A 70800-nucleotide genomic window follows, 5' to 3' on the forward strand; every position below is an offset into this window, starting at 1 on the left:
TTAGATTCTCACATGGCAGTCCTACCGATGGCGACACCACTGTAGACACCCGCCTCGCGGTCCTACCAATGGCTGCCCCACCGTAGAGCCCCTGCCTCACACATCAAGAAACCACTATGCATAGATACTGCCTCCGCTCAGCTATCTACTCCACTAGGTCTATACCCATACGAGAAGTGCGGTTGTACGGGGGTCGTTTCATGCTTAACTTCATGGTTCGGTCCTTAATTGACCGGGGACGGTACTAGCCTTTTCCGGATACCACCCAAATCCTCCGTCCGCCCCGGTCGAAAACAGTTGTTTCATTTTATTTTCCTTTCACAAATCATGTCATCAATATCATGGCAATGTGGCGCTCATGTCTCCACATGCCGCATCTCAATTACCTTCCCAAAGGTAATTGCCCAAGCATATAGCATTTGATAAATATGAGTATGCATGATTCTAGAATAGCATTTCTAAGCAATTGTCATAATTGACTAGGGACTCATACGTAAATATGGTTACGAAGGCATAAGGGTAAACAATAATCAAGGCATGGCATGGCATATTCAATCTTATTTGTAAATAAAATAATTTCGCAATTGGGATCAACATGTTCAAGGAATAGTGATGACTTGCCTTGCTCGAAGTCCTGCGGGTCTTGACCCTCGCTCGGATCCGCAACTCCCTCGGGCTCTAGAATTACGTGCGAACAAATGGTTTGAATTCAATTAGAATTCAATAAAATCCAAATAAACTCCAATAGAAGTCGAACGCGAATCGATCTTCCTATATCAACTACAAGGTTTGCGAAACCACGTTATTCAATTTTTAGGGTCACTCGACCCAAGTCACTTTGTGATTTAGAAGTACATTCCTAAGAACTCAACATAATTATTTAGCTCTTAATAAATCTAAACTCCCACCGCGAATTGATTACTTATAGAGATTACGAAAAATAATCTATAATCATATTAAACTTTGCAATTCTATGACTACAATTAATCTATAATTAATTTCTAATTATTCTAAATTTTCTAAACCTCATTAATCTCCCTCTAATTTCTATTTTTTTCCTTTTTCTATTTCTCTCCTCTTTTCTTTCTTTTCTTTTTTCTCTCTTTTCTTTCTTTTCTTTTTCTCTCTTTTCTCTCTTTTCTTTTTCTCTCTTTTCAATCTTTTCTTTTTCTCTCCCCCCGGCTTCTTCCTTCCTCTCTCTCTCTTGGCTCATGCTACCCGGGGCGGCGACGGTGGCGGAACGGGGAAGGGCGGCGGCTTACCGACGGCGGCAGCAGCGACGGCGGCGCAAGGCGAGGCGACGCTCGGCGCGGCACGGCGGCACCGAGGGCGGTGGCGCGGCGGCACGAAGGCGGCGGCGTGGTGGCACGAGAGCGGCAGCGCGGTGGAGAGGAAAGAGGGGAGGAAGAGGTAAATGGAGTGGGGGAGAATGGAGAGGGGTGGGGTTAGAATGGAGAGGGGTGGGGTTTTTATAGAGGAGAGGGGGAAAGAAAGAGAGGGGAGAGGTGACCGGCTTAATGGTGACGCGACGGCGATGGTGGAGCGGGGCTTGAGGCGACGGCGACGCGCGCGGCGTGGCAACGGCGATGGCGACGCGGCGCGGCAGCGGCGCGGGGCGCGAGGCTGCGAGGGGACGGGCGCGCGGTGACGGAACGGGCGACGCGACGGCGTCGGGACGGGCGACGCGACGGCGACGGGCGACGAGACGGTGACGGCAGAGCGGGGCTCGAGGCGATGACGACGCGCGCGGCGCGGCAGCGGCGATGGTGACGCGGCGCAGCAGCGGCGCGGGGTGCGAGGCGGCGACGGTGACAGCGACGACGGCTACAGCTACGGCGACGGCGCGCGGCGGCACGGGGCTCGAGACGGCGATGGCGACGGTGCGGCAGCGGTGGCACGGGTCTCGAAGCGGCGACGGGACGCGATCGAACACCTAGCGGGCAATGAATAGTTACCCAATATTTATCCCTATTTTAGCTTGTTCTTTATATAAATTTTATTCTATAAATCCTAATTTTTGCACAAATGAAGTTTACCCAATATTTGTGTTATTTCAACCAATGGATTCACTCTAGATTAATTTTACCCATATTTTATTTTTATATATAATTTTTCTTGAATTTAATTAGAGTTAATTCTTATTCCATAGCACTTAAATTTAATTGATACAAACTTGGCCGCGATAATATTTTATTCATTTCTATCCTCACCAAATCTGTATTTTAAATTATATTTTAATTGTTTATTTTTCCCATTTAATTTTAGGGTTTATTCCTAATGAATTATTCCTGTTTGCGACCTATGAACTCCGAAATCAAAATCCAATGAAATAGGCGAATAAAATCGGTATGATGCAATTTATTTTAAAAGTTTTTGAAGACCCATAATTTTAGAGTTTTGATTTTGTTGGTCGGATTTTCAGGGTGTTACACTTCGGGACCCTTGCTTGAGGATGATTCGACCTCCATAGCTTCGATTCGCCATCAAAGAAGCACAAAGCCACCAGCTCCCATCACCGCTGCCGACGAGGACCAGAACACCGGACACCAACATGGGAGGCAACACCAGCCAAACCCTAGGACACCAGACTAACTAGAGAAACAGGACAAACCTGACTAAGAACTACTAGGGGAAGGTGGCCGGACCCCTCGTCCAACCCTCGCCGACGGCGAACCACCAGAATCGAAGGGGAAGAGGGGCCGGAGGGGAGAAAATTTGGGGAGGTTACTGTAGAGGAGGAGGGGAACGAAGGGGGTCAGCTCAACAGAGAGTTATAACCCGAGAGAAATAGTTCGTCCGCCTCCTCGTCTCCGTGTATGTGCTCATCGGGTTCATATGGGGAGGTGGCCTATAAGAGCAAGTTTAAAAGTATAGCCAATTACTTGCTCCAAATCGTCTATAGTCAATTTAATAGCCAATTTTCCCCACAAAAATAAATTTAATAGCCAATTCATTCATTATCTAAAAAAGCTAATTTATACAATAGTTACATATAAACATAAACTACAGAATTAATACCTGGTCCCACCTGTCATGCACACATATTTTGTAGTCTGTGCTACAGCTGGCTATAAATCTATAGTCCGCTTCTTTTCTCTCTTCTCTTTTATCTCCTCGAAATAAATGTGTTTATAGCTGGCTTATAGTCTGCTATTGTACCTGCTTTAACTTGTCGATGAGCTAGTATTGTACCTGCTTTAACTTGTCGATGAGCTAGTAGAGACGAGGGGATGGAAGAAAGCCCTCAGTAACATGGGTCCCATGGTTATTTTTAATTTTTTTTAAGTAAAACAACCATGTAATGTAAGCTCCACGTCATTATGGGTAGACAAAGTTAACACGCCACATCAGACAAAACCGTTGTACAAACCAGCAAAGGAGATGATTTGATATGGGTTTTGAAGTAAGGTGGCTTCCTACGTGGTTTTGCGGCAGAAGGATGAAAATTAAACTCGGTCTATAGTTGAGGGAGGAGGTGACATTGACTTTTTCAAAAAATCTTAAAACGGTTCAGCTATCCATCGGCATGCGGCCGTAGGCCGTGTCACGAGATGGCCTGGCCCAGGTGCTTTTGCCGATCGAGCTGCTAGCTAGTAGCTATCCCGCTAAGGCGCCTCATATAGGTAAGGAATAAGTCTAAACCGAATATTTTGTCCGCTAAGGAATATTTTGTCTTGGTAAACTATTGTCTTTGATCGAATCACATCTCTTAACCACAAAACCGGGTATGTTTCATCCTCCAACTTCAAAATCCGATACCAATCAACTTCTTTGATGGTTTGTTAAGGGGTTTTTGGTAACGTAGCAGGTTTACTCATTAAGTAAGCGTAGACTACTACAAATCCACATGTTAGAGTAAGTTCAATAGTATAGCCAACTACTAGATCTAATTTATCTATAGCCAATCTAATAGCCCATTCATACAATAGTTACATACTACACTATTAATATCTGGTCCCACCTGTCATACACACTGTGTCTTAGAGTCCGTGCTACAGCTGGCTACAAATCTGTAGCCCGCTACACTTCTCTCTCCTTATTTATTTTCTTAAAATATATTTGTAGCTGGCTTATAGCCTGCTATTGTACCTGCTCTTAGTACCCATTCTTCTCTACCCTTTTCTATATTTTTTCTCTCTATTTTTTTTCAACCAAACCGGCAGTGCAGGGGTGGCTGGCTGGCTGGCGAGCCCCTCCGAGCATGTTTGCCCGTCCATCGTCCCCGTAGCTCCGAGAGGCCGCCGCGCGCACGGTAGGTCGACTGATTAGGGACGGAGAGGCACTTGCACTTGTTCATTGTCAAAAGAGGCCATAGGCACGGATGGCGTGCCCATCGATGTTCATGTGAGGTTGTGGCTCAGACACCGTACGTCCGCCCTGACCCCTGACACCATCATGGGAGGGAGCAAGGATCTTGAAGAGACCTCAGTTGCAGATCATGGCGCGGCCACCAATCACGAGGTTGTGGGCTTGGGTGCCGCCCTCCGCGACGCCATCTTGGGAGAGGGCAAGGAGCTTGACGAGGTCACGAGTGCGGGACGACACAGCCAACGACGTTCATGAGGGCTCTGAGTCAAGGTCACCGCTGCCTGCTGCTCACTAGACCTCGGCCATCTCATCGCCTGCCAAGAGAAACAAGGAAATAAGAGGGAGAGCTGAGGTGGAGCTGTTTTTTTTTTCCCTTTTGCATGTGACTTATGTGAGCCCCATGGTTTTTCTATTTTTGTTTTCTGGGTAGAATTACCACGCAAGCACCACATCAACATGTATGAATTAAGTCACACAAAACCACTTAGGAAGTCAATTTATTGCACCGGTTTTGATAGTTTGGGATGTTCTATACCCGGTTTTTATAGTTAAAGGGTGTGAAGCAATCTCGGCCTATAGTTGACAGAGACAAAATAGATTTATTCCCATCGACAACACAGCCCACCGTATCCCATCGACCGAGCCCAGCCACACCAGCCAGCGCACGCAGCACATGCATCATCGACCCATAGGGATGGCAACGGGGCGGGGCGGGGCCGGGTTGGGCTGGAACGCCCCGCACCCGACCCCCGACTTCACCCCCGCCCCCAGCCCCGACCACTCATGCGAGTCAAAAACAGAACCTGCCCCCGACCCCTTGGGGCCCCGCAACCCGACCGAGGCCCCGTATTGGGTAACATCTCCATCCAATCAGCGCAAAAATACAACACAATCATTCACAAATCACAAATCACAATATAGAGGCAGCAGTAACGGGCACCGTTTCATTCACAAATCACAAATACATCTCAGTCTCTGTGAATTGCCGCCTGTGCGTAGGTGAAGCTCGTCGTGAATCGCTGGCCACCGTCACGCCTGTCCCCTCGCCGACCGCTGCAACCTTGCTGCACCCTTGCCTGTCTCGCCGGCCGCCGCACTCTGTGCGCCGCCGCCGCCCCTTGCTGACTCCAGAGGGAGAGGTGGAGCCGTGGAGGGGACGAGACTCGTGATGCCGGCGCCGGACGCCGGAGGGGAGATTAGAGAGGATGGGAGGGGAGAGGGTGGCCGACGAGGCGGCGACGCCCTGCACCGCCACCTGTTTGTCTCACTCATGGGAGGCGGCGACGCCCTGCACCGCCACCTGTTTGTCTCACTCATGGGAGGGAGGGGATATGGGGAGAGACTGAGAGATAAGGCCGAGCTAAGGTTTAGTTTTTATTATATATCTCAATTTTTTTTGGTGGGTTAGGCTTTTTGGCCTTCTATAGGCTATATTTTGAGGGTTTATATACACCCCCACGCCCCGCGGGTCACCCACGGGTGAAATATGTCCCCCGTCCTCTCCCCGCCTAAATGCGGGGCCCCATCCCCGACGCCCCCGTGGGTCGAAAATCACACCCGTCCCCGCTCCTGTAGGGGCGGGTCCCCGCGGGGGAAATTGCTATCCCTATCGATCCGGCGCCCCGCAGCCAGCAGGCGGAACGACACTAACTGAGTGGGGAATCTCAATGGCGTAATTGACCCCGTGATTTCCGCGGATGGTGCAGCTGCTGCCACGGAAGAGCAGGAGGGTAAACAAACCTCCATAATGATAACTTTTGCTTGCGTTTTACTACACCATTTTTTATGACCTGTTAACTCTTTCATAAAAGGTTTGATAACATTTTTTATTTAAAAATTTAGTATAAATATGTAAAAGTATAAACCAAAAGTTTTCAAAGAAATATTAAATTTTTATTTAATGACAAAACAAGTCAAAAACAAAAGAAATGGCATATTTCAAATCGGTGGTTTCGCCATATGATCGCGGGACACACAGCCACACACTTCTATCTCTACCCGTTGGATGAATTGATCCATGGCTGAGAAAAGAGAGGGAAATTTCAAATTTCAGTGTACGTTTTTCTAGGTGCACTTAAGAAAGAAGTGAACTGTTGCTTTTTATATTAGTATAGATAATCTCTTCTGGAATAAATCACACATACGGTTGCTAAACTTATGTAAATGTATCATCTACTAGGTTTCTAAACTTTCACAATATATTTTTTTATCTTCGAATTTATCTTGTATGTCATAAAGGTCCAAACAGGCTCCAACCTATTCAGTACGCTAACATGGCATGACATGGTGGCACATACATGTTGGTGTCGCATCAACGCGTATGGAGTGGGTTGGAGCCCGTTTAGTCCTATATGATACCCAAGATAAATTCAAAAACCCGAAATGTATTTTAAGAGTTTAGAAACTTATATATGACACACCCACAAGTTCACACAAGTTTAGAAAATTGTCAGTGCACTTCACTCATTATTTTGGGTGCCGACACGTATGGCGCCCATACATAAATACATATATATATATATATACACACACACACACCAGCTATATTAGTTTTTTTTTTCCAATTACATGGCAACACACTGCTATGCACACAATAACACACTCACATTCCCACGAATGTGCCCCCACTCTCTAACGCATGTTTAAAAAGATAAAACCCAACATACATTTTTGATCTTACTAAAATACAGTCGAAAACTCACGTGCATGCGCCTAATATAATTTTAACACAAGATTTGAGATCGACAACTTAACCATGTACGGCTATACCAGCTATATATTAGTTTTGATACTTAATGGAATGGGTAAAGTCCAATTTTGGCTCGTAACCTTTTGTTAGAGTTCGCTTCTTAACACTGGATCAAAAGCTGATTATTGTTTATTCTCTACTTTCAAACCCGAACAAAGAGCTTAAAGTCAAGTTCATATGGTCTTTACCACTACCAGAAAAATCATTTTTCCAGGCAGCCAAAAATCATTTTCTTCAGGTGGGAGGCGTATAAGCCTACGAAAATAGTTGATTTTCGCAAGCGGCCCAACAGCTTGCTTGCGAAAATCTTTTCGTAGGCGGCACCTCCATCTTTGCAGGCATCGTATCCACCGCTGTGAAAATATTTTTGGCGAATAAAAAAAATGCCACCCCACCCCCCCCCCCCCCCCCGCCCTACCCACGTCCGGCCGCGCTGCCACCGTCGCCCCTCCCTCCTCCGGCCATATCTGGGAGGGAGGGAAGGGATCCACCGCCGGGAATCGCCAGCGCCTGGAACCGCGCAGCCACTGCCGGGAGGGAGGGAGCGGAGGGAAACCAACGCCGCCTCCTCCACCAGATCTGGGAGGAAGCCGATGCCTCCTCCACCCCTCTACGTCATCACAGCCGGTAGCCGCCACCGCCCTCCCCCCTCACGGCGGAGCCGCCGACGCCTCCTCCACCCTCCGCGCCACCACCGCCTAGAGCCGCCGCCGCCACCACCCTCTGGCTAGCTGGATCCCACGGCGGGAGAGGAGAGGTGAGGTGAGGTGAGAGGGGAGGGAGAGGTGAGGGAGAGGTGTGAGGGCGGAGTGCTCTGACTTAGCATTTTGGTGGGTAGGTGGTGTTTTTAACATGTTTAACCTTTTCGCAGACAGACCTCTTAAGGTATCGTCTGTGAAAATCGGACCACTTACAAGGGCCATCTGCAAAAATAAAGGTATTTTGCTGGGGTCCGCCTGCAAAAGTAGATTTTCGTACGCGGACAACGATCTCGCCACACGATTGTCATTTTCACAGGCGGCCATTTAGCTCCGAGAGGCATACTCGCATGGGAAAAATGTCATCGTCTCGAAAAATGGTTTTTTAGTAGAGTATGTCGTGGGGTAGTTTTGACAAGGGATAACCTGATGGCCAAGCGCAATTGGCAAGTAAACATTGTTGGTTTTTTCATAAAGATGGGACAATATTATATTTGTTTTATGAGTGCAGATTTGCCCGTTTTGTGTGGTGCATTATACAAGTAGCTACAGGGCTTTTCCCGCCTCGTAGTGTATCCAATATGTTTGGTAATTGGCTACAGGGAATTAGGAAAGACTTGAAGTCGCTTATCCTGTTAGGGGTAGCCACTATTTGTTGGACAATATGGCTTTGCAGGAATAATATGGTGTTTGACAAAAGAAAAATCTCTTCTCATTTACATATTATTTTTTTGAACTTTCTACTTCCTTCGTACCTAGGCAATCCTTCAAAGACTGGTTCGCGGATTTGGTTGCAGCATAGTGTTAGCACTTGAAGAATGTGATCAGGGAGTGTTTTACCCAGGGACATGGATGGCGGTATAGCCTTAAGATTGATGCTCCCTAATTTTTACTGCTTTCCTTCTCTTGTTACAAACTTTTTTTGTGGGCATGTGTATGCTTTGGTTGTGTGCATTTTAATTATGCAGAGGCTAGGAGTTTTCTTAGTATCGTTCGATCAACTTGATATAATCATCTGAGATTAATAAAAGCTTTCTTTATTAAAAACATGATCGTAGTTTTTTTTCCGCTAGTAACTAGAGAGTTTCATTTATATGTAAGTAAGTGATGTCAATGGTAATAATCATGCGTAATACTCCTTCCGTTTCATATTATATAAGTCGTTTGACTTTTTTTAAAAGATTTTCTAGGTTTGATCAAGTTTAATTTATAAAAAAATAGCAACATATACTACACTAAATTGGTTCATTAAATTTAATATTGAATATATTTTGATACAATATTTGATTTGTATTGAAATTGTTACTATCTTTTGCTACAAACTTGATCAAACTAAAAAAAAAACTTGACCAAGTCAAATTAATTATAATATAAAAAGGAGGGAGTACGAACTACGAAGCTTTAGCGAAAATCAAGGTCATTTCAGACATAACCACGGTAAGATAGGGTCGAAGGTGTTATGAAACATAACCATAGTCAGCGATTTAAACAGAACCATAGTTAGTTTTGAAAGTTGGGTTGAGAAAAAGGCATCGGGAATTTGGGATAAGTTTAAAGGCAAATATAGAGTTGATAACCTTAACACACACCATTTCCCCTTCATGTTCGTATAGTAATTTGCCAACAATTCGTCCCTGAATATACCTGGTTCACGGATTACCTGCGGGCTGCGGCCTAATCATCGTCCACACCAGTTGGCTCACCAAAGGCAGCGTCCACGCACAACACCCAACCTCCTCTGCTGCAGAATTGCAGGGTTGATACGGAAGATTCCGGGGTCCCCACCTGTCAGCCTCAGCACCAGGGCTGACGCAGCGAGCAAGGCAAAGCAACCTCGCATTCCTTGCCGCGGAGGTGGGGCCCACCTTGCCACTTGCCCGCCGTTCAGGCCGGCCGGCTATAAATACCCGCCGCCTCCGCCTGCGCCTTCGTCTTCCTCTCCCCAAGCCATTCGGCAAAAGCTCTCTCGAGGGAAGCGCGCATCCATGGCGCTCCTCTTCCGCATCTCGCTCCTCCTCCTCCTCGTCCCACTCATCCCCACCGCCGCCGCGTCCCACCACCACTCGCCGGCGGGAGGAGGAGGAGCGGCGGTGCCGCTTCACCCGCGCCGCCACCACCGCTCCGTCGCGAACACGGCCACGGCGCTGTTCTACCCCGCCCCTTCCATGCACCAGAACCACATCGAGGCGGAGGAGGGCCAGTTGCTGCACGTGCTCGCCGACCCCTTCGCCGCCGCGCCCGCCGCTGCCGAGGCTCCGTCCGGGGAGACCGCCATCGCCGCGGTGGGAGCGGCGGCGGAGGAGGCGACCCCTACGCTGATCGACGACTCCCCGCAGCAAGCAGCGGCCGCATCACCACCACCACCACCACCACCTCCTCCTCCTCCTCCTCCTCTCTTCGCCAAGCCGGATCTGGACTCCACGGCGCCACCGCAGCCGAAGGAGGAGGGCGTGGACGGGTACGGGTCGACGACGGCGACGGCGACGGTGACAGCGGCTCCGCCACTCGACGAACCTGCTGCAGCCACGGCCACGACCACGACCACGACCACGACGACGCTTCCGCTCCCGAGGTACAGCCACGTAGCGAGCCCTCCTCCGCCTCCAGTCCACGCCGGGGTCGCGGGCTTGGGCGACGAGCAGCGCCTGGAGCAGCTGGCGAGGGTGCTCTCCTCGCTGGGGTACAACGAGATGGCCTCGGCGGCGCTGCTCCTCGCCAACTCGGCGTTGCTCGCGGCGTGGCCAGGGTCGATCACCGTCTTCGCGGCTCCCGACGTCTTCCTCCGCGCCTCTTGCCCCATGTGCTCGCGCCGCCATGTCCTACTGGAGCACATCGCCCTGGGCTACTTCCCCTACACCGAGCTCGCCGCCGCCTCCACCGCCAAGCTCCCCTCGGCTTCCCCGGGCTTGTGCCTCAACCTCGCCTCCGACCACGGGCCGTTCGCCATCCACCACGTCAGGCTCTACGTCGACGGCGTCGAGGTCTCGCACCCGGAGCTCTACAACGACGGGCGCTACGTCGTGCACGGCCTCCACGGCTTCCTGCCGCCGCTCTCCCACGGCTCGTGCTCCCACGGCTCGAATCATCGCCACCACTACCACTACCAGTACCACCACCACCACCACCACATCATCGCCAGTTCGGCCGCGTCGTCCGCCGCGACCGCCGCCTCCGTGGTGCGCATCATGATCCGGGAGGCCATCGCCCGCCTCCGCGACAGCGGCTACGGCTTCGTGGCGCTGGCCATGCGCGTCAAGTTCGCCGAGCTCGAGAGGTTGGCGAACATGACGGTGTTCGCGCTCGACGACCAGGCAATCTTCGTCGGCGGAGGCCACGACTACGTCTCGGCGGTCCGCTTCCACGTCGTCCCCGGGCACCGCCTCACCCACGCCGACCTCCAGCGCCTCCACCCGGGCACGATGCTCCCCACGCTGGCCGGCGAGGGCCAGAACCTCGTCGTCACCCAGGGCGCGTCCGGCTCCGGCTCCGGCCCCAGAGACGTGCGCATCAACTACATCCCCATCAAGGACCCCGACGTGGTGATCAACTCGCGCATCGCCTTGCACGGCGTCTACGTGACGTTCCCGCGCCTCCACCTCGCCAACCTCGCCGCCGCGGTCGCCCTCGCCTCCTCCAACCAGATCAACGCAACCTGCGGCGTCTTCGGCGACTGCGCCTCCGCCGCGGCGACCTCTACCACTGTTCCGGCTGCTCACCGCTACGGCGAAGGGCAGTGATCGCGTGAGTGCGTCTCTTTCGTCCTCTGCTTCTAACTAGCTAGGATTTAGCACCTGCCGGTTTTGTCTGTCTCTGATTAGGATGAGTAATGTGCTGTGATGACATATCGTGCTACTGCCTGTACGGTTCTCGGTTCATGCCATGGATCAGCAACTGCTTGAAATGAATGAGATCTTGAAAGAATTTTCAGCGGCCATGCTGATTTCGTTTGAGCATTTACAGAATCTCATTTCTCTCTGCTGATCTGGTTGCTCTGTTTTTATCTGCTACTCTGCTACTTCTGCTTGCGCTGTTTCGTTTTGAAGCTGCTAGCTAAAATTTGTCTCCTGATGTGCTATGCTAACTTAGTTTCATGCATCATCACTGCATTCCCCTTAGCACATGTGGTTTACGAAGTGGTTCTAGTTGTTTGTCTATAGCTTTTCTGACATCCTCTGCCCTGTTGGAACCGTGATGCTTAATCTAGGAAGTCTGAATGTTCTGTTAAAGATGCGAATAGAATTCTTGATCGACTGGTCAGGCTATATCAAATTCTGCAATTGTAAACTAGACCAACTGTTCAATTGTCTATCACTTGCTCTGTTTCGGTGATGAAATTGGTAAGTGGTTGCATGCATTTTTGCGCTAGGCAAATGTGCAACCTGCACATAGCGTGTTTAGTTCATATGAAATTTTGGCAATCCGTGTGAGTTGTTGGTTTCTTATCTTATCTGTGCAAGAAATGTGCAAATTCTTTAGGTAGTATTTTCTGAAGCTGTGTTGAATGGTGTAGCTTCATTTCCCCTTTGTTTAATATCAGCTGATCTGGTTGACGTGTCATGAGTTCGTGAATTGCGATCATGATTAGTGCATAGCACACATGGATTAATGTGTATAAATGTTTAGTGAACGTACTGATACTGATACATGAATCGTTTTACGTGCTGTGTTGAATTTGTGTTCTCCTGATGAGTTATTCTAGCTTCCTTTCTGCACCACTTTATCATCACTTGTGAAGTGTTGCAAATAGCTTGCAGTTTGTCCGTTTGTGTGTAGTTGAATTTGCAGGATCTTGGCGAGTTTTGACATTTTAATGTTCAGTACAGTTTCTGATTGGCCAGGTTCTATTAACTTCTGAAATAATTACCCTTTTGAGGCCTTTAGTATGTTCTGGTTTCGATCATTTTATCATAGCTTAGTTGAACAGGTGGGTGCATGTGCAGCAGGCAATGTGCAACCTGTACATGCTTGTAGGCAACTATGGCTGTGTATAGTTCAGCGCAAAGTTTGGATTTTGGTTGAAATTAGAGATTATGTGACTCAAAAGTTGTGTGTGTATGACAGGTTGATGTGATGGAAAAGGACTGAAGTTTGGATCCAAACTTTGGATCTAAACACAGCCTTTGGATCGTGCTGATTAAATTGGATGCAGTAGTAAATGTCATTTTGTCTTTCATCTGTTTAAGAAGTTGTAATATGCTTCAGGCTTGAGCTATACCATGCTCCGTAACTTTGCAAACTTCATTTATGTTCCGTAATATGATTTGCTTTTCAACTTTTTAGTCATGTACTAACAATTTAGTCCAACATTTTAGATCATGGACGTGCTTAGCTGAATAGATGGTCGTTTTGAGGCAGAGTTTCAATCAGTAACCAGTGCCTAGCTAGTAGCTACTCTTCTTAGGTCCTCTTTACAATAGTATACATCAAGCGTCCTCTCTTAATCCTCTACGAATTTGAGCATGCTCTATTGCCTTTCTATGCCATGCGTCGTTGATCGGTTGTACTGTCACTATATCGGAGGGAAACTGTTTTAAACACTCGGATGAACGTCTACCCGTTTCTTACATGTCATCTAAATGGTTATGAAAAATTTTCAAAAAAAAATAAAAAATTGGCATGATACGTTAAGGGAGAATAGCCACTATGGTCCCTGAAGTTTCGCTCTGAGATCGTTTTAGCCCCTGACCTTTCAAATTGTCTAAGCAAGCCCTTAAACTTTATCATGTGGGCATATATAGTCCTTGGCCCATCGAAAATTGCCACGTGGGCATGTCATGTCATCTTCCAATGCAAATATATGATGAAATACCCAATTTACCCTTACACATATCATCATAGGGAAAAGGGAGATAAAGAAAAGGAGAAAAATAATAATAAAAAAGAAGTAGGTGATCATGCATATTAAATATCCGTTAGAGTTTTAACATTGAAATGCAACTACTTACATGAAAATTATTTGGCATGATAATTATATAATTATTTAGTGGTTGTAGCTAATTTAACTTTGTATTAGCATAATCCAGTGAAAAAAGTTTGGCATATATCCAGTCACATTGAATAAAGTTTGTAAATTCATTTCATTATTTTTGTATGGTACATGGAAGGGTAAATTGGATATTTCACCGTATATTTTGCATGAGAGCATAACATGGCATGCTCATGTGGCAATTTAAGTGGGTCCAAGAACTATATTAGTCCACATGACAAATTATAAGAACTCGTTTGGACAATACAAAAGGTTAGGCACCAAACTGATCCTGGAGCAAAACTTCAAGGATCATGTTGGCTATTCTTCCATAGGTTAATGTGTAATATATGATCTCACAAACATGCAAGTTCAAATTCAACTTCTACAAGTTGTAACAAAAATAACAAATTTAACTGTGAACATACTATACTAGTTAGAGTTTAATTTGTTATTTTTGTTATAATTTGTACAAGTCGAATTTGAACTTGTATGTTTGTGAAGTGATGTATTACATATTAACCTATCTTATAATTTTTTTAAAAAAGTTTCATAATCATTTAGGTGGCATGCAAGAAACGGGTGGACGTCCACTCGAGATATTAGAATCCATCTTTGATATATTGGAAGGGTAAATAAATACTCTCTCAACTGTATGTGTTCTACCCAGTTTCTGATCAAGCATCTGCTTGAATGGATGTTCTGATCAGTGATTTGGGGGCGTATACTTTCTACGGTGATTAAATTTATTTTTTAGTCTGTTATAGGATAGAAAATAGAGTCCGGGCGCACGGTCAGAGACTTCGATCGTGACAGGATTTACCTTTCCGAAGAAAACCGTGAAATTTAACAAACCGACGCGGGACGAAAGATTTTGGTAGATTTTATTCAAATTCAATTTTGAAATGAAAAACCATGAAAAAAAACTCAGGAAAATTCCTATATATACTATGATATTACTAGTACATATGGCATAATTGTTTTTTTTCAAAGTATATTGAATTTATGTGAACTTTTTTTTATGGATTTACGTAGGGGTGGCAGTTTCCCGTCGGGCCGAGGATCTAGCGGGGACCCGCCCCTAGGGGGGTGGGAGCGAAGGAGAATTCTCACCCGTGGGTGAGTGAGGATGGGGCCCCGCAAAATTCCGGGGATGGGAGCGGGGATTGGAATTAACCCGCGGGTGATCTAGAGGGCCTCGGTTTAGACCCGGATGTGAGTTACTTCTCTGAAAGTAGCTCATTGCAATAATATAGACTCACCGAGCTCATTCAAAATTGACATATAAAAACTCAACACCCTAGTTCCCCTCAACTGTAATCCCTTTCCTTTCTTCAACCAACCCACATCACCGGGGTATTGAAATTTCATCATAATATTATTCAGTATATTGCAATATCTTTATGAAGTATTAGCTTTATCCGGGTGATGCGTGGCCCCGGTCACCCACCGGGTCCTCTGTGGGGGCGGAGACGGGTGATGTTTTTCACCTGACTTCCTTTGCGGGGCCGGGCCAGGGCTAGGGATACCCGCATGAGGACGGGAGCGGGGGCATTCCAATCCAACCCAGCCCCGCCCCGTTGCCACCTCTAGATTTACGTGAACTTGTAGAACGGGGCAGAATGGGGAAATTTGAAAAAGAAAATAAAGGCCTCAACTTGCGAACGAATTCAGTTCTCTATTCTTTTTTATATCACTCATAAATGAATTCAGTTTTGCTAGAAATTCGAAAGTCTCAGTCACCTAACCAAGAAGAGAGAAACGCTTGCCCATCAAAAGAGAAACGCTTGAGAAATGAGATGACCAGTAGCTGGAGGATGTGAATCGCTAGATGCTGATCGGAGGGCTGACTGGCTGAGGACACAAATCGACTGAGCTATAGCCGTCCCCAAAAGAATTTTAGTATTTTGTTAAGTACATAATGGTTGAAGCGAACTTTCAGTAACTTCTAGTATCATACACGAGAATAGTTGAACTTTCAGTATCATTTTTTCCTTTGTATGTTTCAATCACTCGAACGTGTCTAGCTCACAGGTGCAGCTGATGCAATGCTTGCCTGTCCTCTATACATATTGAACACAACAGCAGCCACGGAAATAACTTACCGTGAACAGTAGTAGTCGACTCCGATTGTGAAGCACAGCTGGCAGACGGACCTCTACAGCCGGATGTAAAGTAGACGACAATATACAAGAATTTAACAGTTGATGCAGTCTACTTCAGGAGGTCCGCTGCGCATGTAGAAAGCCACACAGACCGCCACCAGCAGCACCACCGGAATGAGCAGCCTCAGCACCAGCCACAGCATCGACTCCTTGCTACCGTCACTCCTCGTGAACAGCCTTCTCAGCAGCGCGGTGAGTGGCCATAGGCCATGCTTCTTGCTTGGCGCCTGAGTTGTGCCTCCCTTCAAGCAGCAAACCAGCAACAAACAGGGACCAATGGTCAAATTCGGTGGATGAGGTAGTAGCGCAGGCACAAGATGGCAGGGTGCCAGAGGAGGGAGCTTACTTCGGTTTCCGAGTCTTCAAGCTTGCTTAGCTTCGAAATCATGTTGCCGTACAATTTCGTTTCCTTCCTCTTCTGCTCCTTGACCTTCTCCTTCAGCCTCCTGTACCCCATCTTCACATCCCTGGGAAAATGATCCAGCGCAAACTTTTTTATGCATAAATAACATAATGTTATCGATGTAAGGAACATGTGATTTCTGCATGGAATTGCATCATGTAATAGAATATTGCTTTGGCTTGATGGGAATGAGATATAATAGCCCACTCCATATGAACCATATCCAGGGATTAAATGAGATGTGAGGTCATCATATGACAGATTCACAATCCAGTCATATACGACTCCAACAAACGGGCAAAGGAATAAAAGTAATTAGATCATCCTAAGAAAATGGCCTTTTTAAAGATAACGTCAGTATGGCATATGGTTCTTCAGGCTTCAGAGTAACATTGATCAAAGCCAACTGGACCAGGGTATTACCTGTTGTCTGGATCTATTTCTAGTGCTTTCTTGATATCCAGTTCTGCCAAATCAAAGTCAACAAGATACATGTGTGCCTGTGCCCTTCTGTAAAAAGCCTTCACATTCATGCTGTCAAGCTCCAGGACCTGAGCACCAACGTATGGTCAGTCAGCTTATTCTTGTTAAAATTATGTGAGATGGTCATCATGTTTTTATTCATAGTACCTCAGTACACAGTTCCTTTGCTTCCTTGTAGTCTTTAAGCTTCAGCTTACATGCAGCATTGTTGAGCTTGCAACTCACCTTGAGTGGTTTGGACAGCTGCTTCTCTTCTTCACTGAAGGAGCTGTCATACTGGATGAAGTTTAAAGCCTGATATAGAGCAAATCATACTTGCATCAGTACAGTGTAAAACAGGTTTAAGTCTTTCTTTTAAACAAAAAGCCTGATGTGTGACCTTTCCATATCTCTTAGAAGCCCTGGCATACTTTTCCATCTTAAACCAAGCATTCCCTTCATCTTTCTTCTTTGCAGCCGCTTCAATCTTCTCAGTATTCTCCTTCATGTCCCATGATTCTTTCTCCTGCACAAAAAAAGCATATGAGATTTAGATTTTCATTAGCAATCAGTAGATGTTAAGTCAGAGATACTGAAATTAAAGGTTAGTTACCTTATCGAAGGACACAAGCTCCACCTCATAATAAACAGTTGAATTAGGAGGGACAACAGACAAATCTTGTCTTGTTTCATCAGATCCAAACGCATACTCTGGTGGAATAGTCACCAATGCAACTTCTCCTTTCTTCATGCTAAGTACTGCTTTGTCAAGCCCTTCAACCACTTGGTCTTCATCAGTCTTAAACTCGAATGGCTCGTCACCATCATGACCTCTTGTGACAAATATGGTACCATCCTCTAACTTTCCAATAAGTTTCACTGCAGAGTACGAACATTATCATTTTTTAACAAAATATCATTAACAGTGGTTTCACTCAAAGATTATCATGTAATAGAAAGAGCTCAACACATGAGACCACATACCTCTGACAAGTGTGCAATCACTGGGACGCTCATAGCCTTCACCCTCATGGAGGATCTTCTTGAGGATTTTCTTATCATTACCAATCTCAGTGACTGCCTTCCAGGACACCAATTCAAGATTAATGTGCAATGTAGCATTAGGGGGTATTGCAGCTTCATCTCTAGCGGCTGGCCTGCCTTGCTCACCGAAGCCATCTATTCACCACAAAAAATGAGACACTATTGCTGCATTGGACCAAAGAAGTCTTAGCCATATTAGTTCTGAAAACTCACATTGTGGTTTGACTGTGAGGAGGGCCTTCTCATTCTTCTTCATAGTCTTCACAGCCTTGGATATGGCAGGACAGAAATGCCCTAAAAGGAAAACATTCCTATGTGAGAAACTGACCTTTCAAAACTTTATAATACAAATGTTCAAAAATGGACAGGATTGTACCATCTTTCACGGTGAACTCGACACCATCAGATTCTGCTACAACAGTCCCATCCTCAAGCCTCACCTCATACTTAACTGTACCAAGCAAAGGAATACACATATAGCATATTTTGTCCCTAAAAAACGCACTTTGCCACAACACAGGAGAAACATGAATACTGTACCAAAAACTTCATCGCGGTCTCTTGGGTTCTCCCACTTCGTGCCTTCAGCTAGTACCTTCTTCAAGATGCCACCGTCCTTGCAAATGTCCTTGACACTTTCCCAGGAGATAAGCTCGACATCAAACTGCAGCGTGGCATTTGGAGGGATAACTGGAGGGGAGCCATCCTCACCATATGCAAGCTCTGGTGGAATGGTGAAAATAGCATTCTCACCTTTCTTCATGGTCTTAATGCCCAAATCCCATCCCTTAATAACTTGGCCTGTAATTAGAGAGTAACATCATCATTTACCTTATAATATACTGTTTGCTAAATACTCCCTCCTCTCATAATTATATGATGTTGTTGGTGGTTATATTGCAACATTAAGATGGAAAATACAAAATCATGAGCCAGTGGCCTCCTACATGAAACTAACTTAAAAGGGAAAATTTTCCTTGTACAAGGAAGCTTAAATATACAAGAAGAAATTCAAGCAGCTAGATTTGTAAGGAAAAAGAATAAGCCACATCTAGTGATTTACAAATAAAAGTTGCAATCATCTAATGCTCTCCTGTCACACTAATGAAGAGATCACCTCATATATCTTTTCAGCACCATTGGAATGGTCATCTAATGTCTGATCAGTCATCCATGCAACTTCGTTATGTGAGCTATTTGAAGATAATCTGGTATCCTAGTAACTTGTAAAATTTTTACAACCAGTCCATGATACTACTGTTTCGGAAATCAGCACAGTAACGATCTGATCTACTACAGCTGCTTCTCATTTATGTTACTGTTATATACCCTAGACCATTCATGTAGTGATGAAATACACTACATGTTAAACCTAGTCTTGGTAATTAACAGTCAAGATCAAACTCCTGAAGACGAAACACGCATCAATCACAGGCCGAGCAGAGTATTGTAAGTGAGTATGCCAGTTTTTTCTGCCAGCCTGCATCCTACTTGGTAGGTAGGAGTAGTAGCAACTAGCAAAGAAAATTCCACTTTTGAACAAGAACAATTGCGAAATTCGAGTGCTACTAGTAGTAGAAGAAAGGGTCGCTTTGATCCTAGCTTGCAAGACGAAATGGGATCCGATCGGATCGATTTGTTACCTTGGCCCAGGGTGAACTTGAACGGAGCATCGCGATCCCGGCTGGAATCGAACTTGGTGCCATCCAACAGCGTCCCCGTGTAGTGCACTGCGTCAGCGTGCGCCAACCCCCACACACAACACAATCCATCACAAAAACACCAAGTCAACGACCATCTCAGCCCAAAAAAAAAAATCCAGAAATCACCAAAAAAAATTCCTGAGAAGCGAAACGCACCTTGGACCTCGTCGCCGGCGTCGGGGCGCTCCCACCCCTCGCCCTCCTTCACCAGCTTCTTCCTGAGCCCCTCCTTCCCGATCTCCTTCTCCTCCCCGACCTCCATCTCCGCCGCGTACGGCCCCTCCCCTCCCTCCTCCCCCCCCGCACCTCCCCCGCCGCCGTACAGGTCCTCCATGCCCCCGCCGCCGAAGCCGCCCAGTCCGCCGAGGCCGCCCATCCCGCCGAGCCCACCAAGGCCGCCCATCCCGCCGAGCCCACCGAGGCCGCCCATCCCGCCGAGGCCACCGAGGCCGGCCATCGCGTCCAGGCCGGCCATGCCGGGCGGGTAGCCGAGGTCGTCGTCGTCCATTCCCCCCGCGCCGATGGGAAGCTAGCGGAAGCTTCTAGAAGGGGGACGTGCCTTCTTGCGATTTCCGAGACTGATGAGAGATTTTCCTTTTTCTTTTTATCGCGTGCGAAAGCAATGGGGGTATAGCAATAGCAGTGTGGGTTCTAGAGAGTTCTTGGGAGTTAAGCGGGGATCAGTCAGTGGCGGCGACTGCTACATCGCGCTTGACGATGACAGGTGGGGCCGGGGTGGTGGTGGGGACAGAATGTCAGTGACTGGTGGTGGGATGTGACGCGACTACGCGGGAGTCTGGAAAATGGCAGCTTCAGAATAGTAGTATTGTAACAAGTGTAGAACCTTCTCTAGAGAGTGTAGTTAACGGCAAGCTTATGCCAGTCGGTGGGAGGGGGGTCGTTGGCCGTTGTGGAATGTTCTGGAATGACTAAAATTTGTGTGGAGTTTAAAATATGTAAAACAACATGATACTTCGTGTTTTGCTGCGGAATCCATAAATTAATATATGCGAATTATTGTACAAATGATTGATAAATGTTGAGATGTTATTGACACGATGTAGAGAATATGATGTGCCATGCTTGTATAATTTAAGATGTTTATAATAGTAGTACTTCCTCTGTTTCATAATATAAGGGATTTTTTTTTCTTATTCGTCTTATTTAAAAAATTTTGAAATTATTATTTATTTTATTTGTGACTCACTTTATTATCCAAAGTATTTTAAGCACAACTTTTTGTTTTTTATATTTGCACAAATTTTTTGAATAAGACGAGTGGTCAAATAATGCAAGTAAAAAGTTAAAATCGCTTATATTATGGAACGGGGGGAGTAATTGCTAGTGGGTGATGATTATACTTGCATGTTGAGTTTTAATTTTTAATAATTGCTAGTAGGTATCACCTATATAAAAAAAGATAGATAAATGTGGCTAAATATATGGAGGGTTTGTTTGGATCCAAGCCAAAAATTTGCCGATTCATTTTTTTAGCATCACAACCATTTGTCTGGTTTACTATCAATGTTTCCCCACACTAATGCAAATTCTATTGTATCAAATTTGAGAGGACAATACTTACAAAGGTTTTGGCACTACCAAAATATGACAAAATTTACTACAAGATACTTAAAAGTGTGGTATTTGCTGGTAAATACTGTAAAAACTTAAATTTGCTTGAGGACATTTAGATATGGGGTAATTTACCATATGACTGTAAGGCTATTAAAATATTATTTCCTTTAGAGCTCGAGAGAGAATTTAACTAAAATAACTTTGCTACCATGACTTCTTCCGCCCATCCAACCAGCAAAAGGGATGGCAAAATCTTACCGACAGCAGAGGAAGCTTCCAGTGGCGAGAAGGAATAGAGAGTGGCAGTGATCAGGATGGCCGCCTCGAACTTATAGTTTTTTACTTCCTCCATCCCATTTTTATCACCCCTAAGGTTTTGTGAGATTTTTTTTTTAAATGATCATCTAACAAGCGTTCCTTTGTTTGTTTATTTGTGCAAAGAGTAAATGTACATCATAAAATGTATTGTATGTAACCAATTAAGATTAATTTCTATTGGTGCAATGCATGCAATATTTAAAACATTAGCAATCTATGGGACAAGAAGCGATGAAGCACTTTAACTGATGATAACTAATTTGAGAATGATAAATATTTTCGTATCCTTAATCTTAGTGTCATTTGCTTAGTGGGTGATCGAATTGGGATGGGGGAGTAGTGTCTACCCACAAATATCACACTTTTTAAGTATCATGTAGCACATTGTGTCATCATTTTCTTAAGGCTAATGGCGTCCTCAGCCTACTAGTCATATTTCTTGCTTTTCTTTCTTTATTTTACCTGAGAAGATATGAACAGTTATCAACATTTTAGGTGCGTTCTTTTATGCTAGCGGGATGATCAGAGAAATGCGCATGCAAACGGTGTGATTTTGTTTAAAAAAATGAATTTCTAAGATAACTACTTTAAAAGTCAGTTTTCAATTTAACAATATACAATTCATTTATTAGTCCTCTTAAATAATTATCATAGATCATTCAGTTATTCAATCATCCAGCACAAAACAACAACTTAAAATGTTTGTTTTCGTAACCACAATTTTATCTCACGTTGCCATGGCAAAAATTTGTGAGTTAATTAGGCAAAATTGTCACAAAATTTTGCGAGTCAATTAGACTGTTTGGTCGGTAGCTATACTTATGGAATATTTTTATACTTCACTAGGTACACCTCACATGTCAACGATATAGAAAAGGAGTGGCGAAGTTAATTACCTATTGCTAGCCAGAGGGTGGTTCCAATTTTTATTATCCAAATCTTTGTCAAGTTAGTGAAAAAAAATATGACATGCTTACTTAACCAAACATCGATCCCCTATATATATACCACGCAATGCGCCAGATAGTAGCCACATTCTCCACATAGGGAAAAAGCAGATGGTGATTCCAGTGCTGGCTAGCTTGAGAGAACAAGTTAATAATTTGAAATTCCAATTTTCCTTATTGCCAAGCCGGCCTGTCCACCTCAGTGTATTGCAAGGTAACTCGATTTTAACCATCTCCTCAGAGTCCAGGCTGTTAAATACTTAAACGTACATGTCGCCTAGCCGACTTCCAGCTGACGAGGCCACATGTTAACCTATGGAGGGCGGCTGGTGCTTGTCAACTAGGTGCTCTCTGCGCTCCCATCTTACATGATGGGAGCAATGCTTCTTCCAAAAGGAATCATTGACGCCATTAATAAATGTTGTCGCGCTTTCTTTTGGACAGGCGAAGATAGTTACCACGGTGGGGACTGCAAAGTGGCGTGGGATGTTGTTTGTTCCCCTAAAGACAAAGGCGGGGTTGGCATCAAAAACCTCTATGTTCAAAACAAATGTCTTCTTCAAAAATTCCTCGTCCGGCTACAAGAACCTGGGGACCCTCCATGGCTACTCTGCTTCCGGGAGAACTACGGCTGGTCTGCGACTGTTAACCTTGGCGACCCCGTCCCTCGCCCAACCCAGATCTGGCGTGATATTTCATCTGGGATCCCAGAATTTCGACGACACACTTGTGCGATCCTTGGGTGACGGGACTTCCATATCGTTCTGGGATGATCAGTGGATCGGACAGCCCTTTGCCCCTTTGCCCACCGCTTCCCTGCCATCCATTCTCACTGTACTCGGCCAAACCTTTCAGTCGCCCAAGCACTCTCGTCAACCGACCTTCAGTTGTTTCTTTGCCCCCGCTTATCAAACGCAGCTTTGCGTGAGCTTCAAGAGCTCCGCTCTCTTACCAACTCGCTAAGTGTCATGGACCAACCAGACCGTCGGCTCACCACTTCTTTTCATCCACCCTCCATGCTTGCAGCTTACTCCCAGTGTTTTGGGGTAGCTGCAACAGACCCCTTCTGGAAAAATATTTGGACGAATTTTGGTCAGACGAAGTGCAAACTCTTCCTGTGGACTGTACATAAATGACGTATTTACACTAATGAGCGCCGCTTCCGCAGAGGAATTGCACCCTCTCCTCAATGCTGCTTCTGCGACTGCGCCAAGGATGTGGAACACCTGTTCCTTCGCTGCATGAGGGCTGCTCGGGCCTAGGCTTCCATGGGCTTTGATGAACAACGAAATCTTCAAGGAGTAGATGACTCCGCCTCCCAAGTCAGACGTAGGTGCATCGATGACCTTGCGCTTGCGCTCTGGGTACATCGCTGCCCAGAGCGACTCCGCCCGTCGCTCAGCTCCTGGGTGAATAATCTTAGTGGTGTAAGGAATACTTGAGACCCTTCCTTTTCCCCCACCCCTTGTAAATATCTTTATACTTGTAATTGGACGTCTTATATTTTTAATAAATGTTCAGGCTGGTGTTAATCACCTGCTATAGTTTCCTTAAAAAAAAAACTCTGGAATAATGAACTCAGACACAAATTTGACTATTTAAGGCAGGATTGATCATCGTACTGTGATCTGACTTCCACAAGGAGAATGCTACTGCTAATTACTTGTGTTCATCGGACTATGGTGTGAACATGTCTAATTTACATAGCATATACAATTATTTTTTAAAGGAGAGCAAAAAGCTTTGTCTAGTACTATGTATTAATAGAGAGGGAGCAAAAGTACAAAGACAGCATATACATCAACCTGTGGAATTTCATTAGATAGGTAAATACAAACTTGATCACAGCGCAGTTCCCTATTACATTTTTATTTCACAAAGTTCAATATAAACTTACTGATGTGTTACAACTTGCAAGAATGAGATGTACAATACAATTAAGTATAACGTAAATTAACTTAATTTAATGTAAAAAGAACAAATGAATCATCACCCATGGATAAAGAAACAACTTTGTTTAGAAACTTCAGAACTGAGCTTGAATCCGGTCTACTATCTTCTTCTCCACCTGAAAGGCCTTGGCAAGGATATCATCTGATATGAACGGCTTCGATCCAAACACCGCATTTGCTATGGTGATGACTCCAGGGTTCTGGCTACTTAGAGCCGCAAGGGCTATAACATCTTTTGTACCATAGTTGAACTGAAAGTGGATCAACCCCTGAGGAAACACGAATACGTCCCCCTTGTTAAGAACCTTGGTGAACAGCTTGTTCTCAGGGTTGGAGGTAACGAAGCCGACGTAGAGTGAGCCCTCCAGTATAGTCAGGATCTCGGTCGCACGTGGGTGAATGTGCGGAGGGTTAAGACCATAGGGCGCATAGTCGACGCGGGCCAAAGAGATGCCCAAGGTGTTGAGCCCAGAGATCTGGGCGACGTTGACTCCTGTCACGGCCGATCCCTGCCTGTTGCTGGTGTTTCCAGCCATGTGAAGGCCGGAGAAGAAGAAGTCTTCCACGGTGATGGCCGCTGGGTCCTTGCATGCAAATCCATTGACTAGAACTGCAAGTTTGCCCAAACATGTAGAATAGTTCAATCGGATTAGTTAACAACAAAATTACCCTGTTTAACCCTAAAGACAAGTACACGCTATATTACTGATTTAAATGCACATATAAGTAAAATATATGGAAACTAACTGTAGCATGTTTGCAGTATTACCTTGCGACATCTTGTCAGCGACGCAGAAGTCCTGGAGTTGGCTGGGATCGGAGGCGAAAGCATTCGAAATCGATACAGCCAGGAGGGCAAGGAGGAAGAACCATGTTGAGGCCATTAGGAGTTTAGGACACTAATCACTAAATCAAGTGCGTGTCAATTTTAGCAGGAAACAAAAGGATGCAACGCAAAGTTTCTTGTGATGTGATGAACTGATGATGATGCTTTGCTGTGTGCTTCAAACGGGGTGAGAGATACCCAGTATATATAGAGATGGAGTAGAGTAGGAGGATCAAGCTGGCTTGTGCTTGCTTTGTGTTGAGAAAGTTAATTGGATGTTTAATATGTATTGAGGTTTGAAGAAATGGTCTACGCCAATTCTCTGGTAATTTGGAACAAGTCTGAATAAACGTGTTGTGGCCTGCCTGCAGCAGCGGCTACAGCAAATTCAGTAAGAAGCTAATATAGCTTCTGACTGATTCTTCATCATGTGTAAATTGTGCTCTCTCCAGGTGGACTCGATGGTAACGGCACCTGCTTAAACAAATTACGTCAAGCAACAATTTAATAATGGCTATGCATTACGCGTTCGTCGTTCGGTTAACAAATTCTGTTTGGGAAAACTACGTTTTAATTAGGTATCATTATCATTGAGAAAGGCATGCAGCAGTTAGCACCACAACAAGGTGTGGATTAGTCGATGTACTCGGTTTCAAGGCATGCAGAGTCTTAATAAATTTTGATATGGGAGTCCGTCCTCTTATATCCAACGTTTAATTAGGCATAATTTTGTAGATAGTATAGGCGTGTAGTCAATCCTCTGTCATTTCGGTTGGTCGAAGGAGTTTTAATCCCGTCTTCTTGGAAGGAAGCAAGCAATGAAAAGCAAGCATTATTATTTCCTTACGTGCATTTTTCTCCGGAACAAATATGGTGTTAATTTTAATTGCTATGATGAGATAAGAATATTACAATGGAGATCGGACCATTGTCAATCGATGATCAGGCCGGCCGGCAAACAGCAAACCAGTAAAGAATTAATATGATCCATATATCCACCTTGGACAACATTAATAGCCACGGCTGCTAAGTCTGCAGATACAGTACTCATCCATGGCTTAGACTTCTTCAAGCACAAAGCATGTATGATAACATTAATAAGATTTATTTCAGGATAGATAGGTATATGTATCTGCAGACTGCAGGTTGCCCATCCACGCAATATTATGTATTTTATGTATGACGCCTTCTTCCTATCTAGCTACTAGCTAGCAGTGACTCGTTCTTGGTGCTGTACGACGCATGCATGGCATGCACAGACAGACAATATTCTCTGTCATCACAATCATTACCAGAGATTTCAGAGTTCAATAGGCTATTCTGAAACCTGAACTCCCCCTATAAATACCAGCTTTCCTCTCAATCCATGACATTCTTCATCATCAGTTCATCACAATATATATATCATCAGAGCAATCTGCTATACCATAAGTATTCTTTTCTATAGAGAACTCTCTGCCTCCTCCAGGCTCCAGCTATGGCTGCTGTTGGCGCCTGCTTCCTCCAGCAGCTTGCTGTCGTTGCCCTCTTGGCTCTGTGGTGCTCTCATGGCGCCATCGCCTCCGATCCTGGCCTTCTTCAGGACTTCTGCGTCGTCGACAAGATGTCTCAAGGTACTCGATCTGCAAGAACTCCGCATATATATACTGTAATTTTGTGTGACTGACCATACTGATGATTCTGTTCACGGATCCATATGCAGTGCGTGTAAATGGGTTCCCTTGCAAGGACGCCAAGGACGTTGTCGCCGGCGACTTCTTCTTCTCCGGCCTCCACATGGCCGGCAACACCACCAACAAGCAGGGATCCAACGTTACCACCGTCAACGTTGCACAGATCCCGGGTCTGAACACCATGGGCGTCTCCCTCGTCCGCATCGACTATGCGCCCAACGGCCTCAACCCGCCTCACACTCATCCACGTGCCACCGAGATCCCGACCGTTCTCGAAGGATCTCTCTATGTCGGCTTCGTGATATCGAACCCCGAGAATAAGTTGTTCACCAAGGTTCTTAACAAGGGTGATGTGTTTGTGTTTCCACAAGGATTAGTCCATTTTCAGTTTAACAATGGAACAAACAATGCTGTGGCTCTTGCTGCTCTGAGCAGCCAGAACCCAGGGGTGATAACCGTGGGAAATGCTGTTTTTGGATCAAAGCCATCTATCTCGGATGATATCCTTGCCAAAGCCTTCCAAGTGGACAAGAACATCATAGACCGAATCCAAGCTCAATTCTAGAGAATATGGGGCATATATATGACATCCATTAGTGTGTTCTTTTATTGTTCAATTGTAGAATGTGGTTTTTGGTATTGATGAATTGTGATATTATCTTGTGTTGAAGGAAATGTTCAAATTTGAGTGTGATTCATCTGAAAGAAACTTTGGCTATGTATGTTAAAGAAAATAAACTAATCTTTCAGTAAGATCCTCTCTATAGAGTGGCCTCCTTAGAATATTTTTTTAATACATATACACTATCTATATTTTTTGGAACTGATATATACTATATCTGACTAAAGCCAAAATTGAAAGGTTGCCCCAAGTCCCTTGAGATTATTGACAATCACATTGAGCCTTCCATACATGTCATTCACACTCTCATCGGGTAACATGGCAAATGTCTCATACTGAATCTTGAAAAAGTGAAGCTTGGCATCCTTGTACTCACTTGTGCCCTCATAAATTTTACGCTCCATGTTCCAGTTCTCATAAGCTATCTCAAGATTGCTAATTCTATCAAAATCCTCTTGGTTCAAGGAGTTGAACAAGGCATTTATGGCTTGGGCATTGAATTGGAGATTGCGATGGTCAACATTCTTCAAGTTGTTGCCGGTGATAGCAAAACATACATCAACAATATTTCAAATGTGGAAGCTCATAGCCTTAAAGTGAGTAAACATCTTATTTTTTCAAGTATAATAATTTGTTCCATTATATATGGGAGCCTTCCCCACCTCGTGCGACATCTTCTCTCTAGGCAACGAAGCCCAATCAAGAGAGACCTAGCTCTGATACCACTTGTGGGATTGAGCTGTCGACTAGAGGGGGGAATAGGTGATATTAAAAATAAATTACACCTAATCAAAACTAACCTAACTTGCTAGGCTTGGTGAAGGATAAGACTAACTAAGCAACTAGATTATGTTTTGCAATCCTAGGGTGATAGGGGCTCAAGTATGTTTCTATGAATGTAAATTGCACAATAGTAAATGTAATAAATAAATGAGACAAGAGACAAGAAATTTTTCACCTGAGGTTCGGAAACTCGCAGGCTTCCTAATCCCCATTGAAGCGATCCCAACTTCACCACTCAAACCACGAAGCCACCGAACCCCTTCGTCAAGAGGTGGGCAAGGTGGGAGCCAGCCCCGAAGTGGACTAACCAAGCTTCGATCATTAAGGTAGTTTATTTCCTTCACCTCAAAGGCGGTGAACTCCAAACCACACACAACCAACACCAAGCCTCTTCCACAATCTTCTCGGAGAGGTCATCGGACAACTTCTCCAAGCCGTCTAGGAGGTGGCAACCTACAAGAGTAACAGGCAACACTTGACTCGGACATGATCAAGTGCCGCACTAGCTCTAACAATACAATGCACTTGTCTTGGCTCAAACAACCCTCCAACACCAACAATGAATGAACAAATGCTCAAGAGGCGTGAGAGTGAGTACAAGAGATGTATGCAAATGAATTATGTGCCAAGAAGATCCCCTTGCTGCTGGTAGGGGAGTATTTATGCCCCCACCCACAAAAACTAGCTATTCGGGGTGAAATCCCCATCCTCAGACAGGCCTCCATTTTAACAGCTACAAAACTAGCCGTTACACTGTTACAATGCATTTAATGCATGGGCGATGGCTAGCCGGTCTGACAGCCGGATTGGGATCGCTATAGCTACTGCAACTTAAGCAGTCCTATGGCCACCATTGGATCAGAAATTGACGTCCTAGATCTCACCTAAATACTGTTCACAGAAAACGTATTCCTGTAGCAGGTGCTGTAGCTGTTACTGTATAAAACTGTTGTAGCATCAGTTTGGACCATTGATTGCCTTGATCCAACTATGAAAAATAGTCCCAACTGCCAAACTTGCAGTCTCTAACTATGACTGCACTGGATCCTTATCCCTGACAGCCATTGGTCTACCAGTCAGATCGGTCGCAGCGCGGTCACACTGGTGTCGGCTCTATTAGCTCTGGATCACCAAACGGAGGCCATCACACCGGCTCACTGGCTGCCCGGTCAGACCGAGCCCGACCCAGTCAAACCGTTAGGACATGCCGATTAGACCGGTCTCAAACAGAAAACATGAAGAATAGGTCGAACCAAGCCCTCATGCAAATAACCTAATGTGGCATTTTGATCACTTCTGCGCTGAAGTATTACCGTTCTTGATAGTATGGCAAAGCTAGAAATAAACCTACCAAAAATCCGATCGCCCAACACCGCGCTCGATTAAAATAAAATGCTAGATTTATCACCTTTATCTCATTGCCTTGCGCCATCAATTTTAATCCGTTGTAATCATCCAATGTATGTACATCATGTGGTCTTAACTGAAATATATCACTCGAATAGAATAGTTAGTCTACAATTAGTGCTCGTCACTAATTACCAAAATTAACAACGGGGTCCTAGATGCTTTAGCGCCCTTGGCAAAGCTTCATAGTGGTAATAGCTAGAACCTAGAACAACTGAACACAGCGATCATCACTTTGCTTCTTAAGAAGGATGCACCAACTTTGATCAAACACTTTAGACCTATTAGCTTGATACATAGTTTTCAAAGCTGGCGGCAAAAATAATGGCGACAAGGCTTGCGCTAAGAATGGGGGAATTGGTGGCGACAAATCAGACGGCTTTCAGTAGAAAATTTTGTCTTAGTCAAAGGCTTGGCGATGCAGTTTCAAAGAGGAAAAACCCAATGATTTTAAGTCACGAAGGCTTTTGACACGATCTCTTGGGGTTTCCTGCTAAACATGCTGAGAAGCCGTGGGTTTGCAGCCAGGTGGCGCAGCTGGATTTCTACTCTTATCCTCACAGCTGAAATATCAATTCGCGGTGAATGCAAAAGACAGCGACAGATTCAAGCCTGTGAGGGGATTGAGACAAGGCGATCCTCTGTCGCCTCTGCTCTTCGTCCTGGTAATGGACACACTGTGGAGTCTCCTGGCGAAAGCCACCTCGTGGGGATTGTTGGCAAGTTTGGACGTTAGAAGACCGATCCCCCAACACCTCTATCTACACGGACGACATTGTAATTTTCTTCTGACCGATGGAACAGGAGGCACGAGCTATTTTCCCAATCTTAGAACTGTTCGGGAATGCCATGGGGCTGAGAACCAACCTGGGCAAGAGTGCACTTACACCGAGTCAATGTGATGAGGACAGCACAGAGATTATCAAAAGCTTGTTAATATGAAAGAGTGGAAGTGTTTCCAATTGTTTACCTTGGTCTCCCTCTTTCGGTTAGAAACCAACAAAAGCAGAGGTGCAAATTCTTGATTGGCAATCAAAGAAGGTAGCAGGGTGGAAACCCAAAATGCTATCATCCGATGGAAGACTGCGCCTCATCAAGTCTGTGCTCACGGCGCTTCCTATCCACTTCCTTTCTATGCTTTAGCTTCCAAATTGGGTAATTAAAGAATTTAACAAGAAATATCGAGCCTTTCTGTGGAAAGGACAGGAGGAAGTGAATGGTGGCCACTATCTAGTAGCTTGGGTTGTGCTGTGTAGCCCGATTGAATGTGGTGGGTTGGGCATAATGAACCTGGAGTTTTTCGGCCAAGCACTTCGACTAAAATGGCTAGCACAAAGACTAGAGCAGAAGGGGCGGCCTTGGACTCTGGTGAACTCAAGACCAACAACCGATAAGCAAGATCTTTTCAGGGCTGCGAGCACTTTAGAGGTCAGCGACGAGAAGGGCATTAATTTCTGAAGAGAAGGTTGGCTGCCCAGTGGAAGCATAAACATCCATTTTCCTATCTTAGCAACTTTCTCGGCAGGACAAAGCTGACAATGGCACAAGGGTTAGTGCAGCATTGTTGGGTACATGATCTCAGGGGAAGCTTGTCAAATGACACACTGATGGAGTACTTCATGCTTTGGGACGGAATCAATATAGTACAATTACATGGGGAGATTCAAGTGCAAGAAGAGGATCAAGAGTCCATCAGATGGAAGCTAACAGTGAATGGGATGCACTCGGCGGCATTGGCTTATGACATGTTCTTCATTTCACGCATCCGCTCTCTTAGTGTTGATCTGATTTGGTAGGCAAGAGTGCCATCGCGCATCAAATTCTTCATGTGGCTGCCAACAAAAGGAAGATGTCTCACGACAGATAATCTGCAAAAAGTTGTGGCCGCATGGGGATGTGTGTCCTGTGCAATATCTAGAATGAGAGCTACGAACACCTATTGGTTTCATGCCGCTTCACGAACAGGGTTTGGAGAATGCTGACAGGATAGTTGGAGGTGCAGTTCCTACTGCTAGAAGAAGGGATCGAAGGGCTATCAAAGTGGTGGCGACAAGCCCGGCTAGGTTATGGCTACAGGGAGGCCTTCGACTCGTTGTGCATGCTTGTTTGCTGGGTGGTTTGGAAAGAAAGGAATGTCAGGATTTTCGAGCACAAAAACTGCATGGCGGCGTAGGTCTACAGGGCTATCCAGGAGGAAGTCCTCGTTTGGAGAGAAGCCGACGTGTTCAAAGAATGAGAGTAAAGCTCAGGGAAAGCTTTTTTGTTTTATTTTGGGGTCTTTGGTTTCCCGCTGATCTCCCTACTTCGACTGTTTAAAGTCGAACTGTAACTTGGACTCTTGCTCTTTCTTGTTAATACAATTCGGTCGGTCGATTTTCAGCCGATTTGGCAAAAAGCATATGAAAAGTCAAAATTACTGATAAATGAAAGGGGTAGTTATAAGGCAGCGTATCCTATGCACACAGGCCCTCGCGTGTACACACCGTGTACACCAACTAAAAATTATCACAAAAAATTCTAGGAAAATTCATATATGTACTTTCAATAGTATTACATCTACGTGTAAAGTCGCATCTTCAAATTCATTCTACATAGAGAATAACAAAAAAGATAAAATTCTGACAAAATTGCAACCTTAAAACTGTCAGATTTTTTGTTTTTTTTGTTACGGCTAAAATACAATGAATTTGATGTTAAGATTTTAACCCTAGGTGTAATACAATTGAAAGTATGTGTATGATTTTTTCTAGATTTTTTGGTGACATTTTTTAGTTGGTGTGCACGTGTGTACACGTGAGGGCCTGTGTACATCGGATATGTTGCCTAGTTATAATCCACTAAGTGCATTTAAAGTTATGAAGGAGCCGTCACGTAAGCCACATACGACTACATATTTGATTTTTTGGACGAGATCCCCATTAAGTTGCAGGCAAGCCATAAGTGCTCTTGCCTGCAAAAATCGCTCTCCTGAGAGATGCGGCCCCTTAAGAGGTCCGTATGCAATGATAGCCCATATATCCCCACCCAGCCCAAGCTACACCCATTTGTACCGAAAGTTTCTCTACAAAACGAAGTAATAAATAGGTGGAAGGTTTTCTACTTAAAATCGATCTTCCCGTGCAGTTAAACCGGCTGCATGCCAAAATGATGATTTTCGCGGACACCTGCGGGCCGCCCAATTATACATGCAAAGATCCATTTTGGCTGCATGTAAAAAACGATTATGTACTAGTGACATCATTAAAACTGTCTTAACACATTGGTTCGATATATATCTCTCTTAAATATATGTTGTCAGATCAACATTCGTGTGTAATACAAATGAGCCCCTTATATCTGGCAGTCAATTTTGAATTTTAACAAACAGTTTCTACTATCAGCTATAATAAAATACTATTACCATCATTTAATTTCCCAAATTCCTCCATATATGTACATCTAAATATTAAAAACAAATCCAAGACAGCACTGGGGTAATTATATATTAAGGTATAACAATTTGGTACGTAGATGTAATAATTTAGTATTTTTAAACAGATAGAGTACTAGCTAGTAGAATACACATCATATATTCAAAGTTTATAATTCTCTCCTAACGGTACAATAGAGATAGTGAAGTGGTCTCTAAATTATACTTCCTCCGTTTCGTATTATAAGCATTTCTAGCATTACCCATGTTTATATAAATGTTAATAAATTTAGAAATGAGCAATGCTAGAAGATCTTATAATATAAAACGGAGGGAGTACATACACAGAGAGATCGGGAGAAAGGGTCTTTAATTCGCTAGCGCTAATGATATATATATCTCCATCGGAATATGTCGACATACGTAATTAATGTACACTCAGAACATGTCGAACCTGCAGCAGCTGCGGCACACTGTTAGCCAACAAACATTCAAACAGCAAGTAAAGCGAACACGGAAAAGCTCTCGTATAAGCGGATGAGCCTGACAAATCGATCATGAATCTGGTTTAACTTTTAACGCTGTCACGCATCACCATATGAATGCATGCCGTGATCCAACTATCCTTCATTGAACATAAACTAATTTAGCGTCGTATTTCCTAATTAATATATATAATTTGTCGTCATTATACACCGTTGTTAGCCTCCAACTGGAGGTTATACGTATAGTATACACTTAGCTTTCTGTCGTGAAATGCATGCGACCTGTTCAACAATTATTAGTTTCCTCGTAATTATTCTATTCTAGCCGTCTTCGTGTCTATTATATCCACATGATGCATGCACGCCGGCTGCACAGATAATTTGGGAGTACCAAAGAAACTACTGCAATTTTTTTTGAGTAAAAGAATTTTTAGATGTAATTATCGTATAATTGAAATGTAATTATATTGTAACTACATTTAACTGTATTATATCTGTATTATAATTACGATATAACTTATATAAAACTTGCATTCAAACTATAGTTTGGTTAGCTGGAACCGAGATCTTACATGCGATATGTGTGAAAATTACTTTCTAGTAATTTTTTCCTTCATACACAAATCTTGAGGCAATCCGATGATCACAAATATAAAAATTTTAGGGGCAAAAAAATTTGCATAAGTTTTCTAGCAAATTAATAACAAGATCGATCGATTTGGCTTCCTAGGCCCTAGCTAGCTTAATCAGTTTCTATAGCTAATCCTCCCTATAAATAGGCTTCCTCGCCATTCTCACTGATCACACACATTCACAGAATTTAGCAAGTTAAGCTCGTATAGCTGCTTGCTAATTAATTTATGTTAATTAGTAGCTAACCTAGCTGACCGATCGAACGAAGCAATGGCCGCCATTCGCGCCTCCTTCCTCCTTGCCGCCGCCGCTCTCCTGGCCTTGTGGTGCTCTGACCATGGCGGCGTCGTCGCCTCCGATCCGAGCCATCTCCAGGATCTGTGCGTCGCGGACAAGGCGTCCACGGTGCGCGTCAATGGCGTCGCTTGCAAGGACGGCGAGGACGTCGCCGCCGAGGACTTCTTCTTCTCCGGCCTCCACATGGCCGGAAACACCACCAACAAGCAGGGCTCCGCCGTCACGGCGGTCAACGTCGCGCAGGTCCCCGGCCTCAACACCCTCGGCATCTCCCTCGCTCGCATCGACTATGCGCTGCATGGTCTCAACCCTCCTCACACGCATCCCCGTGCCACCGAGATACTCACCGTGCTTGAGGGCTCACTCTATGTTGGGTTCGTGACATCCAACCCCGAGAATAAGCTGTTCACCAAGGTTATCAATAAGGGGGATGTGTTTGTTTTTCCTAAGGGGCTTGTCCACTTCCAGTTCAACTATGGGACAACTGATGCGGTTGCTATCGTCGCACTGAGTAGCCAAAACCCTGGGGTGATCACTGTAGCCAATGCGGTGTTTGGATCAAAGCCATCCATCACAGATGATATCCTTGCAAAGGCCTTTCAAGTAGAGAAGACAGTGGTAGACCAAATCCAAGCTAAGTTCTAAGTGCTCAGGGTGATGTGGATCAAGATCAATGTGTTTATGGAACAGATTATGTTTTCTCTTCAATTGTGTTGCGTCCTCTGTTATTAATTCGATTATATTTTGTGTTTATTGAGTCTGTTGTGGCCTTGTATGTTCTTTTATTTCTGAAGTAATTAAAGCAATTTTCTTCTTATAGTTGGTCGTCAACTTCTCCTTAATTGTTTGTGTGACCCTGAAATAACTGTTACTTTTGAAGATTAAAAGATGAAAAATATGAGATGGATGTTAATTCAAGCATCTGGCTTTATTGGCTTTATCATGTGCTTCTAGCTTTAGGTGCTCACACTCGCACATTTTAAAACAAACACTTGGTAACATATTTAATATTTGATGCCTTGGGGTGCCATCCATCACCCCCACAAAACATAAGAAATGGACAAATGGACAAATGCAAGTGAGGTCATGATTAAGTTATACTAATATGATTCAAAGGAATAGAGGGTTTAATCTTTTCGAAGAAAAAACTACGGCGTGTACAACTATGGTTTTACCTTAAAAAATGGTAATTGAATTAGAATTGCAAAGTGGGAGAAAGTAAAGTGGACAAAACAAACATAAAAGACAAACCTATGAAAACAAATCAAACCTGACAAAAATAGAAACATTTTTCGAATTCAAGAGCACTAAGAATTTTCAAAAAAAGAAAAAGGAGTATAACTTTCATCGTCGAAAGAACTAAAAGTGTCACATCCAGGGTCTAATACGGTTCAAACATCTAACTACATGTAGACTGTAGAGAAGATGTTACATTGGTAGCCGCCCAGCAAATTAATCCGTACCTCCGTATTTTGGGACGTATAGGTAGTACCATAGGGAATATTCTTAATCTAATTTTTATGTAACTATCCATTAAGATTTGAACCTTTTAATATCAAGAATTCAAGGAAATTTACAACAGAAGTAGTTGGGGTGGCAGATTCACTGACACAACCGTGCAAAGGACCCAATGTGCATGCTGCTCTGCTTGTCAATTGTGACCAAGCAATAAAACACTTCAGGACTACAAGTAGTATAATTACATTGGAAAATATGGAGCAACATTTTATGGTCCAAGCTGAGTTTCAATTCATGAGCAAACTACTAGTAATTTTAGACAGTATTTACATAAGGATCACAGTGAAAGGAGATATATAGGTTTTAATGGTTCATCTGGACACGGTTGATGAGCAAAAGAACGTACGTGTAATTAAAATTACCTAAACCACTATGGTTTGTCTAAGGCATCGGATGCATATCCTAGAAACCAGTAAAAGATAGCAACTCCAATCTTTAACTGTAATCCTGAACAAGTTCAGCATCTACGTGTGCCATGATGGTGTTAACCCAAAGGTTCCATATCGACGCTGTCTGACATCTTCAAGGCTTGCAAAGCCTCGCCGCACAATTCCAATTAGAGTGATAAGCATGTTTTCTGAAGGACTATCATGCTTAGGAATGTCTGCATAATAAACACATCATAGAAAAAAAAAGGGGCACACGGAGCAGCAGTTGTGTTATTTGGGCATGTTTAATTCATCTGTGGTTCAAAATCTCTATGGTTTAGCTCCTCTATGCAGTAGATCAGTTGCAGCAAGGAATAGAGTGCGAACAATGAGGTTATCAAACAATATCTCAGTGTAACCAAAGGGACAAAGGATACCTTAATGCATTTTTCATCTCAATATTCTCTGGTTCCAACTTGAGACCATCAAGAAATTGTTAGAATTTCAATGGTTACTCTCATTGAGAAGAGGATGGCACTCGAGATGGGGCAATTTTCTGGTTTTCTTCATTCACTAAACACAAAAGCCATACCTACCCGAGGGAGGTTGGATACATATATATAGCCATAGCTGGCTACTAGCCTATTGCTGCACCCTCCTAGTCTAAAATTCGAAATTTGAATGGGATGTTGTCCTAGAGGGCATCCAAACTGAATAAAGCATAAAGGAGGCATAAAGGAGATGCTAACTGCTGCTGTCCTACTAACCGCAGCTGTCCTAGCAACTGAAAAATATGCTAAAGGGTAGATGCTGTCCTGAAAAAGGTGAAACTACCCAAAAGCAAAAAGAAGAATCACGACCAAGGACCACAAAGACTTATCCAACATTCTCCCCCTAAGTCTTGTGCGTCGTCTTGTGGGGAAGTTGGGCCATCCCGATCCTGGAGCAGAGCTCGAGGAACTTGATCCTCCCAAGAGGCTTGGTGAGCAAGTCCGCAAGCTGGTCCTTGGTGTTGATGTAGCTCGCCTTGATGCTCCCTTCCTCCAAGTAGCTTCGGATGAAGTGGTACCTCACCCGGATGTGCTTGCTCCGTTCGTGAAAAACGGGGTTCTTTGGCAGGGCCAGAGCGGACTTGCTATCCACCCTGAGCTCCACCGTTCCAGTGTCTCTGCCGAGGAGATCACTAAGCAGTCGAGCAAGCCAGAGCGCCTGGGTCAAAGCGGCGGAGGCCGCCATGTACTCGGCCTCGCAGCTGGACAAGGCCACCACCTGCTGCTTGACCGACTGCCAGCTAACGAGGCACTTGCCGAGGAAGAAGAGAATCCCGCTCGTGCTCTTGCTGGTGTCGATGTCGCCGGCGTGGTCGCTGTCGCTGTACCCGATGAAGTGTGCCTTGCCAAGACACCTCGGGTAGTAGAGACTGTGGTCGAGAGTCCCCGCAACGTAGCGGATGATCCTCTTCACAGCCTGCTGGTGCTCCGTCGTCGGTCGCTGCATGAACCGACTGACGTAGCCAACGGAGAAGGCCAAGTCCGGCCGTGTGTGGGTGAGGTAGCGAAGGCTCCCCACAAGACGTCGGTACTGTGTAGCATCTACCTCCTCCGCCATGCTGTCGCGGCTCAGCTTCAGTCTCTCCTCCATCGGAGTGAGAGCTGGGTTGCAATCGGTGAGCCCAGCCAGCTCAACGACGCGCTTGGCGTAGGCGGTCTGTCGAAGTGTGATCCCGGAGTTGTCCTGGTGCACTTCGATCCCCAGGTAGAAGGAGAGAGGCCCCAGATCACTCATCTGGAAGGTGGCCTTCATCTCCTCCTTGAACGCCGCGACCTCCGCATCCTTGGTGCCGGTGATCACCAAGTCGTCGACGTAAACACCCACCAGCAAGGCATTTCCTCCATTGCCCCGCTGGTAGATGGCCGCCTCGTGCGGGCTTTGCTCGAAGCCCATCCCCTTGAGCGTGGAATCCAACTTGGCATTCCACGCCCTCGGTGCCTGCCGCAAGCCGTAGAGGGCCTTGTGCAGGCGTAGCACCTTGCCCTCCTTGCCGGGGATCACAAATCCCGGCGGCTGGTGCACGTAGACCTCCTCCTTCAAGTCACCGTTTAGAAACGCCGACTTGACGTCCATGTGATGGATGCCCCAGCCTTCCTGAGCAGCCAGCGCAAGAAGGAGTCGCACAGACTCCATCCGTGCCACGGGAGCGAAATCATCGTCGTAGTCGATCCCCTCCTGCTGCACGAAACCGCGTGCCACCAAGCGAGCCTTGTGCTTGACGATGGCTCCGGCTTCATCCCTCTTCAGCTTGAACACCCACTTAAGGGTGATCGCGCGGTGACCACGAGGGAGGTCAGCAAGCTCCCAGGTGCGGTTCTCCTGAACCGGGTCCATCTCCGACTGCATCGCGGCACGCCATGCCGCGTGTTTCTCGGCCTCTACATAAGACCGAGGCTCACCGTCGTCGCACGCAAGGTGCAACTGCGCCTCTAGGTCGCGAGGCACCAGTCCCGGCACCGGCTGGTCGCCGAGAAGATCCTCCATTGTACGGTACCGTAGCTGCTCGCCGTCGTGGTACGCGTCGATGCGCTCCCCGTCGTGGGAGAGCGGAGTAGCGAACTCCACCGGGCTGCGCTCAACACGAGCTGGCGTCGGAGTAGACGTGCTTGGAGGAGTGGCTGTTGGTGCTGGAGCATGTGGAGTCACTGGCTGGGGTTGTATCGACGAAGAGCTCGTCGTAGTCGAAGTCGTGGCCCGAGGGTGTGTTGGTGTCGGAGTCGGTGGAGATTCGGGGGCTGGGGTAGACACGCTAGGTGAAGAAGAGCTGCCTACTCCCCCAGCTCCCTCGAAGTGGACGTACTCGACGGTGAAGTCGTCATACATCGGAGTCAAACCATCGTCCACCGCCTTGTCCCATACCCACCCTCGCCCTTCGTCGAACACAACGTCGCCCGCAGTGCGCACACGCTGTGTCTCCGGGTCGAGGATGCGGTAGGCCTTCGAGCCCTCCACGTAGCCGATGAACACCCCTGGGGTGCTCCTGTCGTCGAGCTTGCCAATGTGGCCAAGCTCCTTGGCGAACGCGAGGCAGCCGAAGACCCGCAGGTGGGAGACTGCCGGCTTGCGCCCATGCCAAGCCTCGTACGGTGTCCTGCCATCGAGGGCCTTGGTAGGCGAGCGGTTGAGGATGTAGGCGGCCGTCACCACCGCCTCCCCCCAGAAGATGGCCGGCATCCCCCTCTGCTTGAGGAGGGCCCGAGCCATCCCCACAACCGTCTGGTTGCGCCGCTCGATGACGCCGTTCTGCTGCGGGCTGTACGGCGTGGTGTAGTGGCGCTAAATGCCCTCATCAGCGCAGTACGACGCGAATTCAGCCGCTGTGAATTCGCCGCCGTTGTCGGTGCGCAGCACGCGCAGCTTGCGGCCGCACTCCGCCTCTGCAGCAGCCTGCGCATGCCTGATGGTGTCCGCAGCCTCTCCCTTGCTGCCGAGGACCATCACCCACATGTAGCGGGAGAGGTCGTCGACGAGCAGTAGGAAGTAACGTCGTCCTCCTGGTGTGGCCGGTGTCACTGGGCCACACAAGTCCCCGTGCACGAGCTCGAGCCGCTCCTTGGCTCGGAAGCTCGTCTGCTGGGGAAAGGGGAGCCGCCGCTGCTTCGTCACCACGCAGATGTCGCAGAGCTGCTCCACGTGGTCAAGACACGGCATGCCTCACACCATCTCCTTGGCACTGAGCTGCTTCAGGGCCTCGAAGTGGAGGTGCCCGAAGCGCTCGTGCCACTGCCACGCCTCGTCGTCCCGACGAGCGGCGAGGCAAACTGGTTGTGCGACCTGCGCGCTGAGGATGTAGAGTCGATTAGTGCCTCTGGTTACCTTGGCAAGAAGGCGACGACGGCGATCCCAAATCCTCATGAGTCCGTCCTCGACCAACACGCGTGAGCCGTTCTCATCCAGCTGTCCCACGCTGATGATAGAATTCCTCAACGCGGGGATGTAGTAGACTCCGGTGAGCAGCCTGTGCTCACCGGACTTGGCGGTGAAGGTGACGGAGCCAACACCCTTGATCTCCACGCCGGAGGCGTCCCCGAACTTGACGGAGCCTCGGACGCTGGAGTCGAACTCGGTGAAGAACTCCCGTCGGCCGGTCATGTGATGGGTGGCGCCGGTGTCGAGGTACCACCCATCAGCCTTGTCATTGCTAGAGCCGTTGCAGAGGGAGACGAGTACCTTCGGCTCATCAAGGTGGAGGAAAGCCGCTGCGGCCGGTGCCACTGGAGGTAGCTCGATGCTTGCGTGAGCCAGGAGCAGAGCCGGCTCTTCCTCCACCCGTGTGACGTGGGCCTGGCCACGTCGTGGCTGTCAACAGTCTTTGGCCCAATGGCCAAGCTTGCCACAGTTGCGGCAGGCGTCGTCTCGTGTCGGCTTGTGGTTGCCGGTGGCAACGCCCTGGGCGCCTCTGCGGGCGCCACCCTCGGCACGTCTTCGCGCCCACCGTAGCTGGACACCTCCCCGCGCCTTGCGCGGCTTACGGCCGCCTGTCGGGGAAGATGACTCCCCCTTCCTCCCGTCACCCTGAGAGGCCTCCCACTGCTCCCGAGTGAGATGGAGCTTCCCGCCGATGGTGATGGGCCCCGAGAGAGGCTGTGGCTCATCACCATCGACGACCTTGAGGCGACCTAACGCCTCCTCGATCGATATCGTGGAGAGGTCCAGCAGAGATTCAATCGAGCGAGCGATCTGCCTGTACTTCTCAGGGACGCAGCGGAAGAGCTTCTCGACAGCTCTCTCCTCGTCATAGGTGTCGTCGCCGTACTACACCATTTTCTGCAAGAGAGTGTTGAGATGGAGAGCAAAGTCATCAACATCCTCACCTGGCTTGAAGGCCAGGTTCTCCCACTCCTTGCGGAGTGCCTGCAGTGTGGACTTGCGGGCGCGGTCGCTGCCGATGCGTGCCGCAGCGATGGCGTCCCAGGCCTCCTTGGCAGTCCGCTTCTGGGAAAGCGAGAACTGCATCTCGGGCGGGACTGCAACGATGAGGGCATCCAGTGCCCGCCGATCCTCGTCGTAGTCGACGTCACCGTACCGGACTGCCTCCCACATGTGCCGCACCTAGAGCCTCACCCTCATCACCGCGGCCCACTCGATGTAGTTGGTTTTGGTGAGGGTAGGCCACCCACCGCCGGGACCAAAGTCCCTGACCACCGTCTGGACGCCGTGGTGACCATGGCGCCGGTCAGGGGAGAGAGAGCCGTGCTGCCTGCGAGGGCCGCGTGCGAGCTCCGAGCTGCCGCCGGCACGCCTGCGCCCGTCTGGGTTCCCGTCGGCGGGCGCGCGGTCCCTTGGGCCGCCGCCGCCGCCGTGGAGGTGGGCTGCTGCCCACCGCTCTGCTCGCTCCCGTGCCCTTCCTCTTGCCAGCTCCTCAAGCTCCCTGTCGGCGGTGATGTCGCCGGCGATGGATTCCGTTGATGCTGCTGCGCAAGGTCTCAACCTCTACCTCCGCCGCACGTGCCACATCTTCCGCCGCCTCCGCCTCCGCCTCCACCCTAGCTGCTGCCAACTCCGCTGCCGCCAGTCTAGCCGCCCTCGCTGCTGCTGCAGCGGTCTGAGCCGTTGCTCGCCTGCGCTCTTCTGCTGCGGCGAGCTCGGCGTCCTGCTGACGCCGAGTGCTCGAGGCGACCGAACGCCGAGACCGAGCGTCGGACATGGCGCACCTCCGGGGGGCTGCTGCGTGGAGAGGGGGAAGGGAAAGGGGAAGGAGGAGCAACCGGTGCTGTTGCTGCTGCTGGCTGAGAGCTCAACCGAGCTTGGGAGGGGGTGGAACAAGAGATGTTTAGCCTACAGGAAAGTGTGGCTCTGATACCAGATGTTAGAATTTCAATGGTTACTCTCATTGAGAAGAGGATGGCACTCGAGATGGGGCAATTTTCTGGTTTTCTTCATTCACTAAACACAAAAGCCATACCTACCCGAGGGAGGTTAGATACATATATATAGCCATAGCTGGCTGCTAGCCTATTGCTGCACCCTCCTAGTCTAAAATTCGAAATTTGAATGGGATGCTGTCCTAGAGGGCATCCAAACTGAATAAAGCATAAAGGAGGCATAAAGGAGATGCTAACTGCTGCTGTCCTACTAACCGCAGTTGTCCTAGCAACTGAAAAATATGCTAAAGGGTAGATGCTGTCCTGAAAAAGGTGAAACTACCCAAAAGCAAAAAGAAGAATCACGACCAAGGACCACAAAGACTTATCCAACAGAAATGAGTTGCATGCCTTTTTGTAGTCCTGAATGCATAAATATCGGAACATAAAAAATGATCTCTCAGAAAATGTTTGAAATACCACAACAAAAAAAAATGTTCAAAAGATGATTTGAACATTTTGTCCCACCTTCAGTAACATTAGAGCAGTTCCTTTACGGTAGCAAGCTTTCGGCCAGTCTGGTCGCATCATCCTGCAAGCTTCAGCATCCATCAAAGCCTTCTTCCCCTCACCCAAGTGAAGCCAACAAAGGCTCCTATTTGAGAATAAAGATGCATCTCTAGGATTGAGAGCAATAGCCTACAAGCCGAAAATATTCACTTTCAAATAGTCAATCTACTGTCCGTATTTAATTTAAAGATATAAAACTAAAACAACGGAAGCTATTTCAAATGTCCAAGGTAAGTTAGATTGGAAACAGCTGCATTTTAACATGAAAGTGTAATGGTGTACCGCAGTATAAATGTTCATGGCACCAAGATAATCTTTATTCTTGACTGCTTCACGGCCTTGGAATTTTCCCATATCAAGCGTAGCTTCACAAAAATCTTCCTCCTGAAACATAGAGAAAAATCAAATGAAATATAGGTTCATTACCACAATTATCCGTTGCCCACACTCAGTACTCAGTTGTGTCAGTTATTATATTTTATCCTTGTGTAGGTGCAAGATGTCAATATTATGTAGTTCCATTTCCAACACAAGAAAAGTCATGTGATTGTTACAACTCACTGTTTTTATCGTCTTACTTATTTATAACTCCACAGTACGTATCCTCTACAAGCCAAGAAGAACCCACTAGTATACAGTAGCGGTGAGTCATGCAGACATTGGGAACTTTCAAGATGTTTCTAATGAACATATCTAGAAAAAACATACTCAAGTAAATTTAAACAAAACTAGTGAACTCCTATAAATTTTTCTTTTGCCACTATAAATGTGTGAAATTAATTCTCGCATAAAAAAAGTTGCAATTTTCATTTCAATAATTCCACCCATTTAGCTTTTGTCACTACTGTCAGTCAAGGGTTGAATTGTGCTAACAAGGGCATAAAAAGAAGTTTCTGCCCCTAAATCCAAAATTTGGTTTTGCCACCAGTGGAGGTGCCAAAAATTATGGAAGAAAATTTCTCAATGTCATAATTTTAGGAGGCTCTAAAAACTAATGTTGAACGTGCAATTAAAGTCCTTATAGCAACATGCTGAATATCAAAAGGTTTGAAGCATTGTTTTAACAAAGAAATACTAAAATTTGCTTCCATATTATTTTCCTAACTTTCAAAAACCCTCAAGAATCGGCCGAAGGAGGTGCGAAAGGGGATTAACTCTTTGGTGACCCAAGTGACTTGGAAGATTTGGAAGCACCGCAACGACAGTGTTTTTAATGGCACCAACCCTAGGAGTTGCGACGGTCTTGCAAGTGATAGAAAATGAGGGTAATCTTTGGTGTATTGCAGGAGCTTTTGCCCTTCAAAAGCTCCTTAGTGGAACGGCAAACCAGGGCAGCTAAGCTCTTCGGGTGGTCTTGGGTAGTTGGGTGTGCGGATTTCAGTAGGAGGGCTCGGGTCCTCCTACTTTGTAAAAAATATCTTTGTTTTTGTTTTTTCTTCCCCTTAATGAAATGAAATGCAGCTCTCCTGCGTTTTCGAGAAAAAAAAACCTCAAAAAATACCACACATTCTGCTAGACTTTTTACAAAAAGCTATGGCATCACAACCACTTGTGACAACAGGGGTAAAGGAGGGGCAGAGGGAGACCAGCTGGCCTCCCCCAACCATGCATTTTATGTTTAGTACCTACTAACTAATTAATCCTTTAATTACATGATTATGTCAAGCAGTTTGGTGTAGGCATTCAAGCTTCCAACACCAACTACGTTTACATGCCCAAACAAACTAGTAGTATACGCCTTCGCCTTACTGCATCCTGAGCTGTGCATAGATTCTAACGCAAAGAAATGCAATGACGTTTCAACACATACCATTGTCCACTGCCAAATATCCATTTCTTTGTAAATATTGTTAGATTTGCCTCTCCACTTAAATTTAGAATAATAAAATCTTTACCATTGTGTACTTAGCAAATTATAATAATAGGCACGCGGGAATATTCCTTTGTATGGTCAAAACATATAAATATGTTTATATGATTTACTATCCATGTAAAAATGCTTGAATTTTGCATGTATTGTGATTTTTTTATAGATCATTGTCACACAAATAATTAGTTTAAGCACCCCCCCCCCTCCCTAGTCCAAATCCTACTGGGAGACAAAAACAAGCTTGGAGAAAGAAACATGGTGATCTTTCACTTAGCTTACAGTAGTGGTATAGGAGAAACAAGAGTGGAATTGGGAGTGGCAAAAGCGAAATGGGCAGAATGCTTATGGCAGAAACAGTAATGCGCACATTTGTAGGCGTAGGAAGAGTAGGACATGGTATGTTCATCAATGCTAAATTGCTAACAACGAACATGACTCTAGGGTTCTTGTCTTCATGATATTATGTATTTATCCCATATAGGTCCTGAGTTTTGTAATATCTGTCATTGTCTAACTAAAAACATGAAGGTCCACATGTCTGTAAGACAACAAGTGATATCCCCCTTATAATTCTTACTAAAGGGGACCCACTAGCAAAGCTTTAAAAGTCACTAAAGCATTAGAACAATGCTTATGGCAGAAACAGTAATGCGCACATTTGTAGGCGTAGGAAACTAGTACAAGGTGAAGGCAAACTTAGGAGTAGGACACGGTATGTTCATCAATGCTAAATTGCTAACAACGAACATGACTCTAGGGTTCTTGTCTTCATGATATTATGTATTTATCCCATATAGGTCCTGAGTTTTGTAATATCTGTCATTGTCTAACTAAAAACATGGAGGTCCACATGTATGTAAGACAACAAGTGATATCCCCCTTATAATTCTTACTAAAGGGGACCCACTAGCAAAGCTTTAAAAGTCACTAAAGCATTAGAACAATACACCTGAAGGACCGAAAAGCAAGATGTTTTGAGATCCCATGCCGAACAGCGAATTGCCATTTGCTAGATTACAAACCACGTAGAATGGGAAATTGAATATGCAAAAAGTAGGTACCCCCAAGTTCAGTGAGATCAATGTAGACATCATACATATGACTATTATTCCTTCTCTAGAACAGTCTTTTCTTAAATTGCTATATCCATCAATAAAAATCAAAGAAGGGTAACTCTGCATAAGATATTGATAATGCAAGGAGGTCAAAATATCCAACTACCATCGCACAAAAAAAATGCATATGCACTACTGACAGCTCAGTTACAGGTTCTATATAAGTTAAAATACATAAATACACATTTCTTTCAACTAAATTTGCTTGCTCATAAATTGTGCAGTGTACAATACCACAGACGAATGTTTATTTGTTGTTTAGGACATTGACAGTCTCCAGTGCACATGTTTGACAATTACTTTTCTAATTATGCATTCATGAAAATCATTAAAAACTACACGGAAGTAAATCTAATAATGTCATTTTTCACATATCAAATATTGATGTTTATACATATATAAGTGATTTAGGATTCCCTTGTTTTACTGCACACGCTCCAAAGGAGGGAGTAACATTTGTTAAATAAGGTGTCTTTAAACCAGAGAGTTTTTGTTATGTTCCTTCAAAAATAAGTCATTTTCATTTCGTTTTTTTGAAAAAAAAAATCATGGTCTTTCTTACATTCCATGTTTAGGAGATATACTTTGTTGTGTAGACGCTGACTTGTAAGTTAAAAAGTGGGACAAGTTAGTTAGGGGGCTTGATCTAAGGCAGAATAAACAGCACATAGAGGTTTGACATGGAGTTTAAGACCCTTGCAGAAAGATGATTACCATGCTAAGTATTCACCAAATAACAATCAGCATATTTCTTAGCCATGAGCTTAAGTTCTTTTCAGGAAGATGGTTTAACTGCTTTCGGGTCAGGGGCATGAATTATAGAAACCATAGAAGGGGAAATCTTTCACCAAGATAGTAGTAAGCACACACGCCACTAACACACAATGGAGTTTTCAGATCATACCTTCACCTCAGGTAGTGACTTTACGTGATTAATGATTCCATCAACAGTCCAATCAGACACAGACTGAATACGAGAAGTGACTGGAAATAGGATCTCAATAGCTTTCCGCTCACCGCAGCGTGCAGCAACTTCTATAGGCATGTGTCCAAGCTGTTAAGTGACAACACAATCAAACAAGAAATCTTACGTCAAGCGAGCTTTCCTAAACAAATACAGCTGAAAGTCTTACGCATAAATATTGACATATGTCAGGCATTGATATTGTAAAGGTGTCCGAGGAAATGCTGCTTGCTACTATCAGCTCACTGGCAGTGAATGCAATTTCAGTTCAAAATTTCAGAAATTTCCAAAATATCGGTAATTTCGGACCCCACTGGCAAGTCATTATCTCAACCAAAATTTTCAGTTTTTTCATAAATTTTTGTGAGTTTGGTCAAAACTTATTCCATTTCAGTCAAATTGTATTAAAATTTCAAATAATTTTGGTCCAAAAAGTGCCGAAAAATCCAGAAATTTCAGGAATTTCGGTGCTACCGAAATGGCCAAAATTTTCAGCGAAATCGAAAGTGAAACCTCTGCTCGCTGGAGAAAATTATGCAGATTTATAGAGCCACCAACAGAATCATTATTCAACAGAATCAACAGATTTATCGCAAGCAAGGTCTCATCCTAGTATACATCTTGCATTATTACAAAAGTGAAATCTACCATGAAACAGACATCTTGACTAAAAGTTATCTAAGGATGATGATTGTGCATCTCACATAACAATACAACTAAGCCACTAAGGTCTACTAGTTGAGGACAACCATTACATGCAACAGGTTAGAACTCTGATATTGGATCAATATGACCAATGTCTGAGCGTTTGGAATGTAGTTCTCATACAGTAAGAGAACTACATGAGCAGCATTGCTACACGCTTGCGCTATTACAAAGGACCCAAACCTGCATAATTGCTTGTATCAATGTATGATCCGATGCTGTTCATAAATTGGCTGAAATATTCAATGCATGCATGGATTGCCATGTCAGGCTTTCAAAATAATTATCAATATTTAGAAAATTATGCCAATACTTCAAGATGCGTAACTTGAGAATTGTGATTGACAGATATAGTTAATAAATAAGGGGAGTGTGTCCATTCATGACAATGATTCAGTTTCCCAAAGTGGAAAGATTAAAATGTCATTTTTTGTTTCTTTTTTTTGCCGGGCCAGCAAAAACAAAGTTGGACACCAAGGAAGGGCTTGGTGTAAATGGTTTTAAGAAGAAAGAAGTAAATATTCCTGGGGAGCGTGCTCGACAAGAATCGAATTGAACCCGGGCCCCCAGGTGCATGCCAGCAACCCCTGCCACTGCGCAATGAACGCATCTCAAAATGAGTCAAGTTCTGTTTCTACGACAATGAATTTACAATCCTCAAGGTAGAAGAACTTACACAGTCACGAACATTAGGGTCTGCACCAGCCTCAAGTAAGCACTTTATGATGTCAGTTAAGCCCTTAGAAGCAGCAGTTATTAAAGGTATTTCTTTACCAATTCCTTTCACATCTGCGCCAGCCTAACAAAAGAAGTTTTTATTTCCACTTAAGTCCGAACAACATGATTTTTGTTTATGCTTCTACAGAGTAATCCACTAGCACTTGATGTAAGATAAAGAAGGCATACCTCAATCAGGAGCTTCAGACATTTCAGTGAGCCAGACTCGACAGCAACAAAAAGAGGTGTATAGGCACCCCAAGATACCTTCTTGTGCTGTTGAAAGATTAATAAAAGTTCAGAAACTCAGATAAGGACAGACTGCAGGTGGTCATAAAAGGTGGGAAATAACCATCAATAGAACCAACCACCAATGCAAACATATAGGCACAAACAGATATGATAGTTGGCACAAGCTTCAGTAAGAACCAAAGAAAAAATAAATCCAACTCACACAACATCACAAAAGCATTTGAGTTTATGTATTGTTTTATCATCCGAGTTAGTATTTTGCACTAACAGAAGTCTAGGAGCAGATATGCAAACTAGGATCGGTTAGGAGTGCATGAATTTAATAGAAATTTCACACCGACCAGATCATAATTCTAACATAAATCCTGCTATTATCCCAGTTCTCCCTTGTTTGGCTGCAGCCTTACCAACTGCTACTGTTCAAGCCCATATATGCCACGATATCCAAGAGTTTATCTAGTTACAATAAGGTCCAAATTTGAACAAACTACCTATCTCTTAGGAGATCATATATTCTGGTAATTATTCAAGCACACGTTCCTTTCCCGCTAGATTCAGTTGTGCTATAGGTTGTACTGGGTGTTGATTTTTCAATCCAGTGTTTGGGCCTAAGAATTTATTTATAGGCATTCTGAAAAACATTTTTGCCTAGCTTTACGTTTTAACAATAGTGATTTTAAGCAGGTATTCAGTTAGGGTAAGCTTTACTGAAAACGCTGTTTGGCTGAAATTCACTTTATGTTAAAACTGATTTTGTTGTGTACCTTCCATTCCATCCAAATATATAGGGTATATTTTATCATGCACAAAGACCTAGGAGGCATAAAAAAACAACTAGAATACACCTAATTATTATTTTAAGTTCTATATTCAAGCCATGCATGTAAGAAATACGAAGTAAATTTGACTAATTATTAGGAGTCTAAAGGTACATGACTCTTATTTTGCGTATGAAATAATCCTAATACTAATGGCCAAGACTATTAGAAAGATGCACCCAATAATTTGGGACAGAGGTAGTACCTAACAAGGTTTCAGTGGTCTGTGGTCAGGAGCAACTAAGGTTCTTATAAATTTTAACAAAATCAGATTTTCTAAAACACTGTGTCCAAATAATTCAGTAGACATTGCTATAAAAGCAAGTAGATGTCTTCATTTCTACCATCTTCCTTGGTTTAAATAACGCTTGAGGTGGATGACTGAACTAGAAGAAAATTACTGAAAGAAGTACCATCCAACAAGCACCAACGTGAAGTTTGATCATATTAGAGAGCAAGTTGGGGAAGGAATAAATGCAGTGACACTTACATCTGCATGGTGGTCTAATAAAATCTTCACAACAGCATCCCTCCCATTATAAGCAGCACAGTGCAGTGCTGTTCCACCAGTAGTCAACGAATCAATATAAGCTCCTTTAGACAGCAAAATTTCAACTATTTTGCACTTTCCTGAATAACAGAACAGGATATAGGATAAGTAGAGCAGGAAACGCAAAAGATGAGAAGACATAAGTTCAGATCATCTAATACGGGATCAACAGTTAGAATTTGCATACATGAGAAAACTAATGTTTGTTCATGTTGACTACTAAGCTACAACATGGAAAAACAGAATGGATTACTAATTATTCCATGGAAATTTCAAAACACACAAGGTTTGTGAGAAGCTTTAGCACGGACTGACAATATAAAATGTGTGGTGCCCTCAATTTATCCCCAAACTATGGCATGTTTGTTACTTCAATCCCTCTTAACGCACAGAAATGAACAAGCAACAGCAAAACTTTAGAAGCTAGCTTACATGTTGATATAAACAAAGCAAGAAACACAGGTTATACCTTCACCAGCAGCAAAATGGAGAGCAGTAAGTCCATCGTTGTTGATCTTTTCAGTATCAGCCCCATGATCAAGAAGATACCGCACCATGTCCTCATTCCCACAATTGATCGCAAATGTCAATGCCGTTTCACCTGTCAATTAAGGACACAATAAACCAAGGATCCTGACACATTTTTTTTGCCACCAATTTGAGGGAACAACCAAAAGCAGCGAGATCAAACCGGCCGCTAAATGCAAACTTGAATTGATACTCAGCTATCCACACAAAACTAGGCACTCTTGACATGAGGCACGCACGCACCTTTGTTGTCGACGGCATCAACATCCACGCGGAGCTCCTCCACAAGATAATGGCAAACGGGCAGCTTCTCACGGGCGGCGGCGAGGTGCAGCGCGCCGAGGCCGTCGCTGTCCCTCACGGCCCCAACCTTGTCGGCGAGGCGGCCGTCCCCCTCGTCCAGTGCCCTCACGTTCTCTGCAAGGGACAAGACAAAAAACAATAAAACCAAAATCAGCACCGAAACATCTACAAAACGGAGATCGGAGAAGGAGTATCAGTGCCCCCCGCATTGGCGCGTACTCCTGAAGATGCGGAGGTTTCCCTCGAAGGCCGCATGGAGGAGGACCTCCTCGAGGAGGGCCTTCACCGGCGGTTGGCGGGTGCGGGGGAGGGAGCGGCCGCGGCGGCGGGGCTAGGCCTGGGGCGGTTCGGCGGTGTGGATCGGGGCGGGCGGCGGGCGGCGGAGGAGGAGGAGGAGGGAGGGAAGCGAGGCGGCGCCATGGTGGGCGAGTAGGCGACGCCGCGGCGGTGTAGGGTTTTGGGGGCGGGAGGTTTGGGATTCGGAAATGGGTTTGCGGTTGCAGCGAGAGGTGTAGGCGGGAAAGAAGGAAGGCGAAGTGGAGGGGGGCGTGGAGCGGAGATTTCGTTCAGATTAGGCCGATGTTAGATGCAAAGTTTTCCTTTAAAATTCTAACTTTTTCCATCACATCGTTTCAAAAAACTTCCAACTTTTCCATCACACCGTTCCAATTTCAACCAAACTTTCAATTTTGACATAAATATAGATGGAGTATCAGAATGTGTCCTTTAAATTTGTTGTCAGTTATTACCTTCGTTCCAAATTAATTGTAATTCTAAATTATTTAGTATAAATTAAAGTTTAAGAAAAAATACTATAATATCACTTTTTAAATGGTTTATAGATAAAAGCGAACGATAGTTGAGCGTAAAATAAGGAGAAATTTAGATGAGAAGTAATTAATGGGATCATTAGTATTCTATTGGGATAATTATTGGGAGAATAGCCTATTTGGTCCTTCAACTTTTGCTCTGAGGTCAATATGGTCTTTTATATTTTAGTTTGTTCAAACGGGTGCTCAAAGTCTACCTTTCAGTCTATTATAGTCTACTATGGCCCTTGGCTGATCAATCGATGTAGCAGGCGATCGATGTACACACAGTAGTTGCTGCAAGTTTGCAACCCTTCTATATCTTGATGGACCTGGATCTGCATGCCTGCATAATTGCCATGAAAGATTGATATGGTTCACAAGGAGTATATACATTTATGATGTATAGATTAAATATGGATCAATGATTAATGGATTATTGGTCTGTAGGACCTGACAAATGATTTGTTGCTTGAACATTTGAACTTGCTGGCTTACGCTATAACACCTTCATCAAAATATGTCAGTTTTGGATATTTTCGAGTCCAACCTTAATTTCAATATATTGAAGAAAGAAAAAAAAAGATTCGATATGATCACTACTATGAAATTTTCACCAGTGCTCTCTCCTTCCTACCCTAAAAAAACTCCACAGGCGTCCATTATAGTGTGAGGATGCAGCGATGAATGGTGCGTGTGCTCCTGTAATCTATATCTATACTTCTAATAAATTACAACCACTGGTGGAGAAGGGATTTTTACTCCCGGTGGAGAAAGGGTTTTTACTCCCGGTTCGTAACCCCCTATAGTCCCGGTTTTCGCTATCTTTAGTCCCGGGTGAAAAAACCGGGAGTAAAAATCCATTTTTAGTCCTCTTTAGTCCCGGTTGGACTAAAAATACTAGATCCGGTTGCTCTTTATTATTTTCTTTTCTTCATTGTTTTTAATATATATTGATTTCACCTCATCCTGTCCCCAAAATCCCAAATCAATCATTCTCAAATTGCCTCCAAATCCACAATCGATCATCTCAAATACTCAAATACATCACAAAATCTCAAAAAAAATTACATTACAACTTCTACAAAATTATCAAATATTCACATCACACACAAATCAAATACATCACACAACTATCAAATCCAATCAAATACATCACACAACAATCTCAGATTCTAAAAAAAAAAAAAGAAAAAATCCGCCGCCTCGCCGCGCGCCGCCGCCGCGCCGGCCGGCCGGCCCGCCGCTAGCCGCCGCCGCGCCAGCCGGCCGGCTCGCCGCGCCCCGCTGCCCTCGCACCGGCCGCCGCCTCACCGCACGCTGCGCCGGCCGGGCCTCCGCGCCCGACCACCCTCTCCATGTTAGAGAGGAGAAGGAGAGGACAAGGAGAGGAAGATAAGGTTGAGGAGAGAAGTTAAAAGGAGAGGAGGAGATAAGGTTGAGGAGAGGAGGAGAGAGGAGTTAAAGGAGAGAAGGAGATACCTCGATCCAATCGCGCATGCCTCTCCAATCTCCGCGTCGATCTTTTTTCCCGGTTGGTAATAAAGATAGATCTTTAGTCCCAGTTGGTAACACCAACCGGGAGTAAAGCGTATGGCGATCTTTAGTCCCGGTTGGTAACACCAACCGGTACTAAAGATTGAAAAGTACCCTGGAGCTTTCAAATCGGGACTAAAGATGTTTTTAGCCTCGGTTTTTAATACAACCGGGACTATTGTGAAATCTGGTCGACCGACCAAAGATGGTTTCTCCACCAGTGAACCCACCAACATGCAACCATACCACATTATCACCCACTAGCAATGATTACATATTCAACCTCGTACAAGCATGCAACATCATCTACAATCTATTTAATTCTACAAATCAACAAGCATATCCAATCATCACCTCTCAAATCATTTTCACATTAGGTTTTACAAATCTATATATTATTTTTATATTATTTAACATATACTTATCAATATATTTTACATTAAAGCGCCGGTTTGATTTGTTTGTTTCATGATAAATACTAATAAGCCCTAACATTTCATTATTTTTTTTCTTTTTACTCCTAACTCGATTGTAATGAAAAGCGCGGGGAATCACCTAGTCCCTTCTTTCTATAAAGGTAATGCCCACTTACTGCAATTAAGGACCTAAAGCTCAAACCTCAGGCTTCCACATCATCATCAGTTGTGAACCATTGGATCGATGCATTATATCGCTTCTCAACCATTGGACGCAGCATAGTCTAGTTGGAGTAGAGCCCAATCCATGTCACTTACGGTCGGGATTGCATGGTAGACACTACAAAAACCCATAAGTACAGGTATGGCTTTGAATAATTTGTTTTGCATGATTATTAGTAAGGAAGTCATAACCCTTTTTTAGAGTCCATAGCCTTCATTCGGGACGAGCAAAGGTTAAGTGTGGGGGAATTGTTGACGGTCTTTAAATCATAATATCTGACCGTCAACACCTGCATATAATGGAATAAAATATGATATTCAACATAGTGGTAGGGTTTATTACTAACCATTTCCACTAGTGTTGGTATATATTTGGATGCAGGTGATAAACTACTAAAGTTAAGAGGAAATATACATGAAGGAGGATAATCAAACTTATATCCAAACTTATGGAGTTTTGGACCCAAAACCCCAATTAAATACCTCCAAATGGGCCCAACCACCATGCCAATGGACTAAGGCCTCAAAATCAGTGTCCATGAGGAAAAACGGGGCCAACGAAACTAGCCAGGGTTTTGCTGAACCCTGGGTTCGGCTGAACCCTGACAGAGGCCGTTGGCCCAGGCCCAAGTTTAGCTCGGTGGCAAACCTCTCCCCAATGACGGTTATGGCTGTTTTCACTTGTGGAAACCGTCATCAGCTGGACACTTGGCAAGAGGAGAATGAAGATGCTCTTTGGATGCTATGGATGATCTCCACACTCCCAAGACACCTCTACCTGTAAATAGAGCTCATCTCCCTCACTTCACACACACAACTTTGAGCTGAATTACAAGAAGCTCTATCGTATCTTTTGTACATTAGAAAATAGATAGAGAATGAGGGGAAGCTCTGAGGAGTGCCCGGAAGTTTGGCGCTCTCTCCGACTTCTACCTCAACTGTAGCTTGGAATTTTGGAAGAGTACCAGAGCTGTCGTGTACACTGGGTTCAGAGAAACTTCTACTAAGTAAGCATTCAGGATCATTTGTTATGTTATTTAATTACTTAGTCTAAGTAAGATAGATTTCCATCTTTACGGGTTCATTGTCTAGTATTCGTACTAAGTGCTATAGTACTAGGACTCTAGATAAATAAGGAAGTTCATGCGCAAGTATTAGAGTAGTAATTAATAACTTAGGCGTGGTGTCTAGGTTAGATATTAACTTTGTTTGTTGTATATCCCACGGATTTATCAGAGGTAGACGGCAGGTGGTGACAGTCCTAAATCCCGTCCCAGTAATCCTCCACGTTCAGATACATCATAGAGCTATCACCGAAACCACGCTAGCAGACCAACAGGGGTCGATGCCCAAGCAACAAATAGGAAATTACTTCTTCAATCGTCTTAGCCTGAGGTAGATTACACACGTTCCCTAAGTTTGCTATCCTTTTGCGGTCACCAAAGATAAAGTGCTACAACGGTATTTCGTACATTTGCAGATTTATCTATAGTCGTAAGGAATACCAACATGCGGGGAGGGCTTGTGCCGCGATGAGGCGTCGGCGGTGGCACATGAAGTGATTGGTGTGGAAAACCAGGCAGAGGTGGCCATGCCAGTGGCAGTGTACCTCTACCTCGACGTTCTGTGTAGCCGGCGGCGATTAGGTTCATCGGAATATTATTGTGTAATAAGTGCAGAATATAGGATTCCTGTAGATTGAACACGAAGTGCCGTCTACTGATGTTCATGTAACCATTCCTGTATTTGTCGTGCGATTATTGTGGATACAAAGTTTATTATACCAATTGCTTGATTATACTGAAGTAACTGCTCGACGTCCAACAAAATACTCGTAGATTGGAACCTCACATTCAGTGATAATAGTTGCGATCAGTTTCAAGTAAAATTTACAAAGCCGTGCCAGTTGCAAAAGGTTTTTACCAGGTTCTTGTTTTCCGGACTCCAGATTGAGTTAATTACATAGTACAAGTTTTGAGTCTTGAACTGACATGTAATTCTTGAACTGACAGGTAATTCAGGCAGCACGAGATTTCTTCAATGATTTGAAAGCCTCCCTGCACAATAAGATTAAGTCAATCACTGTGGTAAACAGGCATCAAAAAGAAGAGACATGGTACATCCAAAGATGAGATGATTATCTACAGGTTTTAAAAGATTTTATCTGATTAAATTCATCAGGAAAAGTCAGCACATGTATCATATGTATCTACAGGCTTATTTCCAAAGATTTCACATGGACAGAGATAAATAGGTTACCGTAGACCATTTTCAATCTCCATATTCGCTGGGTCCAATTTAAGACCATCAAGAAATGCATCGCAAGCCTTATCAGTCCTGAAAACAAAATAATTGTTGCATATAAAAAACGATTTTGCCTGACAAAAAATATCAGCTTGGAAGTAAAATAAATATTACATCTCACCTTTAAGAACATGTGAGCAGCCCCTTCCCTGTAGCAGGCCTTTGGCCAATCGGGACACAACATCCTGCAGAGGTGAGCATCTGTCAAAGCTTTCATTCCTTCACCCATCTTAAGCCAAGCAAATGCTCCTATTCGAGTACAAGTTCCATCTTCAGGTTCAAGATTCGTCGCCTAACAGAAGGGGAAAAAAAGCATATCAACAGTTACCACAATTGTCAATTGGTACTTGAATCCAATCCAACAGAGTGATATGCCCGTTGAAGTGGTTTTATAATAGATGTACAGTCTGGTGTGACATCAGTACAACTGAAGTTCTCCAGCAAATCGACATTGGAGCATAGAAAATATATATCATATTAGATTATCTTCAATAGCGAAACACAAAGACAAGTTACAAAAAACCCTATTTGATATTATATAACAAAGATTGCCAGGAATGCCAATTGCCAAATAGAGAAAAAATGGTAGCAACATTGCATTAGCTCATTATCACAATGAGGATGGCTTCTTTAACAGACCTCTCAGGAAACTAGCATTATAATTTACTCCCTCCATCCTACATTATAGTAACTTATTATGGCATTCAGAAGTTGTCCATAAATATAGTGACTTTTCCACCTACTTTCTCATCTCAAGTTCTTAACCAATTACAACCATCTCGCATTTGATTTCTCCACCTATCCTCATCTAAACCAATCAAAACCATTTCTCATATCAACCTTAATTTTTGCTAAAACTCACAGAAATGATTATATTTTGGGATAGAGGGAGTATAACATAAATGTAAAAAGTTCAAGAAAATTGAAAATTAAAGCATTAAAGGAATCAATTAAAAACATGAATTACACTACTATTTGAATTCTTGCTAGAGACTGAAAACTGTGCACGTCATCAAATCATGAGTTCACACACTACACGAGAGTTTGGTAATAGAATAGGGTGAAACACATACCATAGTGTAGAGTTTTGTGGCAGTAAGATAGTCCTCTCTCTTTTATGCCCTACTTCCTTCTAACTTCAGATCAGCTGGTCTTATTTTGTACATGGGGTCATCCTGAAATTATAAAAAGAAGCAGATGATACTAGTTGAGGACAAGCATGTGAAGGCTAATCAGTATGTTGATTTTTAGGTCATCTTACATTCCAAGATCCAATCTTTGTATATTGTGAACAACAAACATAGTTGTTCAACAAGTATATAGGTTTAGTGGTAGAAAGGTTCCACTAGCGTCCATTGTCCACTAGATTCATATTTTTGAACATACATTCATATTGTCTTAATTTGTAGTTATTAATGCTATCATTTTTGGAATGACTTGTTGATGATGGTGAGCTCTACATCCATCCCCTTCACTTTACAAGATATTTGAATAGATATATGCAAAAACAAGGAATCTTTTGTGAAGGATTGCATCATCTGAATATCGCTATTTAAATTTGCTTTCATAGACAAGAAGAGATTTTTTTTAAAAAAAAAAGAAGGAAGGGGTAGGGGAGGGGGAGGGAATTTTAAGGAACAACGTATGGGCTGGGTCACATGAATACATGATAGTGAGACAATGGAATGGAAAACAAAAATCTCAAATCCACCTCAATGGAGTGCACATCCCAAATCTTCACCAATTATATTGATCTGACAAGTTCACTTTGGTTGCACAGTCATACTTGAAAAAGGCAAAAAGAGTGAATAAAAGGCAACACTTAAGTAGCTAGTAATTGAAACTTCAAGCAGCATACCGAGAGACAAAGCATATGGATAATTGGTTTTATTTTTCTATAATTCTGTCACCCCTATCAGCAGAGATTTATGGAGATTTTGTATCAACCTTGAGTCAGGGTGATGTATCTTAAGAACTTGTATACAAAAAAAATGCTCTAGTGCAAATTACCCAGTCTTAATACTACCAGGCAGTAACTTATAGTGAATCTGCCACCCACCCACCTCCACATTGCTTCCTTAGGCAAAAGTACATACCAAACTTTCCATAATCCATATGCTATTTTTTAATTATTTGGCCTTATAATCACAATATAATATGAAAATGTCCAAGATGGCCAGATGTATTATAGTATATACATGTAGCATACGAGTAAAGTTTACAGTCCCTCTAAAAATAGTAATAAATTGTTAAATCAGCAAGTGTAAACACCATCCGTCCTTGAAAAAAATAGACGGGCATGTTTGCTGCAAAATCACATTATACTAAACAGTACTAGGATATGTAGGATCTCATTTTATTATCCACAGCAAATGCAAGGTATTTAGGTAGCAATATTAAACATTACAATGAAGACCTAATTCATACCTGCACATTTTTGTTTACATAAGTAATTATCCCATCAACACTCCAATCATACACAGATGGAATACGAGAAGTTACTGGAAGTAGGATCTCCACATCTTTCCGTCTGTTCTGAAATCCAATAATCCAATAAGTCCATGTACGACTTGAAAAGAAAATATCTTTTTTCTGAAAAGCTATAAGATTTATATCATAGAACAATAAAACATTACAGCACATGGAATACATACAAAAAAAAAGACTCCCAAGAATAAGCAAACAAATTGCAATCAAATTGACATTATAATCTACACCATGCCACCAAGTTTCAACCATATCATAATAGACAACATGCCACCTGTGAGGCTGATGATGGAACTTTTGATATATTAGTGCAGCATTATTTTATAGTTTAGCTTAGAGATTGCCTACATGAGATCAACTGTTTGGTAAAAACGATCATGTGAAGTTCCTCTGAGAACTATCAATTATATGTAAAAAAAGATGTTGCATGCATAAATTCAGCTTGACAATATAAACCATCTAATAAATGTGTATTACAATCTGAAACCAATCTAATTATAATTGCTCAGTTGTGTACCTAGAAATTATATGCATGTGCACATCCATGGAACAAGTAGGATAGTTTGAATTCAGACATAAAATTAACAAATTATTCTTAAATCACAACAGAAAAACTCGATTAGCGAGTTTCTTTAAGATGGAAAAAAGAATGTGACGAACAACGTATTGTATTAAAAAAACTCACCAGATAACTGTCAATGGGACATTGGACATATATAGTAGTATGAGATCACAAAATAGAGCATCATATAAAAGTATGAATATCAACAATATAATTTCCATGAGTGAAAGCAACCATCCAATAGAGTAAAGAAAATGCAGTGCAGAAAGGAAAAGAGAGTTACTTCATCAGGCACATTAGGATCAGCACCAGCCTCGAGTAAGCACTTATAGAAATCAGTTAAGCCTTCAGTTGCAGCAGCAATTAAGGGGGTAAAAGTACCAACACCCTTAATATCAGCACCAGCCTAACAAAAAAATATTGCAGATACCTTCCCTAAATAAGCATGTCATAATTTATACAATATAAAAATTAAATATCCACCAAAGTATTGCCTCCTAAAGAGGAGTTCAATAATGTGATTTTTCAGTTTGCATGTAAAAAACACAGTATATCACCTTAATCAGAAGCTTCACACATTTCAATGAGCGAACCATAAGCGCTGCGATGAGGGGTGTATAAAATGTGGAAAATACCTTATTACACTACAAGATAATTAAGAAAAATCAGTATGCAGACATGACATATGTTAGCAGATGTTTTGTAGACAAAGAAAGAGGTATAAACAGAATATCAAATAAAACCATGTTGCCAAAATCATAAATAAATTTACAAATATCTATATATCCTATATAGTTGGCACCAAAAACTTGACATGCATTGAGCCACATCATCTAGAAAATAATAGCCTTTGAATCCTCTCATGTTTTGATCTCAACCATCCATTTGTCATGCATTTACAATATATGTAATGCAAAAGCACATAAACCATATGCACACTGTTGGTGAGCTAACATTAATCAGCACAGTAAGGATTTACTTTTTTTTACTGAACATAAAGATTAGAGTAAAATACACTGGTGATCCTTGAAAACCGCATCTAGGTACGAGGGTGTTATCTAGGTCCATAAACTTGAAAACCGCATCTTTAGACCCATAAACTTGCTGAATGTACCAATGCCGGTCCAAAATATGACGTGTGCCACAGGCATGCTAACATTGCACCTTCACCAATGCCACACCGACTAACAAGTAGGACCTACCCACAAAATTTCTACACCAAGGCTCTTGGTCCAGTTTTTTTTGGGTCAGACTGCTGGTCCGACCTGGATTTTGTAACTGTGGTGGCAAGTCAAGAAATGTTTCACACTCAGGTAACCCCACCAAAGTTGCTCTTCCTCTGTCTCCATTATTAGGGTGAAATCCATCATCCTGTCTTCCAACATCTCGATTCCTTTATGTAAACAATCACTATTAAGCAAGTTTTCATTCAACAGATGGAGGACAGGGGCGCTGTAAAAATTAACAAAGACCTCAATGCTATCTACCAGTTTAGTACCTCATCTAATCTCAATGACCTTGACATTGCACTATGAACAGTTTTTCTTTCGATTTATCCGTATTTACAATTAAATCATTTTAATTTTAATAATTATTTTGTTTGGGTTTGAATATACTCATTTCATCCAAACGACCCGCTCTTTTTCATGGTTGTTCTTTTCAGGGTAAAAAGTGGCTCATTTATGATATTTGACAGCAATAAACATTTTCTGCCAGATCAAATAATGAATCTTTCAAATGTAAGCAGCAAGGAAGGGAAGAAAATCATATAAGAAAGCTTTACATCTGCATGGTGGTCCAATAAAATCTTCATACAGCCATCATGACTTTTCACGGCTGCAATATGCAGTGGCGTCCCACAGTCAGAAGATGAATCAACATCAGCTCCTTTCACTAGTAAGACCTTTAATATCTCGCAATTTCCTGAATTAGAAATATTGTGTATACAATAGGTCACTATTATGCATTATTGTAAATGTGTAGCAGTGCAGAATATACAGCAAGCTATTTGTCACTCCAACAGTTTTACTGGTGAAATATAGTTAATTTTATTACCTATACTAGAGACCATACCTTTTCATCTAATGTCCAGTTTACATCTTGTTCTAATTGATGTCCTTTATACCAGGAGAATAACAAATGGGCTCGTGCTCACATATTTTGACAACTAATGATGAGAGCCAAGTACCCAACAGTTATAATACTGATAGAAGCAGCTATGTCCCCATATTTGTAATAGTCACTCATCAACTATCTCCTCAATGCAGTAATAGTATTAGTTAAGTTGTAAAGTATATTATTGTTTACAGGCTCCAGCAAACTAATAGTAGTTACTCTCCAATGACATGCATATATTCCCTGCCAAACTAGTAAAATGTAGTATGTCACAATAAAATTTGTGTCAAAGATTTAGAGTTGACAACAATGAAAGTCAGTTAGCAGGCAACTTGTAGCTGCCACCTCATCCATGTAATAGTTGCTCCTTGATTACACATATATAGCTGCCATTTGAGAGAAAAAAAAGAACTCCACTATGCCGTCTCTAACATACGTAGTACATATCATTATGCTCATCGTATAGAACACAATTGTGTAAAAGAAATGCTAACAAGGTACTTGTGAAGGATATGCGATCATTTTAAAAAAAACAGAGGATATCAACTTCAATGGACCTACATTCTCTAGTCTATCCCAATTCTTGTATTCCGTTTTCTTTGGCTTGCTATAACAAATTAGCGACAAGGGGAAAAGGGATTAGGAAAGGAAATGATGACATCACATGCTAAAAGAAGAAGATGGAGAAATACAAAAGGGCCACAAAAGATTAGAAGTTAGAACTAGAGTGCTAAAACACTAGTGGCAGTGACATTAGTTGCATAATAATTAGCATAACCATTGATAACAATATTACATGCTTTGGAGTTAAGGGGGGTATATCGTACTTTTGCGATAGTTGAGGGGGGCTAAAATTGGACTTAGGCTGCATTCGTTCCCCTGGGTTGGGAACCCAACCCTCCAGCACGGAAAACGGAGCGGTCCATTAGCGTGTGATTAATTAAGTATTTGCTTTTTTTTTCAAAAATTGATCAATATGATTTTTTTAAGCAACTTTCGTATAGAAACTTTTTACAAAAAAACGCACCATTTAGCAGTTTGAAAAGCGTGCGCGCGGAAAACGAGGGAAAGGGGTTGGGAACCCTGACTATAGAACACAGACTTTCGCAACTTTCATTATTTGCAGGTCTCCAAACTAGAAACAAATAATATATAAAAAAAAAAGTGGTGTGCAACTATGCATGCATAAAATAAGGGACCATATGCATTGAAAGGGACCTTGTTCAACTGCTAAATGGAGAGGAGCACGCCCTTGTTCATTGGGCTTATCAGGATTTGCACCATGATCAAGAAGATAACTCACAGTATACACAATCCCACCCAGAACTGCATAAATCAGTGGCGTAGCACCTATTGGAATCATTGAAAAAAAAACAAATCAGGGTTTCTTGTAACAAACAAAAGAGATCAATCCACACTGATCACTTATCAACAAACAAAAGATAGGAGGTTTGTTGATAACGTGATAAATCAAGTGCATTCTGTTGATATCAGTTTGATAAGTACCAAAGGAACAAAATTAAAATAATAAGGCGCTGTTTGGTATTGGGGTTGACTTATGATAATCATGTTTGGTAGCTTTTAGATATTTTGGTGTTCAGCAAACTTATTTTCTTTTAAACAGTGTTACAAACAATTATATTATTGCATCCTGAAAATCCGGAACAATTGAGAAAGAAACATGACAATTAAATAACTATATCATCTAACCATAATTAATCTATAAAAAAAAGGCATAACAAACATAAGTTTTTCCACGGCAACTTAAAAAAATAAGCACAATGATGCAACAACTAAGCCTAAATAAAAAGAACTAGCACAAAGAACAACCAGATATGGCCTACAATATATCCAGATTACGCAATACAGTAGAAGATGTTTAAAAGATTATTCACCAGAATCAAGAAATTACTTGCTCAATTTAAGCAAAAACCATTTCAGAAATTGTTTGCTCAAATTAATTACCTTACCCAGTTCCGTTATGACTATAACAGTACAAGTAACTCTCTCGGATGAATTAAACACATCAAAGTAACGTACATCCAACCCAGCCTCCCCCCCCCAAAAAAAAAAAAAAAAACCAAAACTCACCCACCGTGCGGGTGCGGCTCCAGTGTTGCAAAGTTACCGCATCCCACAATACCACAAATGCCATAGATCTCAAATTTCTCAACCTCTAAAAAAAAATCTGGGAAGTCGCTTTTGCTAAAACGAAGAGATTACCTGACTCGTTGGCGGCGTTGATGTCCACCTGGAGTTCCTCGACCAGGTACACGCACATCGCGGTCCTCCCGTTGCGGGCGGCTTGGTGCAGAGCCCCAGCGCCGCGGTCCTTCACGGCCTCCACCGCCTCCTTGAGGCGTCCTTCCCCGCCGTCCAGCCTACTAGCAATCCCTGTCGAATCAATCCCAACCCCCCAAATTTCCCCAACCCAAAATCAGCTCCCAATCGCGAGCAACCAAAACACGGGAAGTAGAAGGCAGTGGAGGATCGGGGCCCGTGGAGCGCGCCGATCAATCCGAGCCGCACGCACTCTTGAAGAGGCGGAGGTCACCGTCGGCGGCCGCATGGAGGAGCAGCCGCTGCGTCGCGCCTGGGCCTGCAGGGAGGAGGAGGAGGAACAATTAGCACGCGGTTAGGTGAAGCTTTGGGGGCTAGGGTTTAGGGGTGCTCACTGCACGCGTGAGGCGGCGCCATGGCAGTGGGGGTTTTGGGAGGCGGGAAGGCAAAACCGGGGATCACGCTAGTGGAATTGTAGAAATGGAGAGGAAGAGACGAGGAACCCGTGGCAGACAGAAACAGATCCACTTTGTGCAGTCTGCGCCCACATTTTAGTGGCACAACTGCAGACTGCACATAAAGTTAGAGGATCTGTGGCTCACATGTTAGTGACATAACTGCAAACTGTATAAAGTCAGGGGTTCTGTCTCCTCTAGGGAGTGTACAACTTTAGAGGAGTCTCCTCCTCACGCAGACGAGTGTACAGGACGATAAAATGGGGATTATTTTCGCTAAAACGTTATCTGGTTAAAGGGTTTTCTTTGTTAAAATGTCACTTTTACGGTTTTGACAAAATTACACTTAGGCTTCGCTCGATTCTTCAAACTGGAGAAAAAATTGTACTACACGCGAAACATTTAATTAATTGTTATAAGTTTTAAAAATTGGATTTATTTGCTTTTTAAAAACAACTACTACATAGATTTTTTTAAAAAAGAATACATCATTTAACAGTTTGACAAATGTGATAATAATTCTTTTAAAAGAAGGCATTATTTAATAGTTTAAAAAACGTGCTAATGAAAAACGAGAAAACTGAAGTTTGGAGTTGAAGAATACAACCGGGCCTTAGCCTCCTCTTCTTCCATCGATTCGTAAGAGTGTCTCCAACAGCCTCTTCAAATCGGACTCTCCAAAAACCTATATTGCCAGCTCTGCAATTGATTTGTCAAGCCAAACACATTCCTTGCTCCAACAGCCTCTCCATCTAAACTCTCCATTAGGGCAATAGCAGTGCGCCACGCGATTTTTCTGATTCGTTTGCCGGCTAGATGAAGAACCCCATTAGCCACATACTCCACAGTGCAAGTTACCTACCTACGAACTACAGAGGGTCCCACTAGTTTCTTTTTCACTTTATTTCCGGTCTCTCTCCTCTCCTCTCCTCCTTTTCCCATCTCTCTCCTCTCCTCATTTTCTTCGTCGACACTGGAGAGCGCGAGCGGCAGGGCGGCGTCGGCGGCGGGGTGGCGACGGCGGCAAGATCCACCCTCCCCCCTCTCCTCCCCCAAAGCGGCGGCGACGGCAGCGACGGCGGCGGGGCGACGAGATCCACTCCCCTCTCCTCTCCCGAAGCGGCGGCGATGGCAGCAAGATCCACTCCTCTCCCGAAGCGGCGGCGAGGGCGCCGAGGCGGCCACCCTCTCCTCCTCCGAAGGAGGTGGCGACTGGAGGGAGGGTCGACGAGCTCCCCAGCAGCGGCATGGAGTGGGGGCTGCCGTCGCGTTGAGCTCCTCAGCGGCGGTCGATGCTGCCTCCTCCGGCAAGATCCCTTCCCATTCCCCTCTTCCTCGTTGTCTCTCCTCCGGTCCTCTCTCTCCCTTCCCTGTGGCGTGTGCATGACAAAATGTGGGCCCAAATCTGTAATTTTTTATGAGGAACTCATGGCAAGATTTGGCTCCCCGTTCCTCGGGAGGCTTCGCAAAAATCCAACGTGGAGGAGAATCTCTGACCTGGCCTACCTAGGCTGAATGCCCCGTCACTACATCATAAATGGCCTTACGAGCCTATGACACTGGGACCCACACATCAGCCTCTAAATACACCTTTCTTTCTCCTCTTTCTCTCCTCTTCCTCTTCTCTCGACACTCTACAACGCAGAGGCTGGCGACGGCGGCGGTGGCTCTCTACGACGACCTCAGCAACGGCGACCTCGATGATGACACGTGGAGCGGAGGCGGAGGGGGCCGAGGTCACAAGCGCGGAGCTAGATGACGGCGACGGCGGACGCAGCCGGGGCGGAGGCGGCGGCGGCGGACGCGGCCGGGGTCGGAGGCGGGGCAACGACAACACCTCGCCGCTGCACTCCCTTCATGCCCTCGACGCCGGCGGCCGGCGAGTAGGAGGCCATGGCAACGCTCGCCGTCGTGCCGCCCCACCGCCGCATCCTTCGCTAGCAACCTTTTCAGGAGTCAGTACGCGGGTAGTGCAAGGTGAGAGAAAGGCTATCCGCGTGGGATCCACGAATAGCAAATCTGTTTGGGCTAGTCAAGTTTGGCTATTGAGGGGAGGAATTTAGCCAGTCATTTGACTTAGCCATTCTAGTAGAGATGCTGTTGGCTGTTGGAGTGAGATATTTTGCTAAAATGGCCAAAATTTAATTTAGAGAGTCTACTGGAGAGTGGCTGCGTTTGAGCAACATTGATCACGGTGGCACCCTCACTACATGATGCGCTGGCCCCATCCCCATATGTAGAGCTAGCTTTGGACCTAGACCAGTTGCGCGACCACATAGGCCAGGGGGCCATCATACCCAACCCTCAGTTCCCTCAGCCCCCTCTCTCGCAAGCGATGCCTAGCTAGCCCAATACTTCTGCTTCTTGGCGGTCTCGATTGGCAGGAGGAATTCAGGGAGGTAGCGAGGCGCACGTCGCGTCCCCTCAATGACGCATCGTTTCAATTAAAAAAAGGGAGAATCTAGTTGTTTTGCTTCCTTCCTCGGCAGTCAACTCTAGTTCAGTCCGGCAGCAGCACCACCGCAGCAGGAGGACGCTCACGTCGGGACGCCTGAAAATTAGGTTATAGGTTAGGCATTCTCTCTTCTTATGTTGTTAATTCTTATTTGCATCTATTAGTTTAAAAATGGGACGATAATTTGTTTAATTTACTTCCCAATTTCAGTTGTTAGAATGTTCCTATGAAGTATGAAGCATAGCATCAGCGGAAAGACTTTTTTTTTTCAAAACTGAAATTACTGAAAAAAATATTTGAGTTCAATTATGTCATAGGAAATTAAATGTCCGAAAAAGTTCTTTTCCATCAGACATTGAATATTTGTGGTCTTCTATTTAAGATATTTATGCTACTTTATTTCTGTGGTTCTTTTAGTTATCATTTACACTATCAACATTGTTTATAGAGAATAAAATGACATATTGCAATTTATAACTACTTGATTTATTATTTATCATGTTAGCAATATTTATTTCTGCCACTTTAGAAGATACATTATTATAAAACTTGTTTTTTACTTTATAATGTTAGTAATATTTATTATCCAGAAATTTTCACTTCTAAGCACATGCAACCTTCTAATTCCAAATATGAGCAGGTAATGGATGGAATTCTATTTTTAATCAAGAAGCCCACATGTGTGTGCAGTGGTCTTCTATCGGACTTAATGTCAAACGAAATATAACAAACTAATGGCTACTGATCATTGGACAAATCACTAGCTCGTAGCGACTTGTGCTACTGATTATTGGACAAATCACTAGCTCGTAGCGACTTGTTTAGGTCTAATTGATTGTTTGTCGTCAGAAAAGAAAATCTTATTACCATTTGCAATTGGTTGGATCAACCATTACGAGATATGGCACCGTGCCGTCATGCCATTAGTCTCGAGCTTTCTTCGTCTTTTTTTTTCTTAATCCATATTTGACTTGGATGTTGTTTTCATTTTGAAAATTGGAACTGTAGCGGCCGGTTGAAATATAATCCATCTGCTTGGATCATCAAAATCATAATATTATGTGTGCTAACAAATCTTGATTTGTTTCACATAAAAGCTGCATCAACAAAGGGTAATTGTAATACTAGCGAAACATGTTAATGGATCATTTGCTTTGTGCCTGCTAGCTAGTTTGATTAGAAACAGAATTCAGGACAATACATGCTCACATTTGGAATTATGAGGTTGCATGTTCTTAGATTAAAAAAAATCGGCGTTAGTTCTAATTTTCACAGGTTCTTATAATTGCAGGAAACGTGTATTCGGCCTCCTATATGCGATATCTACGATACTCAAGGGCCAAGGCACGTTCGATTGGTATCTGAGCCAATTAATGAACTTTCAGCTGCATGCCCTCTGAGCTTGTCTCCTGCATCCTCCTTGCGTGAGGCCGTGACGGAGGGAGACGATCCCATGTTGATAGCATTCCCGTAATTTCAATCCTGTTGCAACGCAAAGGTATGACATTTAAAAAGGGTTAATCGGATCTATGTCATTATAAATTTGCTGATTTTAAAAAAAAATTAATACTATTCGTGAAAACTAGGTGGATGCCATTATACTCTTTTAAAATTAGAACCATGCCATTCCATCATATTTTCTATCAACACCTTGGTCAGCACAACAGGCCACGAGCAACGACCATACCGCTTACCTATCAGTGCTCTCGGCTTGCCACTGCCGCACCGGCGACCTCGTGCTAAGCTCGCACTATCGCCATTACCACTGTCGACGAGTGATACTCGCGGACCGGATGTATAGAGTATTGGGGTACGTTGGAACGAGGGTCTACGTAGTACGACGTCAAGCAGACAAAAAACAAGGATTATATTGGTTCAGGCCCCTTGTCAGTTAATAGCCCTAGTCCAGTTTATATGGAATTGATGACGATGAGAACATATTACAAAGAGAGTAGTCGAAACAGATGGTACCGATGAGATCGTAGTCGAGGGATTCGACGAGATCTCCCGGCGACTTGGCTCCGTGTACTTCGGCTTCGTAAACTTTGGTGGGGGTGCTGGCGATTGAATTGGATACCCTGAACCCCTCCCAGGGGGTCCCTTTGATACCGTGGATCATCTTGCCCCCCAAGAAAGGTTTGAGGATATTGGACCTGTTACGGTATAACAGAAACTCAATCCTTTCCGAGTAGGACTTTGGAAATCACTTGACTCGTATAGATATTTTCTATAATTTGTAATGGTTTCCACACGACATTTACAGGAACAATCCATATACACGAAGGTATACCTTATCAGTATATTCCATAAGTCATAGAATAGGAGGTGTCTGTAACCCTGATAGTAGCCCCTGACTTCAACTCAAATGAATTCATGTTGTCGTTCGCAACTTCTCTTATCAACGGCTTGTCGTACTCACTAGACCATTCTCGGCATGGACCGAGAAGATAAGGAGTTATTGACAACACTAACGGAAGTCTGTCTGGCTAATCATGAATTTGAATTGAAGTCTGAACAATTGCCCTTAACGGGCCTCAGGATTTTTCGGCGGCAATCTCTCTCCTTCCTCGAAATTCGAAATGTTGGGTAGTGCGCTTATTTAAAGGGATTTTAGGATCCATTTCAAGTCCGTTTGCCAAAAAGTTCTCCAACCTTCCAACAGTCTCGGACCTTTCGTCTCCCCAGATTCCCTAGACTTTTCCGTCTTGCTCCGGCGATCTTCCTTCAATGGCGGACCTTGGTATTTCTACCTCCGATCTGGCAACACTGGCGAAGCTCTCCACTGACAGAGCCCCTCCTCCAGAGCAAGACATGGCCAGAGAAGAAGGAGGTACTGCCCCCTCCCCTGCCCTAGGTCGTATGGTAGTAGTAGAAGATTTCATTCGTAGTGGCTTTCTACTGCCGCCGTTGGAATTCCTTTTGCTAGTCTTGAACTTCTACGGCCTTTCTCTCTTGCACCTCAACCCCAACTCCATCGCTTTCTTGAGCATTTTTACCCATCTGTGCGAGGCCTACATCAGGGTAGTGCCCTTCTTGGATCTTTTTCGCTTTTCCTATGAACTCCGGTGGATGGAAGCTGGCAAAGTATCGGGATGTTGCGGGTTTCGCCTGCGCGATGGCATGAAGGCGAGATACATATCTCTCCAGTGCCATACATCCCAGTCCAAGTGGCGGTCCAGGTGGTTTTACCTCGAGCTAGAAGAACTCGATCCGGTTCTTGTCGTGCCCGAGAACCAACCTGTTCGACAAGACTGCTGGACTTCCAAACCTCCCATGACCCCTTCACTTGAAGCCTTTGCGAACTTTATCGGAGATTTGCGAGAACAGGGGCTAACCGGGTATGAAGTCATTCAAGACCTCGTCGCCCGACGCATCCAGCCACTGCAAGCCCGTGCCCATCCCGCGTTTGATTATGAGGGAGCATCTGACGTGACGCGGATATCATCGCGGGGTACTCGTTCTCGCGTCACAATCCCTCCCGTTTCTGGTGATAACATTTTTAAGCTCTATGCCTGACCTTTCTTGGCCTCATCCTTGTGTTGCAGCTCTCTGCGTGGATGTCGTGACGCAGCGGGTCAAGGACGTTCTGATCAGTCCTGCATCCACGGCCGAGGAGGTGCCGACCCTGTTCTGTGACAAGCCAGCGCCGACAAGGCAGCCGCCATCAACATGCGTGAGAACAAAATATTTTCTGCACTTCCTCCCAAGGATGAACCAAAATGACCTCAAGCTCTGTAGGTCCTACCGCTGACGGACATCATCGGCCCTCTTGTTGATCACCAGGCTTCCGCCTCCCTCAAGGAGGAAGTCGTGGAAGAGGTTGTTGTCGCTTCCTCTGCCCCTATCATCGCGGAGGGAAGTGGAACCAAGAGGAAAACCTAGGCCAGGACAAGCGGCGCTGCCGGATCTCGGCAGAAGTCCAGCGGTTCCGAGGTAAGACTTTAGCATCCCCATTTTCCCAGTTCCCGAACTTTTCGCTGTCCTGATCAGGACACCAGCGGCCTCCCTCCTCCTCCGAAGCGGAGGTCTGTGAAGAAGATCGCCGGCAAGTAAGTAGAGTTGTTTGATTCCTTCTGTTGTCACGCCTATGAGTTCGTTGACGACGTTTTCTGATATCGGCAGGAAACCCTCGGCGATCTCTGCCCAGAGCAGCGACGAGGTGGCGAATAGCGGGACTACTGTTGTCGCCTTTCCTCGCGCGAAGTCTGCGCCTGCTGCCGCCGAGTCTGCTGGGCCCGCTATCGCGACTAGACTGCGGTGCCGCCGTCAGGGCCACAGGACTGGTCCAACATGATGGCCGAGTGTCGCCGCCTCTTCGAGAACGCTTTTCGGGTGGTCGGGGCTCAGATGGACTACCTAACGGCCCGCGCGGTGTCGTCGGATGGGAGGGTGGCGCAACTGGATACGGAACTCGAAGTCGCTCGCGACGACCTCCAGAAGATGAAGGAGATCATGGCTGGCAACGAGATGCAGCATCTTGGGGTGGAGAAGAAGATGAACGACCTTCAAGACCACATCTTCTCCATCCGCAACCAGCTCCAGAAGAGTTTCACCAGCCTGCACCAGCTAGCCTTGGAGTGCGGCGTGAAGTCTTCCATCCCT

General features: G+C 44.4%; 7 protein-coding genes across 7 annotated transcripts; 3 read left to right on the plus strand and 4 right to left on the minus strand.

The window, feature by feature from the left end:
• The first annotated feature begins 9685 nt into the window (after window positions 1-9685).
• LOC4329387 (uncharacterized) lies at window positions 9686-11708 on the plus strand. The gene has a single exon (XM_015769558.3). The coding sequence runs from the start codon at window positions 9741-9743 to the stop codon at window positions 11490-11492; it is 1752 nt and encodes a 583-aa protein (XP_015625044.1). The 5' UTR covers window positions 9686-9740; the 3' UTR covers window positions 11493-11708.
• Window positions 11709-15687: 3979 nt separating this feature from the next.
• On the minus strand, window positions 15688-20071 carry LOC4329388 (70 kDa peptidyl-prolyl isomerase). The gene is made up of 12 exons (XM_015771860.3): window positions 19654-20071; window positions 19438-19524; window positions 18335-18595; window positions 18171-18245; window positions 18008-18088; window positions 17735-17929; window positions 17364-17629; window positions 17151-17276; window positions 16919-17065; window positions 16712-16839; window positions 16232-16352; window positions 15688-16127 (listed from the first exon to the last, which is right to left on the minus strand). The coding sequence occupies exons 1-12, from the start codon at window positions 20003-20005 to the stop codon at window positions 15918-15920; spliced, it is 2049 nt and encodes a 682-aa protein (XP_015627346.1). The 5' UTR covers window positions 20006-20071; the 3' UTR covers window positions 15688-15917.
• A 4060-nt stretch (window positions 20072-24131) lies between these two features.
• LOC4329389 (putative germin-like protein 2-1) lies at window positions 24132-25300 on the minus strand. The gene is given in 2 exon segments (NM_001416614.1): window positions 24132-24899; window positions 25059-25300. Coding segments are annotated over 2 exon segments (651 nt in total). The 5' UTR covers window positions 25174-25300; the 3' UTR covers window positions 24132-24363.
• Window positions 25301-26504: 1204 nt separating this feature from the next.
• LOC4329390 (putative germin-like protein 2-2) lies at window positions 26505-27513 on the plus strand. Its single transcript, NM_001416615.1, has 2 exons — window positions 26505-26728; window positions 26818-27513. The coding sequence occupies exons 1-2, from the start codon at window positions 26593-26595 to the stop codon at window positions 27351-27353; spliced, it is 672 nt and encodes a 223-aa protein (NP_001403544.1). The 5' UTR covers window positions 26505-26592; the 3' UTR covers window positions 27354-27513.
• A 6839-nt stretch (window positions 27514-34352) lies between these two features.
• Window positions 34353-35182, plus strand: LOC4329391 (putative germin-like protein 2-3). The gene has a single exon (NM_001416616.1). It carries the CDS (start codon window positions 34398-34400, stop codon window positions 35067-35069), a length of 672 nt encoding a protein of 223 aa, NP_001403545.1. The 5' UTR covers window positions 34353-34397; the 3' UTR covers window positions 35070-35182.
• Window positions 35183-42408: 7226 nt separating this feature from the next.
• On the minus strand, window positions 42409-51710 carry LOC107276320 (uncharacterized). The gene is made up of 11 exons (XM_066307637.1): window positions 51699-51710; window positions 50777-50888; window positions 50498-50671; window positions 50196-50327; window positions 49667-49806; window positions 48296-48382; window positions 48066-48188; window positions 46625-46774; window positions 43018-43119; window positions 42694-42864; window positions 42409-42588 (listed from the first exon to the last, which is right to left on the minus strand). The coding sequence occupies exons 1-11, from the start codon at window positions 51708-51710 to the stop codon at window positions 42505-42507; spliced, it is 1287 nt and encodes a 428-aa protein (XP_066163734.1). The 3' UTR covers window positions 42409-42504.
• Window positions 51711-55359: 3649 nt separating this feature from the next.
• LOC4329393 (uncharacterized) lies at window positions 55360-63741 on the minus strand. Its single transcript, XM_015771262.2, has 12 exons — window positions 63684-63741; window positions 63542-63607; window positions 63232-63402; window positions 62227-62358; window positions 60677-60816; window positions 59451-59537; window positions 59177-59299; window positions 58272-58379; window positions 56918-57019; window positions 55966-56136; window positions 55800-55877; window positions 55360-55597 (listed from the first exon to the last, which is right to left on the minus strand). Exons 1-9 carry the CDS (start codon window positions 63703-63705, stop codon window positions 56960-56962), a joined length of 909 nt encoding a protein of 302 aa, XP_015626748.1. The 5' UTR covers window positions 63706-63741; the 3' UTR covers window positions 55360-55597; window positions 55800-55877; window positions 55966-56136; window positions 56918-56959.
• Between the last annotated feature and the right edge of the window lie 7059 nt (window positions 63742-70800).

Source organism: Oryza sativa, chromosome 2, assembly GCF_034140825.1.
Source record: "Oryza sativa Japonica Group chromosome 2, ASM3414082v1".
Lineage (NCBI taxonomy): Eukaryota > Viridiplantae > Streptophyta > Magnoliopsida > Poales > Poaceae > Oryza > Oryza sativa.

Coding starts and splice junctions, on each gene's coding strand:
- LOC4329390 (NM_001416615.1), top strand. CDS start 26,593: ATGGCTGCTGTTGGCGCCTGCTTCCTCCAGCAGCTTGCTGTCGTTGCC. Junction 26,729..26,817: donor CGTCGACAAGATGTCTCAAG/GTACTCGATCTG, acceptor ATCCATATGCAG/TGCGTGTAAATGGGTTCCCT.
- LOC4329393 (XM_015771262.2), bottom strand. CDS start 63,705: ATGGCGCCGCCTCACGCGTGCA. Junction 62,359..63,231: donor CAACGCCGCCAACGAGTCAG/GTAATCTCTTCG, acceptor TGATTCCAATAG/GTGCTACGCCACTGATTTAT. Junction 58,380..59,176: donor ATCCTAATGTGCCTGATGAA/GTAACTCTCTTT, acceptor ATTGGATTTCAG/AACAGACGGAAAGATGTGGA.
- LOC4329388 (XM_015771860.3), bottom strand. CDS start 20,005: ATGGACGACGACGACCTCGGCTACCCGCCCGGCATGGCCGGCCTGGAC. Junction 18,596..19,437: donor CAAGTTCACCCTGGGCCAAG/GTAACAAATCGA, acceptor CTCTAATTACAG/GCCAAGTTATTAAGGGATGG. Junction 17,066..17,150: donor CTTCTAAGAGATATGGAAAG/GTCACACATCAG, acceptor GCTCTATATCAG/GCTTTAAACTTCATCCAGTA.
- LOC4329391 (NM_001416616.1), top strand. CDS start 34,398: ATGGCCGCCATTCGCGCCTCCTTCCTCCTTGCCGCCGCCGCTCTCCTG.
- LOC107276320 (XM_066307637.1), bottom strand. Junction 48,383..49,666: donor TATTAGACCACCATGCAGAT/GTAAGTGTCACT, acceptor ATCTTTCAACAG/CACAAGAAGGTATCTTGGGG. Junction 48,189..48,295: donor GTCTGAAGCTCCTGATTGAG/GTATGCCTTCTT, acceptor TTCTTTTGTTAG/GCTGGCGCAGATGTGAAAGG.
- LOC4329387 (XM_015769558.3), top strand. CDS start 9,741: ATGGCGCTCCTCTTCCGCATCTCGCTCCTCCTCCTCCTCGTCCCACTC.